The sequence below is a fragment of the Haliotis rufescens genome, unplaced genomic scaffold (genome assembly GCF_023055435.1).
Source record: "Haliotis rufescens isolate VD_foot unplaced genomic scaffold, xgHalRufe1.0.p SCAF_14, whole genome shotgun sequence".
NCBI classification, from domain to species: Eukaryota; Metazoa; Mollusca; class Gastropoda; order Lepetellida; family Haliotidae; genus Haliotis; species Haliotis rufescens.
The window spans coordinates 15561249-15633337 of NW_025963824.1; the positions used below are offsets into that span (position 1 = coordinate 15561249).

General features: G+C 41.2%; 1 protein-coding gene across 1 annotated transcript; it reads right to left on the minus strand.

The window, feature by feature from the left end:
* Window positions 1–23354: 23354 nt before the first annotated feature.
* LOC124122821 lies at window positions 23355–38323 on the minus strand. Its single transcript, XM_046485967.2, has 4 exons — window positions 38196–38323; window positions 27020–27440; window positions 25233–25382; window positions 23355–24336 (listed from the first exon to the last, which is right to left on the minus strand). The coding sequence occupies exons 2-4, from the start codon at window positions 27435–27437 to the stop codon at window positions 24257–24259; spliced, it is 648 nt and encodes a 215-aa protein (XP_046341923.2). The 5' UTR covers window positions 27438–27440; window positions 38196–38323; the 3' UTR covers window positions 23355–24256.
* Window positions 38324–72089: the final 33766 nt, after the last annotated feature.

The following is a 72089-nucleotide window of genomic DNA, read 5'->3' on the forward strand; positions in this document are numbered from 1 at the left end:
GCCTGTGACAGTGGAGGTGTCTGCTCGTCAATCGTCGACGCACGGTGTCCGCACTAATGTGTCGCTGGTGTGTCCCCAAGGTCTGTCTATCAGTTTCCGCAACAGTGACAAAGTGATCTTGAAGACGCTGTCGCACAATCTGACGATCCTGACGTCGTTGGTGACCTTTGGTCTTTCATCTGTAGTGTTGGTGGTCTGGTACCGTTGCTGGAGCCTGTATATGGTCCTTACGTGGACTTGAAATGCATTGTCTACTTGCCGGGCGGTTTGTCCAGCTTGCAATCGTCCACGGGCTTGGTGTCGCTGATTTCTTGTCAATCTTGGCATGTGGTACCAATTCAATAACGAATGAATGTTATCCGATCTGGGTGGATTTTTATAGGACAAGAAATGGGGGTACGCACGTGCAATTTCATGTTGCACGTTCATCACGTGCATCGGGTTACCATGGACGTTGCCGTGATGCGTTTGGGCGATCGATGTTATTGTCATCTGCTTTGTTTTTTATCATCAAATTTCATTGTTCTGGACAAGGTAATACTAAATTTTAGAAACTTTGACCAAAATTACCCAGATATTGAAATAAAAACTTTTCATGCAATTTTACTTGGGGTGACGTTTCTTTTGCGGTTCTGTATAGTAGTCAATCAATGCGGTTTTATAAACGGTGATGTCTCTGTGTGAGTGAGTGAGTATGGTTTTACGCCGCTTTTAGCAATATCCCAACAATATCACGGCGAAATAGGCTTCACACATTGTACCCATGTTGGGAATCGAACCCGGGTCTTCGGCGTGACGAGCAAACGCTTTAACCACTAGGCTTCCAGACCGCCCCGTGATGTCTCTGAAGCTGGATACGCCGTCCAGCGACTCTGGGTATTTAAGGGTTTTACAGACATCACTTTGTACCAGACGATACCGTACTCACATAAGTGACCTGGGCCCACGTGCACAAAGCGATCTTTAGCGCTATCGTAAGCCTATGTTAAAGTATAGGAGTTACGACCATCTTAGCGCTAAGATCGCTTTGTGCAAGTGGGCCCTGATCAACAAACTGCAGGATTAACGAGTCACTGATGAAGTAAAGTTCTTTTTGAATAATCAATAAAGGAGACAATACCCTTTCTATAGCCATAAGACATTTCGGCGATACGTTAGGACCATTTTGCGATTCCGACTATATCATAAGCATGTGCATCTTCCCGAGGCAAGAGAGTTAACTGATTATAAAAGTCCAGTTTCCACCCTTGCCGAACTAGGCTGGTATTATGGAGTTACATTTTGGCTGACCTAACGAGTCTAGCATAGTCCAATCAAAATCGCACACCGTAATCGAAATCCGGTTAATAAACTGTCGTGCAGTTTTCGGTCGATTGCAGGATTTGCAAAGTATGTGCACCGCAAACTCGTTGTCAGCAGATATTTTCGAAATCTTTTCATGTTTGTTATCAAGGTGCTCACGTGATTTGATGCACTTCGCGATGTAAGACACGTTTTATCACAATATAGATCTTGCGCCACCATTTTGAGTGAAGCAAATGCAAGTGATACGAGAGGTGGAATCTGATTGGTCCAATGGAGAGGTTTAGAGGGGACATAACTGGTAATAGCCAGTGGTGGCGCTACGATCGGGCCAAGTAATTCCAGTCTAGTTCGGCTAGGGTGGAAACTGGACTTTTAAAGTCAATTAACTCTCTTGCCTCGGGAAGATTAAGCATGTGCTTCTGAATCAAAATCAAACAGTGATGACACCAGGTGTTCGCTGCTACTCAGTTGGCACCCGTCACAAACACATTAAAAAATCGTCCTGGATGTGGGGTTTCCAGATTAACGGGGTCCGGGCTAACGAGGTCTCAGTGTATAAGATAACTGAAGAGGTGAGTGAGAGTATGTTTTTAGCCGCTTTTAGCAATATTCCAACAATACCACGCCGGGGGACACCAGAAATGGGCTTCACACATTGTACCCATGTCGGGAATCGAACCCGTGTCTTCGGCGTGACAAGCGAACGCTTTAACCGCTAGGCTACCCGACCTCCCCGACTCTGGGTAAGAATACAGGTCTCCAGGTACCCATGCTTGTCTTTAGCGGCGACTTAATCGACCGCATTTTCACATTAAACATCAAACGTAATTCGTTTACTTAATCCTGGAGCTTTATACTTTTCTGAGGTATTGTATAAGGTCAAAAACAGTACCTGTGTTACCATGATGTTTTTATCAGTAAATTTCAATCGCAACTCATCAATATCTTCTTCATTTGTTATCAAATGTTTGTTCTATCCGATGAGATTGGTATCGCCCAGCCTCTGTGGTCAGTCACCCCATGCCATGATTTGTGCCATTTGTCATGGTTCAGAAATAGGGGTGTGCTTAACTTTTTGCTTTGTGTATATGTGGGCCAGTGTTATTAACCCACTGAAGAGTACAGTAGCGTCCAATGTCCAAGGGACTAGGAGGTTGACCTTCTGCTTTATTAACTTAACTTTAACTTAGATGTCTCTTATTTGTAACCGAACACTTGGGTAACAATATCTTGCTTGGTGCTTTTAATTGTTTAGTTAATTCACTATTCCCAAGAGGGGACAGACCAATGATACACTTCCTGCAACGTACTGAAACACGGATTCGGGAAGCACCAAAAGGGTAACGTACCTGGTAGTATTGCATGGTTTTATGAATGCGAAACTTTCTAGCGGGAGGGTAAGAATCACTATTTATGAACTACGTCAATACAAAAATGTAACGAAATCAGGAATACTTTGAATGTTAAAGTAGGCAATACAAGGGTAATGGGTGAGTGAGTGAGTAAGTTTGGTTTACCGCCGCTTTTAACAGTATCCCAGTTATGTCACGGCGTGTCAGCTTAATGTGGGAGGAAAGCCCGAAGTGATGCAGGTCTCAGACGTTTACCACTTCGGTGAAACCCACGAGTACGGGTATGGTGCTGAAAAACCTAGAAACATAATCGGGGCGAACCGAGATCCGAACACACAATCATAGGTTTCTAGCGTGCCCAGGGGATGCAAATCTGCACAGCGGATCGCGGTGCTTTAGACGACTGGGCCACCCGTGCCCCCTCAAAGGGAATGCTGTAAGAACATATACTACACAAAAGAAGTTAAGGGTCAACTCTGTCGATTCCATGCCCCGTTCGAATAGGAAACAAGTTTTTCACAACGAACCGCTTGACCAGTTTACCTTTGAAGTTAGCTTTTTAGTCGTTTTCACTCGTTGCGTGTTATTGTAAACAGACCGCCTCCGTGGTCTAGTGGTAGAGCGTCCGCCCGGAGAGCGGAAGGTCCGGGGTTCGATCCCCGGCCGCGTCATACCAAAAGACGTTAAAAGATGGTACTTGTTGTTACCCTGTCTGGCGCTCGGCATTAAGGGGCTTAAACAAGGACTGGTCGGCTCGGAGTCTGAATACTGTGTCTGAATGGGGTATTCCAGCTATATGACGGCGGTCTGTAAATAATCGAGTCTGGAGCTGACAATCCAGTGATTAATATGATGAGCATCGATCCACGCAATTGGGATCGATTACATGCATCAACCAAGTCAGCGAGCCTGACCACCCGATCCTGTGAGTCGCCTCTTACGACAAGCATATCGCCTTTTACAACAAGCATGGGTTGCTGAAGACCTATTCTGTCCCGGATTTTCACGGGCCTCGAGCACTTAGGATGCAAAACATTTTGTGCAGAGCTTACTGCAGTACAGCATGTACTGCAAACTGCTGTTCTACAATACCTGTAAACTATGATATAATGCCCCCTTAAATAATTTGAAAAAGGTATGTTTTTAATCCTGAATGATCATGATATTTGACTCGTCAAGAGATACTTTCTGGACCCGGTCACTTCAGTTAAGATATTGTAGGGTCAAAGGAGTCAATGTTGTATTTCAATTTATTTAAAATTTATTTCAATTTATTTTCCTTTCTCGAGCAGATTCTACTTCATAGTTACAAATGAGTGAGTTGGGTTCAACGCCGCTTTTAACAGTATTCCAGTCATATCACGGCGTGTCAGCTTAATGTGGGAAGAAAGCCCAAAGTGATGCAGGTCTCAGACGTTTACCACTTCGGTGAAACCTACGAGCACGAGTATGGTGCTGACAAACCTAGAAACATAATCGGGGCGAAGCGGGATTCGAACCCACAAACCCGCAACTCTGCACAGCGAATCGCGGCGTCTTAGACGACTGGGCCACCCGTTACAATTGAGGGCAGTATCACAAAATGATGAAGGAAGCCACATGTACCTTGTCGTCCCTGGGTACAAGGCAACACAGAGGCCACATCAAACTGTTTTCCCTTATGGAAAGCCGTTTTTTTTCTTGCCATCATTTTGCAGTGACTGCGATGCGAAACGTTTGTGTCTTGCCATTCTGGAAGGTGAACGCCATACGATAAATATTTATGTTTTGATTCTTGACGTCAATGTTAAGATACATTACGCCGTTTTGCTGTAAGGAGCATGAAATGTAGAGATTACAGATGTCGGCAAAGTGCGTGGAACCATCATGGCAAAGTATGTTCCTTCCAATTGTATCCCGCAGGACATTTTTCAAACCGTTATTGACCATTAAAGTTCAAGTATTGTACATGTCTAGTAACATAATTGATCTAATCGCTTTATAAAATGATCTGTCACATGATTAGCATTCAGATAGAATTACCCCGGGTAGGAGTGAAAGAGGAATAGACAGGGAAAAAATTATGTTCATACTTTATGGAGAATATTTATAGTTTTGAGACTATTAATCTGAATATATGGTACCTTAGAGGCAATAGCCAATACAATAATGATAATCAGAATATATGTCAGTGTCGTTTGGAAAATGTTAAAGATAATTCATGACCTTGTAAGAGTGAGTGAGTGAGGTTGATTTTACGCCGCTTTTAGCAAAAATCCAGCAATATCACGGCGGCGGACACCAGAAATGGGCTTCACATGGTACCCAAGTCAGGAATCGAACCCGGCGTGATCGTGACGCGCGAACGCTTTAACCACTTGGCTACCCGACCGCCCCGACCTTGAAAGAGGATTGACATGATCAACAAATGTTTTAGAGGGTGTGTCAGACATAAGACCACAATAACCTCCCATTGTTCTCAATCAAAAAGCGTGTTATTCACTAAAATTAATAAAGGCAATGCAATTTTAATGTATAAGAATTATCTCCTATGAGTAATCGTTACTTCCTCAGACAGAAACTCGAAGGCGTATAAAAATATGAGTATTTCTAAGCACTAGATTATATATACTAGTGCATACTCAAGGCACAATTTTATCATTACACAAGCGATTTTATCAGTGTGCATTCTCTTCTCCCTGGGGAGTATACAACTCAAACTGACACTGATGGAAATTTGCATAACCATCTCGTACAACCTGGTAGCCTTTCACTGCTGGGTGCGCATAGGGATATATCGCAGTTTTCTGCCTTAGGCGCTTCTTGTATTAATGTGTAAGACAAGTCTGTCTGTTGTTGTGTAACTCCTCACTCAGCAGTATTCCAGCTATATGACAGCAGTCTGGACCAGACAATCTAGTGATTGATATCATGAGCATCGATCCACGCAATTGGAATCGATGACATGTATCAACCAAGTCAGAAAGCCAGACCACCCGATCCCGTTAGTCGCCTCCGTTAGTCGACAAGCAAAGTCGCTTTTTATTTTTCATTTTATATGTGAATGTGTGTATGTAAGAGTATATGTGTGGTGTGTGAGTGTGTTTGTATGTATATATGTGAGTGTGTGTGAGTATCTGTATATGTGAGTGTGTATGTGTGTATGTATGTAAATATGTGAGTGTGTGTGAGTATCTGTATATGTGAGTGTGCATGTGTGAGTGTGTATGTATGTGTATATGTGAGTGTGTGTGAGTATCTGTATATGTGAGTGTGTATGTGAGTATATATGTGTATATGTGAGTATCTGTATATGTGAGTGTGTATGTGTGTATATATGTGTATATGTGAGTGTGTGTGAGTATCTGTATATATGAGTGTGTATGTGTTGTGTGTGTATGTATGTGTGTATGTGAGTGTGTATGTGCTGTGTGTATGCATGTATGTGCTCTGTGTGTATGTATGTGTTGTGTGTATTGAGTATGTGTGTGTATGTGAGTGTGTATGTGGTGTGTGTGTGAGTATGTATGTGTATATGTGAAGGTGTGTGAGTATCTGTATATATGAGTGTGTATGTGTGTATGTATGTGTGTATGTGAGTGTGTGTGAGTGTACATGTGTGAGTATATGTATATGTGAGTGTGTATGTGTTGTGTGTGTGTATGTAAGTGTGTATGTGAGTGTGTATGTGCTGTGTGTATGTATGTATGCGGTGTGTGTGTATGTATGTGTGTATGTGCTGTGTGTGGGTATGTATGTGTTGTATGTATGTGAGTATGTGTGCTGTGTGTATGTGAGTGTGTGTGTGAGTATGTATGTGTATATGTCAGTGTGTGTGAGTATATGTATATGTGAGTGTGTTTGTGTGTATGTATGTGTGTGTGTGAGCATGTATGTGTTGTGTGTATGTGAGTATGTGTGCTGTGTTTGTGTGTGTATGTGCTGTGTGTATTTGAGTATAAATGTGTTGTGTGTGTATGTATGTGTGGTGTGTATGTATGTGTGGTGTGTATGTGAGTATGTACGTGTTGTGTGTGTATATATGTGTGTATGTGAGTGTGTATGTGCTGCGTTTGGGTTTGTATGTGTTTTGTGTGTGTGTATGTGAGCATGTGTATGTATGTATGTATGTATGTATGTGTGTACGTGAGTGTATGTGTTGTGTGTATGTGAGTGTGTGTATGTATGTATTTGTGGACATGAGTGTGTATGTGTTGTGTGTATGTGAGTGTGTATGTTTTATGTGTGTATGTTAGTATGTGTGTATGTGAGTGAGTATGTGTTGTGTGTGATGTATTTGTGTATGTGAGTATATATGTGTTGTGTGTGTATGTGAGTGAGGATGTGTGTTTATGTGTGCATATGTGTTAAAATGTGTGTATGTGAGTGTGTACGGCTTGTGTGTGTATGGAAGTGTGTGTGTCTGGTGTGCGTATGTGAGTGAGTATGTGTGTGTGAGTGTTTTTGTGGTGTGTGTATGCGTCGTGTGTTTGTGAGTGAGTGTTTGTGGTGTGTGTATGTGAGTTTGTATGTGAGGGTGTATGTGTTGTGTGTATATGTGAGGGTGTCTGTGTTGTGTGTGTATGTGTGAATGTAAAACTATGTTCACAAGCACGCGTCAGCTGACGCGGTTGTCATGCACAATACGTCAGAGAGCTGTAAAACCCGGAAACATCCAATCGATCAATTACCGGCTCTAGTTAGCATCCTAGTGAGTTGTCTGGATGTATTGACGCAAAGACCTGGGTATCCTTCTAGTCCAACTGCACAGTCTGGTTGACGCCGCAGCAGAGGCATGGCAGTCCGAGCCTCAATGTTGACACTTCTTCAAGCTGTACGGTAAGTTAACCACAGATCTGATGTACTCTTCTTCAAGCTGTACGGTAAGTTAACCACAGATCTGATGTACACTTCTTCAAGCTGTACGGTAAGTTAACCATAGATCTGATGTACACTTCTTCAAGCTGTACGGTAAGTTAACCACAGATCTGAATATCTGATGTACACTTCTTCAAGCTGTACGGCAAGTTAACCACAGATCTGATGTACACTTCTTCAAGCTGTACGGTAAGTTAACCATAGATCTGATGTACACTTCTTCAAGATGTACGGCAAGTTAACCATATATATGATGTACACTTCTTCAAGCTGTACGGTAAGTTAACCATATATATGATGTACACTTCTTCAAGCTGTACGGCAAGTTAACCATAGATCTGATGTACACTTCTTCAAGCTGTACGGTAAGTTAACCATAGATCTGATGTACACTTCTTCAAGCTGTACGGTAAGTTAACCATAGATCTGATGTACACTTCTTCAAGGTGTACGGTAAGTTAACCATATATATGATGTACACTTCTTCAAGCTGTACGGTAAGTTAACCATATATATGATGTACACTTCTTCAAGCTGTACGGCAAGTTAACCATAGATCTGATGTACACTTCTTCAAGCTGTACGGTAAGTTAACCATAGATCTGATGTACACTTCTACAAGCCGTACAGCAAGTTAACCATAGATCTGATGTACACTTCTACAACCTGTACGGCAGGTTAGCCACAGATCTGATGTACACTTCTTCAAGCTGTACGGTAAGTTAACCATAGATCTGATGTACACTTCTACAAGCCGTACAGCAAGTTAACCATAGATCTGATGTATACTTCTACAAGCTGTACGGCAAGTTAACCATAGATCTGATGTACACTTCTTCAAGCTGTACGGTAAGTTAACCATAGATCTGATGTACACTTCTACAAGCCGTACAGCAAGTTAACCATAGATCTGATGTACACTTCTTCAAGCTGTACGGTAAGTTAACCACAGATCTGATGTACACTTCTTTAAGCTGTACGGTAAGTTAACCATAGATCTGATGTACACTTCTTCAAGCTGTACGGTAAGTTAACCATAGATCTGATGTACACTTCTTCAAGCTGTACGGTAAGTTAACCACAAATCTGATTAACACTTCTTCAAGCTGTACGATAAGTTAACCATAGATCTGATGTACTCTTCTTCAAGCTGCACGGTAAGTTAACCATAGATCTGATGTACACTTCTTCAAGCTGTACGGCAAGTTAACCATAGATCTGATGTACACTTCTTCAAGGTGTACGGTAAGTTAACCACAGATCTGATGTACACTTATTTGGGCAAAATGAGGTAACGTCTGAACAAATATGTTTTTGAAACAGAGATAGTTGTCGCAGAAAAAGTGCAGGAATGGTTGTATTGTATCACGAGGTAAATATTTGTATTGTATCTTTGTTTTGTCGGATTCTTCTGCTGTTTAATGTGTACCTATACAATTTTAGGCATGTAAGATACTATTTTAGAACACCAGCGGATGCAGGGGAGATATATACATGCTTATTCATTAGTCAGTCAGGTGAAAACATTGACTTTGTTACGTCACACTCATGAAAGCCATGATAGATTCAGAAGCATATATCAACATGAAACACAATAGAGATCACAGTTAAATTTAAGTATACATGTTCAGTAGATGCATTTGTAGATAGTTCACAGATTTAGATTTATAGACAGTTCCACACTTAACGAAACGCAAGTACTGGGAACGCGACACCCATCAAAAGCAGCGGAGGGGGAAACCTGAACAAAAGAACATTCTGGAATGGCAAATATATGGTCTAGATTGTATGGATTCAGTCGTTAAACACGTAACTACCCGTAATACCCCGTGTTTAAGTTTTCGAGGTTGCATGATTAGAAATCAGATTCCGATTGTCACTTTCATGATCTGGTAAGCGACGCTCTGAATGGTCGGATAAAAGGACGTATTGACGTGACCCCTAATGGGATGTCCTCAGATCTTTGTTACGCGGTAGCGAGATCTAAGATCTGATTTTAATGAGATTGTTTTGTTGAAAAAATATAATGCCAGAGCGGCTTTTTTTCGTGCACGCAGGATAAATTAAAGAACCCTCACGAGACACGCCCTTGAAGTAAACTATCGGGCAAAGGAAACTTATACCTTGTTCAGTAGCCCTATAAACATAAACAAAGACAGGTGTTAACTATATGATGATCATAATGAAAGTAATCATTTTGAGAGGTCCGGACAAAATTGATTGCAAAGCCATGTCGATAGTGCACTTGCAGTAAGGAGACATGGGGTCAAAATAAAAAAATCATTAACACGAGTTAAACAGAGTCCACTCAAAAGGTGCTCATAAGGTCAAATCATGTGACAAGACATGTCCTTTAAAGTAATGTCGGAAATGCTAGAAAACTGCTTTTCTGGCTTCATTTAATAAATACGAGGCATAGGACTATAAAAAGAGCATATATCAAAATAACGAAAATTGCCCTAATCAAGCCTGTCCTAACTGCCACCCTTAAAATGTACTTTTACATTTAAAATGATGATCAACTTAGAAAATATTCGTGTGTTGTCATGCATGTATGAAATGGCCGATAACCTGAGGTGATTACCTAACATTCTCACAGATGCAAATGTCACCGAGTTGGGGTGGTAGTCTCAAAATATTGCTGTTATTGTACTTAATTAACATGTGCGTTGATGGATATGAACTGCATTATATTTATTTGGAAACATGATTGAATAGTTAAGAGCTGTGAAACGGGATGAGTATTGGAAGGTTGCGGTTTTGGAATCCAGAAGTATTTGTTGTTCTACAGATGATTTCTTGAGGTAGCATTTATCTCCGCTGATGACGTATATGAATCTGTAATTTTGAATGTTGTGTTATGTCTTGCCACAAACCCTTTAAACTTAGCCAAGATGGGCACAACAGGGTTGAGATCAGAATGTCTGACTGGCGTACGTAAGACAACGTGACCGTGTTGTGCCGCCAGCACATATGTCCTGTACTTTAAAGGGTTCTTATTCAGCCGAATTTTGTCCATGACTTCGTTTCATATGGTCATATATTCCTCTATTGTCGCCTTCATACTACTCATGGTTTGGGCGACAGTATCTGATTCCAAGACGTTATATTTACTGGCGTTATCCATGACAATCACACTGACGTTGTTTAAAATAGGCAAAAGCTTAAGGTGAAGTTCCAACCAGTCTATGAACACATCACCTCCTATAATTTCCTTATGAAAATCACCAGTTTTCTTTTTGGCCTCGAAAACTAGCACACATCCATCAATATGCCCAATATCATGGGTTGCAGCGTCAAAAAACAATGACACGATTACCTTTACCTGATTGCCTGTGGGTGTTTTTTGTCCATCTGCCGATAGCCGCATGTAGTCAGTGGAATGATTAAATTATCTGGACGCCCTTACTGTGATAGTTATGAATGGTTAGGAGATAATGTGACCTCAAAGACAGGATGGAATATTTTCCCCTGAAAAGTGCCCGGTCATCGCCACGCACAGTTTATAGGAATCCATCTCTTCGAGAGCAATAGTTAGTGCAGCTGACATTAATTGTATCTTTAATTCCTCCCTAATTCTACAACAAGTCAGGGTTACCTTCGGCTCATAAAACCTGTACACTACACGCCTAGTCACCCTGTATCAAAGCTGTCTAATATCCTTTTACGTCCCTGTTTTGTTTTTGAGACCACCCCAATACCTGTTTTATTTTATTTATCATACCGTAGAGTTGATGGTATGAATTGAAAACCATATGCTTGGGCAGCTCAGTCACACTATTCACCCTATCTAAATTAATGCATGTTTTCCCTCTATCTCTCTAAAATGTAAAGAACTTGTATACATTTACCAATACAGACTCCATATCGTGTACCAGACGTTAAAAGATGGTACTTGTTGTTACCCTGTCTGGCGCTCGGCATTAAGTGTCTAAAACAAGGACTGGTCGGCTCGGAGTCAGTATACTGTGTCTGAGTGGGGTATTCGTGTTAAACTGCAGCATGGTATCTCAGTGGCCTAGCAATATAAATCGGCATCAGTTCGGACTAGTACAAGCAGCCACACACACACACACGTGCATGCACGTCGTTATATAAGTGCATTAATCTTGGACGCGACGTTAAACCCAATTTCACCCCACCTCACCATGGTTATGGCTTTGCAGGTGTAATGTAACATGCATCATGGGATCATGGGAGCAATGATAACAAAACACACGCAGCGTCATTTTGTCATTTTAGAAGATACACATCTTGATTTTCTCAAAATGATTTTTGTGTGTGGATTAGATGTTTTATGAAGACTACATTATCATCATTATAACGGAGTGACGTGCGCATATTTCTATAGTCCGTTTCAGACTGCCATCATAAGACTTAGAATAAAAGTAAACTTCCTGTTCTCGTTCGAATTTTTCTCCTGTAGACTTGTCGATAGGACTCCTTGTGACTGAAATACTTCAAACCACAGGTAGGTCGATCGGTAGTTACTCAATATTTCAATAACAACAGTCTGTGAAAAATTATATTCTTTCTTAACCTGCAAAAAGCATTTTGTCTTGCATTTCCGACAGTACTTTAGTAGCGTGTGTGACAACCCTCTGCATCAGTGCACGACAAAATACGTCTCCTCATGGGTGTCGCCGGATGACGTCAGCAGGAATTCCGCACCACTCATCCAATAAAACCTGTTCAAGCTGCTATTTGTTTCGAACATCTTCCTGAGGCAAGGGCGTTTACTGAATGTAGAAGTCCAGTTTCCACCCTTGTCGAGCTGGGTTGGAATTCTGGAGTTAGATTTTGGCTAGATTAACGAGTCTATGTATAGTCCAATCAAAATCGAGCAACAAACTAGACATCCGGTTCGTAAAGAACATTGATTGCAATGTGCAGATTTCCGTCATCTGAAGGATTTGCAAAGCGTGTGTACCGTCAACAGATCGTCTTGACTAGGCCCGCCCTCTTGTTTGAAGCAAAGGCAAGTGACATGAGAGGTGGGATCTGATGAGTCATAGGAGAGACATAGAAGGGACGTAACTCGTAATCGCCACTGGTGGTGCTACGATCGAGCCACGAAATTCAAGCCTAGTTCGGGAAGGGTGGAAACTGGACTTTTATAGTCAGTAAACTCCCTTGACATGGGAAGATGATTTGCTGGGAAGGTACCCGTTGTCACAGCTGCCGATCAAGATGATCCCAGGGATGCTCTATGGGATTCATGTCTCGAGAACATGCTGGCCAAGGCAATATGTTGACGTTAACGTTGTGCAGATATTGCTGAAGTCTCGCGGTATGCGGTCGTGCATTATCCTGCTGCAAAAGGTTACCCCTTGGCTGTCCACGTAAGAAAGGCATTGCAACAGATCACAATGTCTGTATCTTTGGCCAGTCAGATTCCCACGGATGATTACAAGCCTTGTTGTCCACTGACCACAAATACCGCCCCCGACCATGACGCCGCCACCCACCACGCCTTGACCATTGTAATCTGCGTTGACGGTGTAGAGGGGTCAAGGCCATTCCACGGAAGGGGCGGTAGCCTCTGATACCACCAATGCGGAGTCGTCGTAAGATTGTTCGTCTGCTAATGGGGTGTCCCAGTGCCGTCGCCGTCCCGTATCGGTTCCGCAGGTGGATTGTCCGGATGCAGAGGTCATCAACTGGCGTTGTGGCCCTTGGTCTTCCCGATCTTGGACGATCTTGTGTCTGACCTGTTTGGTGAGGTGAAATTGGGTTTAACGTCGCGTCCAAGATTATTGCACTTATATAGCGACGTGCATGCACGTGTGTGTGTGTGTGGCTGCTTGTTCTAGTCCGGACTGATGCCGATTTATAGTGCTAGCTCACTGAGATACCATGCCGCAGTTTAGCATGAATACCCATTCAGACACAGTATACTGACTCCGAGCCGACCAGTCTTTGTTTTACCTCCTTTATGTCGATCGCCAGACAGGATAACAACAAGTACCATCTTTTAACGTCTTTTGGTATGACGCGCCTGGGGATCGAATTCCGACCTTCCGCTCTCCGGGCGGACGCTCAACCACTAGACCACGTAGGCGGTCCTGACCTGTTTGGTGATAACGGCTCAAGAAGTTGCTGATACTGGTTTGACTGCAGTATAAGGTTCTTGCAGCATGCCGATGAGAGGCCCCCATATCAGACATACCAATAGCTCTGTCACGTTCCTCTTGTGTGAGTCGGGTCATTTCTCTGATGTTCCTTTTGATGCTGCACCCTTCCTCTGCCCCACGCCAGTATTTATGCAACAATCATGCACGAACATTTTAAGTCAGTTCCCAAAAGTCCTATTTTCCCCATTTTTCATGACTGCACGAACGTCACTGAATCCTGCAAAAAGTGACTTTCATGTGTGCACATGGTGTGTTTTGGTGAATGTTTTCTGAGACTTTCTAACGTACCGCACCGTCTTTAATTCAGATCAAACAAGTTCCGTTTGCCCGGTAGTTTAAATTAACATTGTACATGTAGACAAAAAGACGACACTTTAATAACGCTAGGGATATGCATTTTTTCTTGTGACACCACTGCCGTTAAAAGGATAAACGGCTCTCTAAAACCTATAAATATAATAACAAACACAACAAATTCATAAGAAATCTTGCCAAAACCAGAATTGATTGTACGATTCCGACTACATCATGAACATCATGAGCATGTGTCTTTGAAGCAAATAGTGATGATACCAGGTGCTCGCCCGTCACAAACACATGTCAAGGCAGGTCAATATGTCACCTGACAAAACACGGCAAGAAATGGTAGAAGTCCAAATAGGGAATAAATCGAAAATATTTTTTGTCACTGATACGACAAATTTAGAAAAGTCCTCCAAATGTCTACCATCACACATTTTGAAAACTTTCCTGAGGCCTTGAATGTTATAATCTTGATACAAAACTTCACAGCAAGTGTCGCATAACGCTCTTTGAAAGTAGATCTCATAGGTTGCGACATAGAAACACCAAGGGATGTTGCTCGACATTACGGGGAAGTTGAAGTCACCCCACTTGTCATACAGTCTTGTGCAGAGTGGTTTGTCAATCTTTATCCATAGATCTAAAAAACTGAGAGGCGGTCTCACTGGCCTCTTTTATTTCTAGTTAAGGTGGTAAATCAGTGGCAGAGAATTGGCTATTTGACTGTTATTGAACGATATCAGATCATCTATATATCTAAAGCTAAAGTTAAATGTCTTGGCCAAATTACCTTGTTTTGACTTCGACAATTCGAGCAGAAATTCCGATAGATATGCATGAAGAAACAGATGAGCAAGTAGGAAGCACAATTTATGCCTGTGTGGATGACTACTTCTGGCCCAAATGTCTTGCCCAAAAATAAGAAATGAATAATCTTAATTGCCCCCCATCCCCCTCCCTCCCCCACCTGTCAAAAAAAAAGTTAACTACGGCCTTGTATGGTCATCACGTTTTTAACAAAAAAAACACAAGGGTCAAGAAATTATATTGTTTCACCTGAAGTTTGTCATGTAGGATAATGGTTTACCAAAATAAGAAAAAAAAATGTTTAGACAGAATTGAACCGGGTTCTTTTCTGAGATTGTAAAAAGTAAAGTAAATCCTTCGAGTGTTTGAGAATCCACATGGATTTAATAACACCTGTCTCAAATCCGTTCTGTAAATATAAAGAATTGTGTTTTCCCCCTGAAGTTTGTCATGTAAGATAGTGGTTTACCAAATTGAAAAATCCAACGTTTACACAGAATTGAACCAGGTTCTTTTCTGAGAACGCAAAAGGTCAAGCAAATCCTTTGAGCGTTTGAGAAACCACATGGTATTAACTCCACTGGTCTCAAAAACTTTTTGTGAATATAAGGAAAGTGCTTCCTTGATTGTATTTCGAATTAGGAGATAAACGTACTGTGTTTTCAATGTAGAGCTAGGTTGCCTGTAGATATAATCGCACTAAATGGAATTTGGAACCGAATGCGCGGTTAAATCTACAAGATAACCTAGCTCTACATTAAACACAGTATGTCTATCTCCATTCTACCATGACCCAATAAAACGCAAACTCTTTGGTGTTAGCAAATATATTGAGTGAAGCGGCATGGGTTGAGTCCAGTGTTTTGAGTGGGTTATCGATCGTGATTACGGAATCACCGACAAAAGCCTGTGAACAAAATATGGCGCTGAAAATACTCAAGCAGTTTGTTTATACCGTAATACTTCACTCGAACACATGACAGGCATTGAAAGCATGTAAGCACGGCAACATGGTCAGTTAACAAAGAAAACTAAGCAAACTTTGCAAGGCTTTCGTTCTTTATCACGCGTCACCATTATGACGTCATATAGCTTATTATGACGCAAAGATATGACGTCACAGTCGTACTTGGAGAAGCGCCAAAATTCCATGCTCTCTGTTGTCCCCAAAAAGTAAATACAAAATCTTTGTAGATTTGTGTGTTTCTGCACGAAATGATGCGGTGATGCGGCCGTTAAACCAGCTGTTTCAATCATAGGGGGTTTATTGTGATTTAATTAGCCTCTGATTGACCAATAAGAATCGAGTCAATTCCAAATTCATGGTAGAATGATGGTTAATCGTTGAGACAGGAATTTGGTGATACATTTGCTGGACCTGCAATATCTCTCTCTGTACGGATCTTTGTAGACATTTGGAATCCAGTACGAAAGAGAAATGGACAGGTTTTAGAGTCAAGACAAAAGCTGAAAATACTGAAGCATACAAAGGTCAAGGAATGAAGTATGTCATGTGGGAATGTGGTGAATAACTTTACTGAAAATCAAGCAAATATTTTAGAATCCACATGTTAATATTGCCACAACCACTCAAATACGTTCTGTAAATATGCAGAAATAATGTCCTTGATTGTATTAAGAATTATGGTAAATATTTTTGATGCGACCTACAATTTTAATCCTTTCACTGAGTGTGACAGGGACTTGGTGATGAATATGCCGTAGTTGTTATTTTCAGAATAGCACTCCTTTGTGGACATGTGGGAGTCAGTTGTCTGGACTTGAACCTCTTCTTCAAAGCCACCTATAACCGTGATCACAGACAGCGCAGCAATGTGTCCTTTGTCATGGCGACGTGTGAGGTGCCACATTCACTCCACTGTGAAAGGCTGTGCACAATGACTTCAGGGTGCAAGTCCTTCTTCTACAGCCCCCTCACGGGAGCCTGTCAATTTCACAGTGGAGTTGCCAGTTGTCCAAATGACGAAACTCACCAAAGTGCTGCCAAGCATGCGGGCCTGTACTACTACAGGGTGGAAGGTAAGAGGAAGGTTGTCTAAGCTATTACTTAAAGGCAGAAACGTAAATGTTGATCTTACTAAGCGCTTTAGTCTAATACTGATGTTTGTAACCCTTTTATCGGCGTTAAGGCTGAAGAACATGAAAATATTAATAGTTTCTTTGGCAACTGCTTTCACAATTCAATTCACCCGAAGGAGAGGAAGGATGTTACCCTGAACGAAGTTACAAACATTACGATAGTTGTTATCTGTAAACAGTAACTTATCCATTATCCATACAATGTCTCCTGCTCTTGCAATATTTGTTTCGTTCCTAATACGACAGAAACAAGTCAAAATTGTCACAAAAGCTGTGATGCTCTTTCAACTGTAATCTGGTCACTATTCGATGTACATGTAGAAGCGTCACCAAAGGTACCGTTAGTAATATTTGTGAAGGTGACTTCAAATTTACTGCTGTTGACGTACGTAAGGAGGTAGGACTTGTTTAAGAATGGATGAACGGTGCTACAATTCTTTGGTTTGATTAGGACGTCTCTTCTACAGGAAGTCCAAATGGTCAGCCAAGAAAATGGACACGGCTTCTTTTCGGGCCTGTATCGAATAATGGACGGATGACCTTCCAGCAACTATCTCTACGCAGCAACACCATAAAGACATATGCTTACCTTCGAAAAAGCGAATTAATCATTAACATTGCCTACATGCCAACAGCAAGAAGGCTGCTTGTGTCTACAAAAGACCCGGGTGAAATTTGGGATGCTTCGCTTGACAGTACTGACGACTGGTCCCTTGTGATGAATGTCTCAGCAAGCCACATGGCGGTAGATGAAGACAGGCGCCTTATTTTCTTTAAACATCCCCGGGATGGTTATATTGGAAAGATATATTTGGAATGCAAGCGTCTCGAAAACATCATGGAATACATATGGGTCCGTGGGCTTGCAGTGTTCCCTAAGCACCGACTGATATGCACATTTGACAGAGAAAAACTCATTATTGCAAGCTATGGTGGCACTAATAGGAGAATTATCCCCGTTGGAGACACTGAATGTGTTGCAACGAACCTTGCTGCGGCGGCTGACGTGCTATATTATAGTAGATCAGGGTATCTCATGCGAATGTCTTTGTCACAGAATGCTACTGTGTCGGTAGCAGAATTAGGAGAAACTCCACTAGGACTTCTTTTTGATGGTGACCGTACAGTTTATGCGCATTTTCGTTATAGAACCATCACCTTTGATGTATCGCAAAGAAAGCTGCTTAAGAAGAAAACAATTGCAAACAGAAGGGTTTCACAGGTGTACGTTCTTCTATGAGGCTCTTCATCTTCACACTACTGGTACGTGTTGATGTGTTGAGGTTTCGTTTAAATTAGTTGGTTTATGGATGCTTCATCAAAATATTTTGGTCAGTGGTTAAATAAAATACAATCTAACCGGTTAGGTATTGTAGGAATATAGACAAAGAATAAAATATCAGAATTTCACGTTTCAGCATTTTTGTGTGAAATTTTCAGGAATGTTAAAATATATATAGCGTTAACATGGGAACATCACATATGTACAGGAGTTTCGGTGAAGTTTAGAATGTTATTTAAGCAAACAGTTACGGAGTACAGAGCATGCACCAATTGTCTTGGTCAGACAGTAAAACGATTTTAACTGGAATTTAATTTGTTCCAAATTCCTGATAATTTTGTATCGTCGGATCCCTAAACCAAGGAATGAAAGGTAAAGACACTAACCAAGGTGCCCCACTTTGACTTCCAGAAGGAGTGTCGTGTACCTTCTACAGGTTGGTTGGTTTGTTGTTTAACGCTTCACTCAGCAATATTCCAGCTGTATGACGGCGGTCTGTAAATAATCGAGTCTGGACCGAAATCCAATGATTAATATCACGAGTATCGATCCCCACAATTGGGATCGATGACATGCATCAACCATGTCAGCGAGCCTGACCACCCGATCCCGTTAGTCGCCTCTTACGACAAGCATAGTCGCCTTTTATGGCACGCATGGGTTGCTGAAGACCCGGATCTTCACGGGTCGCCAGGGACTTCCTGTACTGAGGTCCATGCGTATTTACGCTCACGGGTCTGAGTACGGTTCAAAGTTTTATATATTTTCCCGGCTAAAACAACTAAACAGTTTCTTATCTGTTCAGCAGAGGTTGTCCCCTGTTTGGGTAAGAAAGCGTCAGCTTCCGAAATTGAGCCCTGGGGTTAAACTGGGGTATTTCCGTCATTAGGCCCGGGGCTTAAATACGGGAAGTCCAGGTAACCTGGCCATATACTGGCGTCGGCTTTATTTGTCAAACTCAAACTCAACTCCAAGATATCTTGGGCATGGTGTTTCAGTGTGCTGGCACGATGAAACAGATTTAGTCCGGACTAGCAGCCATACGCACACACAAACACACACACACGCACGCACACACACAGACACACGCACGAACGCACACACAAGGACCGCTTCCGTTTTCTAGTGGCAGAGCTTCCATTTGGTGAACGGAAGGTCTGGGGTTCGTTCCCCGGCCGCGTCATGCCAAAAGGGGTATATAATGATATATAATGCACAGGTTGCATATTTCATCAGTAATATATGGATCAAATACACCAAGTGAAAAGCATAATGTGTCAAGCGATAATGTATAATATTTTCCACAAAACATTATACGTGCATGTTCCTGTTTTCCAACATCATGCATTTTAGTCTGTGTGGCCTGTCGGGATGAAATTGAAACTTTTCTCCGTAAATTCGGTTATTTTGTTTATATGCCCGACTTCACAGGCAGGCGCGTTTTTATTGGACTGAGGATCATGTCAGGGCTGAGCTCCCGTACTTTTCACTGAAGATTTTCTTTTGTTGTCTTAACACTTACAGATGCACGCGATTGGTGGTTTTGCATTTTAACGTTGTGATCCTTACCAAACTTTGAGTAATCCTTTATCATTTTATTCCCATATATACCAGTTTACTTTATAAAGTGAAAATTACTTCAGGAACAAAATACAGAAGTGAAATTGTGCACGCCAAAACAGTTCCAGCACTGATAAGAAAGGCATGTTTGTTTTGCTTGGTGCATGCAGGTGGCCAACCTCAAGTAAGTCAGTGCTAAAATTACATGCCAATGTTATTGTCCACAATGGTAAGATCAATGCACCTTTTGTTTCTACCATTGCATGCAGGTTCGTGTTTTTATGCGGGAGTAAGGATTGCTTGCTCTGGACTTGACCAACAATATTACGATTTGGATTGTTACTCAGTGTGTAATCCTTTCCGTGAGCCTGGTCTCTGATCAGGGAGGGCATGCATTCGTATACAAAGGTCAGTTGCAGACACTATATATGAACTAGGTATAACAAAGTGGCTAAGTCTGACCCCGAAGATGATCTCTCCACTTGATGATGTAAATGCTACTGCAAGGGTGTAGCAGGACATGACGACAAACGTACTTATCCTGACCCAGTCGATGATCTCTCCACTTGATGATGTAACTGCTATTTTGAAGGTGTAACGGGACATGACGACAAACGTACTTATCCTGACCCAGTCGATGATCTCTCCACTTGATGATGTAACTGCTATTTTGAAGGTGTAACGGGACATGACGACAAACGTACTTATCCTGACCCAGTCGATGATCTCTCCACTTGATGATGTAACTGCTATTTTGAAGGTGTAACGGGACATGACGACAAACGTACTTATCCTGACCCAGTCGATGATCTCTCCACTTGATGATGTAACTGCTATTTTGAAGGTGTAACGGGACATGACGACAAACGTACTTATCCTGACCCAGTCGATGATCTCTCCACTTGATGATGTAACTGCTATTTTGAAGGTGTAACGGGACATGACGACAAACGTACTTATCCTGACCCAGTCGATGATCTCTCCACTTGATGATGTAACTGCTATTTTGAAGGTGTAACGGGACATGACGACAAACGTACTTATCCTGACCCAGTCGATGATCTCTCCACTTGATGATGTAACTGCTATTTTGAAGGTGTAACGGGACATGACGACAAACGTACTTATCCTGACCCAGTCGATGATCTCTCCACTTGATGATGTAACTGCTATTTTGAAGGTGTAACGGGACATGACGACAAACGTACTTATCCTGACCCAGTCGATGATCTCTCCACTTGATGATGTAACTGCTATTTTGAAGGTGTAACGGGACATGACGACAAACGTACTTATCCTGACCCAGTCGATGATCTCTCCACTTGATGATGTAACTGCTATTTTGAAGGTGTAACGGGACATGACGACAAACGTACTTATCCTGACCCAGTCGATGATCTCTCCACTTGATGATGTAACTGCTATTTTGAAGGTGTAACGGGACATGACGACAAACGTACTTATCCTGACCCAGTCGATGATCTCTCCACTTGATGATGTAACTGCTATTTTAAAGGGGTAAAGGGACATGACGACAAACGTACTTATCCTGACCCAGTCGATGATCTCTCCACTTGATGATGTAACTGCTATTTCAAAGGTGTTGCAGGACATGAGGACAAACGTACTTGTCACCAAGAAAAATAACAAACCTTTACCGTCAAAATGTTTAATCACAATAATTAACTGTGCATTAAGTGATACATTTCTTAGAGTAGCACTGTAACAAATACAAACCACAGATTGGGAATGTCAACAGCAAACAGAGGATGCGTGGGGTCATATTGATGACCTGAGTTCCAGAATGTGTGTATCAGTACGGGGCTTGGCCTATTCCAGATATTGACAAATATAAACCAAGGATTATAGTTAGTTTGGGCTGGGATTAAAACCTACAAGCAATATTCCACCTACATGGCAGAGGTCTGTAAATAATCGAGTCTGGACATGATATAATCAGCATTGATCTACGCAATTGGGATTCGATGACAAAAAACAACCAAGTCATCGAGCCTGACCTCCCGATCCCGTTAGTCACCTCTTACCACAAGCATAGTTACCTCTTACGACACACATGGGTTGCTGAAGGCCTATTCTAACCCAGATCTTCCCGAGTCCACAAGCAAAGAATCCTGGCACAACTCTGCATAGCGAATTGTGCTGCCTTACACAACTGGGCTTCATTGCTCAGGATAGTTATTTTCTGGTGGGTTTTCATTAAGTCAAAAACAATAAACATGCATTTAAATATACAAATAAATAAATTCAACAAATACAGAATTAATCTTTTGACTAAAGTGTCCTATTTTAGATGATTTTGACTGGAATTACAAGGTACATTTTATTTGAAAGTAAGCCCACACAAATTTATCTAATTTAAAAAAGATGGCAAGATTTATATAATCTGTTTATAATATAGATCTGGACTGGAAAATCAAATTACTGACATGATGAGCCTTGATCCAAACAGATTAAAGTTGGCCCGTGAAGATCCGGGGAATAAAAGGTCTTGTCGTAAGTGGCGACTAACGGGATCGGGTGGTCAGGCTCGCTGACTCGGTTGATGCTTGTCATCGATCCCACTTGCGTGGATCGATGCTCACAGTGTCAATCACTGGATTGTCTGGTCCAACAATTCAGATTCAGAGGCAGGTAATGAAGCAAGTATTTATATCAATCCAGTGTGTGTCTTCCCACTGACATTGGTACAGGTTAATAACAACTTGTGAAGCTTCAGTCCATAAACTATTTCCCAGACTAACGACATGTAACAAATCATGCCATGTTTACATCATAGAAACAAACTGAAATAAAGTGCCTTTCATTTCGGATGATGTCATGCTGTTTATGTACACAGTCTTCGCTGTATACAAATGAGTCATGAACTACCTCTTTGTCATTCATTCATATACACATTAGTTCCTGTAACAAAAACAGAAAATGACAACCAAAACACTGACTTGGTTTACGCTTGAGGTTAAACATGAAAGCTGAACATTGCAGTATTTCCAAGAGCTGCAGAACAAAATGGCTCTCTGACAATATGTGTCCACGTGATTTCTTGATAGTTTTGATTATACATACAGACATCAGACAGAAGATTATACAATTATAAAGCATTATAAGATGTCAGATAGAAATCATTTGAAACTGTCTTCCTTTTCCCAATACAATAATGTGAAATCGGTCACAGAGCCAGTGAAGATGAGACACAAGGAGCTGATGCTATTGATACAGATATACCAGCACACAATGTAGATGTACTGCGAGATCAAACCTTGAAAAGCTGTCGTGAAGTGAGACACCATCACAGACATCCTCAGAAATTAAGCATAGAAAAAAGTTAAGATGCAATTTTCGAACAGCATAGAGTGAGGGGCAGAATATAAATATAAAAGAAAGTGTAGTGGGTTGATGTACTGTATATTATGCCAAACGTGTTTTTAATTTTAATATTATGAGGTGATTGTGATCATGTATTACAGTTATACTGAAGTTTAATGTATAGTGAGTGCGTGAGTTGGGTTTAACGCCGCGTTTAACAGTATTCCAGTTATATCATGGCGTGTCAGCTTAATGTGGGAGGACAGCCCGAAGTGATGCAGATCTCATATGTTTACCCCTTCAGTGAAACCCACGAGCAAGAACCTAGAAACATAAGTGAGGTGAACCGGGATACGAACCCACGATCATAGGTTTCTGGCGTTCCCAAGGGACGCAACTATGCACAGCGAGTAGCGGCGCCTTAGACGACTTGGCCACCCGTGCCCCCAACTTATCATAAAACACAGACACTTAAAGTGAAATATAACAAACATGTCCTATGATGAGTAACTAACATTTTCAAAGATCATGTCTTTTTGTTATAATTTTCCTGTAAAGTATGTTGTGCAGACAATTTATCGGTTGTGCAGTGAGTACGTTAACGGCAGCTTGCACTATGTGCAGTGGAGAAAAAAGCACGCATCGCACCCTTCAAGCTATACACGTATAATGTCAATTTATGTGAAGAAATACAAAATGTCTCATATTTACAAAAAAACCTGCCTATTTATATATATATTTGATATAACAAAATCAACAAAGCATCAAAGCAGGCTCAGGTCCTTTAGTATTTACCACAGGGCTGACTATTGAAATTTATTGCTACTGCAAGAGTTTTTTAATAGCCATTAACACTAGTGTCAAACTATTGCAATAGTAAGGCCACCGTTTCCTAGGTTGCCCAGAAGGACTTACCGACATGTGGTTCATCGGTATGCCTGTCTGATCAATTTAGAAGGATGGTATGACATTAAAGTTACTATTCTTATTTCAACTTGTTATCAATATATTGTCCTCCAGCCGTGGAAAAGTGTGATGCATTGACAGTTCCATTGATCAAGAGACCACTAATCATAGACAAGACCTTTCCACTCCCCCGCGTAATACCTTGAACAGGTAAGAGTGATTCCAGGGAGTGTGGGAGTGCCTGGCGGTTTCCATGAACAGGTGGTGTGATGGACTTTGGTTAGTTTGATGACCTACGGTCATTCCTCTATCGGTGCTTCCTCTGCTCACTGGTTCTGGTTCTGGTCAGCTAAAGTGGGACACTTGTATTTTCTGGACACTGCATCCACCCAGTCCACGATCTTGCCTGGAAAATTGGAGAAGAAACATTTGAAAGAAATTTTGCACATCAGGCTAAACGAACATGATCATACTAACAAAACATGAAAGTAGGAGGCACTGTCTTAGCTGGAGTCCATTTCAAGTCATCGTGTACGTGATTTGTGTGTTTGTTTGTTTGTTGTTTAACGCCGCTCTCAGCAATATTCCAGCTATATGATGGCGGTCTGTCAATAATCGAGTCTGGACCAGACAAGCCAGTGATTGACATCATGAGCATTGATATATGCAATTGAGATCGATGACATGCATCAACCAAGTCAGCGAGTCTGACCACCCGATTCCGTTAGTCGCCTCTAATGACAAACATAGTCGCTTTTTACGGCAAGCATTAGATTTCGGTGCCAAAGTAATGAAAACATAACCAAGATGAGAGAATTCAAGAGTGGTATTATCAGTCAATGACAATGCAGGATTAGGAGGAAATCCATTTGCTGCTGACACAAAAGGACCTATAGCTATTTCCTGTTGAAGTCGAAGGTAATGCCAAATACGGTAAACATGAGTGTAGCGATGTTTTGAAGAACGTTTTGGAGAACAATTGTTACCCTACTTTGTCTATTTAGACACTACAGCGTATAGTATTGTTGGTCCACATATTTGATACAGTTGCTATTTTCAATCGGTCTGTATTTGACTAGTTGTCATCTCTACAATACGTCGATACGGCATCTAACTGGAGCACTGCTGAGTCTCTAGGACATTGCCTCTATGTAATTAGTGTATTCACTTACTTCTAGATGGATATACATTCCAAAATGGAGCAAGTCGACAAATGTGAATGACTTGAATCAGACTGGCTGGGACCGCTGATTGGTTCCAGCCAACCCCCCTTTAAATGCTCCTGTTATAACCCAAACTCACTCAAGGCATCCAGCTCTTTCAGCAGATGAGACCGATCTGCCTTGGCTGGACGTCTGGGTGGTGGTGTTGGACGGTGGTCAATGCTGGACCTTGTATTCCTAATGATGTCCACCCTCCTCTGTCCTTGGGAATTTCCAAAAGGGAAGCTTTCTGAAAAACATTTAACAAGAGGCTAGAGGTGACTGCAGTTTTTTAAAATAGTGTGTGAGCGAGTGAGTTGGGTTTAACGCCGCTTTTAACAATATTCAAGTTATATCACGGCGTGTCAGCTTAATGTGGGAGGACAGCCCGAAATGATGCAGGTCTAAGACATTTACTATTTCGGTGAAATCCACGAGCGCGGGTATGGTGCTGACAAACCTAGAAACATAATCGGGGAGAACCGGGATTCGAACCCACAATCATAGGTTTCTGGCGTGCCCAAGGGACGCAACTCTGCACAGCGAATCGCGGCGCCTTAGACAACTGGGCAACCCGTGTCCCCTTTTTTAAAATATATCTGACCAATGTTTCAATATGATTCTACATATCACTTTATCTGCATTGTGAAGTTATGTTTATGAAATAAACAACTTGTGGTTGTTGTCTATTTTAGGATTTTAAAACGACCATGAGTCGTTTATCTCTTGTATGAGATATCACAATTGTGTACAGCCAGATATTCTCCATCTTACGGAGACAAGAGAGTTAACAGACTATAAAAGTCCAGTTTCCACCCTTGCCCAACTAGGCTGGTATAATGGATTCTTGGCATAGTCCAATCAAAATCCCGCAACGGAATCGAAATCCGGTTCGTAAACTATCATGCAGGTTTCAGTCGATTGCAGGATTTGCAAAGCATGTGCACCGCCAACTCGTTGTCAACAGATATTAAATTATTTTTTTCAAATCTTTTCATGTTGTTAAACAAGGTGCTCACATGATTTGATGCACTTCGCGATGTAAGACCCGTCTTATTACAATATGCATCTTGATTATCGATCAGATCGTCTTGACTGGGCGCCGCCATTTGGTTTGAAACAAATGCATGTGATGTGAGAGGTGAAATATGATTGGTCCATAGGAGAGACTTAGAAGGAACGTAACTTGTAATAACCACTGGTGGCGCTACGTTCGAGCCCAGGAATTCCTGCCCTGTTGAATCGGCAAGGGTGGAAACTGGACTTTTAAAGTCTGTTAACTCTCTTGCCTCGGGAAGATGGATATTCTCACAATTGTCACTGTGTCTTTTCTACCATTACCAATGGTCATATCTCTGTTCGGCTACGGAGTTGACCTGTGGCGCCCAGCTACATCTATGGGGACCAACTTACTAGACACTTCGCTATAAAAAATAACATCGCCCAATTACGATGTCATCAAGATGCGAGCGTATGTTCGAATCTCCAGAAATGACGTCACACGTTATATTTAACATTATAGAACGTAAAATGGACTTTCCGACATTTCTGAGGACGTATTCTATTCAGGGAGTCATCATTTTTAAAATGTGGGTAAATATTCTTTAAGCTTGTACATTTTATCAACATCCTTAAAGAGGCTGTACAAAATCTCGATATCTCATATAAGACATAAACGACTTGTGGTCGTACAATTAAACACTGCAAGGAGAATAAAATCCCCGCGCCATCATGGTTTATTCGACCTGCACCGGTTTATTGTATGATAAACAACGACCACGATCGTTTACTTCTTAAATATTGCAATACAATTAATTTGCCAATACACAGTACTTCTGAGTAACCACATATATATATCTGGATTTGAAGACATTATACCACACATACCTTCGATCACATCCTTCTGTCCAATACGAGGGGACTCCGTCAACAGTCCATCCTCAAGAACTACAAGTGCATCCGGGTATCTCATGTTGTTGGGGATCTTCTTCTTCACATACAGATGCACATCGACTGTGGTTGCATTGAGTGGAACCTCTTCGATCCAGATATTGTGTCGGACAACAACCTTCTCACTACTGGACGATATCTCGGTGGACTCCACTCTGACCTTCAACCCTGGAGGAGGTTCCGGTTGAACGGGGCGGGGCTCGTGCTCCTCGTACATGTGTAGGATGGTGTTGATGCGGAGGGCATGATTCGGGGGCACTTGTAGAATATAGATGTCATGCTGGTAGTTTATTGTGACGGAGAACACATGTTCCTGGTTACAGTTTGGGCAGCAATGTTTGTCTTCATTCCCCATAATCTGATAAAAACAGGAATATATATATCATAATATATACAGGGTTCCACGTGTCCATCAAATCTGCACAATTGACGCCGCTTTGAACAGTATTCTAGTACATCATGGTGTGTCAGCCTACTGTGGGAGGAACCCGAAGTGATGATGTTTCTGCATTTACCCCTTTTTGGAAACCCATGAACACGGGTATGGTGCTGACAAACCTAGAAACCTAATTGGGGCGAAGTGGAATTCAAAGCCTCGATCATAGGTTTCTGGCGTACCAAATGGAAGCAACTATGCACAGCAAATTGCAGCGCCTTAGACGACTGGGGCGCCTGTTCCCCTAGTAAGAACTAGAAAGCCATTCTAACTCCCTACCTTCTAAAAACCGTCGTATCCTGGGGCAGAAACACTTCACATAACAAGTAAGACGTAGCACTAGCTCATTTCATACCCGAACTCAATGAACAGGTGTAGACATCACAGTGTTAGAAACTAAAGAGGTCCTGGGGTCCTTGTGTTGTTTTGCTAAGGTATTTGATCTATGGACCCCCGCCCCCCCCCCCCCCCCATAATCTTCAAGTTTTAACATTAGGCCAAAACAAGAACAAGTATTATGTTTCTGGTCCCCTCCCACGTCGTTTTCATCCATCTGCATCATACTTTTTTTATTTTCTGAATTGTAAACCTAGGGCAAGTAAATCAAACCTGCTTTCCCAATAATGAACATTTTAACTGCACATGGCATACAATGCCTCTTGTGTCTGTGGGATGATTATAAGACCTTTTTGGTTGTCTGGGGCAGTTTAAACCAGTGTAGGAATTTGTTTCCAAAGACCCATGGCCAGGAGGACTTGTTCATGAACAATGTTGCAAAACCTCACCATTTCTTAGTAGCCCCAAATAATTCCAATAAACTACAAAATGAAAACAAAATGACAACAGGCTTTGACATGCCTTAACTGACACAATGATTCATAGAATAAACAAGTATTGACTAGACAAATGAGCCAGCTTTGCGGAAATGTTACTATCCCAACTTAAAAGTCACCGTCATTTGGCTAGTAGTCTGTGAGGCAGCTTTTTCAAACACAGCACTCTACTGAACTTTTATAAATTGCTGGCATTTAACCTGCAGACAAGGACATTTTTCCCCCAGAATAAGTTTGTTAATGTCATGCAACAAAAAAGATCCCAACGTAACAGTTTTTTCTTTGGCCTCGTGGCCATGAAAAGTACTTTCTGCCTTTCATGCTTAATTTCGCACACTGCACCATGACAAAAACCTGGCTCGTCCATCATTCCTGTGAGAATAGTTGCTGTTGCCTGCTGACCTACAATGTGTAACTACACGGGGACTGGCCACCCCCCAGACAGGCAACTGCTCCGCCAGTGAGGAAGTGACTAGGAATCAATTTGAACAACTAATCAGGTGTTATCAAGGAACTACGGTGTCTACAATGTTTGGATGGAAGGATATCTCAGACATTCTGCAGTCTTCATAATTAGAATCATGCACTTTGGTCTATGGATAACTCAAGCTTGACTCGGCTAAGGCCAGGTTCACATAGAGCCGATTATGGTTCCCATTTGAGATCAGACAGCGCTACGACACGAAAAGTGAAAAAGTCGGATTACTATCCTCATTGGTCTGGAATGTCCTATCAGTGTCTGAATGCAGTCGTGTACGTTCGTAACAGAGTCCTACGGATCAGGAAAGGTCCAGAGAGGTCGGCCAAGTACTCCCGATAGTATGGTGCGTCCCGTAACAATCGAGAAACTCGACAAACGTGACTATGTCGTGACAGATTCTGCTTTATCAGATCGAAGTCGTAACAATGCCTTGTGTTGTCTGGACGGTGTCCTGCGGATCTGGACGCTGTCGTGATGAACGGGCATGAATTGTTCGTTGCTGTTTCTTGTCGATTGAGTCCAGATTGCGTCCAGATCTTACCGCTATGCGAACCATCTTTGTCGGTTCACTGTCTGATATCTGTCGGATCGCATTCGGGAGAATCGGAACGCTGTCGGGACAGATTCGGTCGTGTTTGCTGAATCGGGACCCTTCCTGAACAATATCTGATTGTTTGTGAATTTCCCACCACGAATCACAGGATCTTGATCAGACTTTTGACAAATTTTAATCGGTAATGGTCCTATCAAGGACTGCAGTAAAAACCCTTAATGTGTGACTGAGTTTGTTTGTTTGTTGTTTAACGCCTCGCTCTGCACTATTCCAGCTATATGACGGCGGTGTGTAAATAATCAAATTTGGGCCAGACAATCCAGTGATTGATAACATGATAACTGATGTATCAATCAAGTCAGAAAGCATGAACACCCGATCCCGTTACTTGCCTCTTTACACAAACTTAGACCAAATATAACATTCGTGACCAACTTGTGTTATTCCGGGACAAGCCGAATAGCGACTCGTGCCCCTCTCATGGCCATTTTTGCGACCGGGTTTCGTCTTAGCGCAAACGGGCATACTTAAAACAATTGTCAACTCGTTGTGTAATGGTTCACACATATTTCCCAATATATTATATGTATTTCAGATGCAATTTAAAGCACATCTGGACATGCGGATTTATACAGTTTGATTGAAGACATTTAACTGTGTCTTGGGTGTATTTTTAGATGCAAGACATATGTAAAATCAAAAATTATTTCTGAGGGATTCTTTGACGAAGAACTTGAAATCATACGCGCATTCTGATTGGTTAGTAGTATTATCGCACATAACATTCATCGATAGGGGGACGAGTCTTCTCGCATGTTACGGAAAGGGGCGAGTGGTGACGAATGTAAATATAAAGTACCAGAAACAACATGGCAGACAGCATTTGCTGACATTTGCTCAGCCAGTTTCACGCAGGACAATACCATCAGAAGCGCCTTTCAAAACTGCTAGGAACAAAGAGACAGGCAAGATGTCGGTGTCCGTGGAGTGATTAAAAAAAACCCATGGGGGTTCAGGTTAGAATAGGTCCCTAGCAACCTATATACTGGTCAAAAGATGCGACCAATGGATCTGCTGGGGAGGCTCGTTGACTTGTTTGATGACATGGACCAAGGTCAGAAGTCATCAGTTACATGCCATATAGCTGGATATGCAGGATGGAGAGAGAGAGAGAGAGAGAGAGAGAGAGAGAGAGAGAGAGAGAGAGAGAGAGAGCAGGACCAAGGTCAGAAGACATCAGTTAAATGCCCGGGTTACTCAACCCATTGTCAAATTTACATGCTTTTGTTGGTTTATTGTTTAACAATATTCCAGCCAAATGATCGAGGTACACAACCAGACAATCCAGTGATTCATATCATGAGCATCAATCCACACAGTTTGGGTAAAATGATTGTTTGTTGTTAAACGCCAAACTCAGCAATATTCCAGCCATATGGTGGCGGTCTGTAAATAATCGAGTCTGGACCAGACAATCCAGTGTTTGACATCATGAGCATTGATCCATGCAATTGGGATGCTTGACATGCATCAACCAAGTCAGCGAGCCTGACCACCCGGTCCTGTTAGTCGCCTCTTACAACAAGCACAGTCACATTTTACGGCAAGCATGGGTTGCTGAAGACCTATTCTACCCTGGGTCTTCCCGGGTCTAGGGTAAAATGACACCCAGCCACATTCCAGCATAGGTTATAGGACCATATAATAATAGTCACAGCGATAATATTGATAATTCATTACCTCAAGATTTAATTCAGGGTAAAGAAAAGGCTGAAAAGACTAATTACATATAATATTAATGATTAGTTGTTTGTTGTTTGTTGTTAAACGCCGCTCTCGCCAGTATTCAAGCTCTAAGACGGCGGTCTGTAAATAATCGAGTCCGGAAAACACAATCCAGTGCTTGATATCATAAGCATCAATCCACGCAACTGGGATATGATAACATGCATCAAACAAGTCAGCAAGCCTGACCACCCAATTCTGTTTGTCGCCTCTTTTCACAAGCATCGTTGCCTCTTAAGACAAGCATGGGTTGCTGAAAACCAATTCTAACCGGATCTTCAGAGGTTTATTCTTATGATACTTGACTGGATTGCAAAACAGTTTGTAAGACTGGAGAGAAAAAATCACTCATGTCTCGATAAATAGGTTAGCTTATTGCAGACATTGTGCACATGGACTAACGGATGTAACTCTGTAAAAAAAGAATTGACGGGGCCAATTTTCGAACTTAGTCTTTTAAATAAGCATGCAAACTTTCATTCATGTTTCTTCAGTAGTTTCTGAGAAAAGATCTCCACATTTCACACTGTATGCACTTAGTTGAAAAGCATGGAGCAAAGGGCCATAACTCTGTTAAAAAGTGAATTTATGACACTAATTTATGAACTCATTTGAGATAATGACCAGTAACACCAGTGTGTTAAGTTTTATTTCTCTGATTTAAATAGTTTTTGAAAAACATTTCCCCTTTAAGAAGTGAACGGATGGACCGACGGAAGGACGGAGTCTGTTCCTATATCCCCCACAAGTATGGGACACGGACATACATTAAAGCACACTTAGTTATCTCCCCTGGATCATAATGGCAGTCACAAATGCCTCCTCTGTGTTTTACATTCTGTGACATGGATAATCGCTTACAACTGGATTAGAATTTCTCACTGGGTCACAAATGTTCAAAATTATTTTTGATCTGAGGTCAATATTATCACTAATCATTTGAAGTTACATTTATGAAAACATGAAATTTAAAATTGTCCCAATCTGACACATTTCCTTCAATCAAGATGAGAGCATTGTTTACGTTAACACACATCCTTCCTTCACATCAATTTGAACCAAAATAAGTCCATATAAACAGGAAATACAATGAATACCAGTCAGGAAGTTTTGTGGAGTGGATTGTTCAGTGTCGGCAGTTAACGTTGTGCCTGGTAATGTAGATGTTTTGATATTTTGATATAGGTAAAAAAAGTCAACTTGATATGAAATGGTTTCAGTACGTAAAGTGATTGGTTCCTTTTTTTTTATATATGCAACTTCTGGTCCAATGCCATCGGATTCCTTCAGTTCAATGAAGACAAAATAATGCCGTTCAGTATTCTTCAATATCCCAAAATCATCAAAAGGCACCTGTTCACCATTTGACTGATCTGTATACCAAGTTTCATCAAGAAATATTCAACAGTAATGGAGTTCTATTCTGGAAACGAGCACTACCCTCATTTTCAGTATGAGTCCAACTTACTTGTCGCATTAAAACCAAAAAAACCTTTAAAAATCCCAAATCATCAAAAGGCACCAGTTCACTACTAGACTGATATGTATGGCAAGATTAATCCAGAAATATTTCATGGTTTTCGAGTTCTGCTCCGCACACAAGCACAACCCTCATTTTCAGTACAAGTCAAACATTTTTCTATTTTTTTCAATCCAATTCAGTAGTAATTGTTACATATTTCACATAATGACACATGACATGTAATCTTATCCTTATAGGTGTATGTTACATACCTATACAACAAGAGAGCAAATTAAAGCAGGCCAGGGTACTGGTGTACATATCTATATCAGGTCAGCAGGTAGCGATAGTAGCAGGCTACATTGCCATGTTTATTATTTCTGCCAAGCTAAGTGAGTGAGTATGGTTTTACACCGCTTTTAGCAATATTCCAGCAATATCACGGCGGGGGACACCAGAAATGGGCTTCACACATTGTACCCATGTCGGGAATCGAACCCGGGTCTTCGGCGTGACGAGCGAACGCTTTAACCACTTGGCTACCCGACCGCCCCTCTGCCAAGCTATATCCCCACAACACAGTAGTGGGAACTAATCATGATAAAAAGAGAGAGAAATTATTACCTAGACAGTTCATTTGCAATTTGTTTCCATTTTCTGTCAAACTGTCTTATTGTCATGTTCTTGTGTGCTATTGATTTCTCTATCTGAAATATTTCAATACAAGTCTTCAAAAAGAAAATTTGTTTTTCAAATTGCATATTTAAAAAAAATAATTTGTTATTAAACGCCGCACTAAGCAATATTTCGGCTGTATGATTGTGGTCTGTAAATAATCGAGTCTGGACCAGATAATCCAGTGATTGACATCATGAGCATCGATCCACGCAATTGATTTTCGATGACATGCGTCAGCCAGTCTGACCACCTCATCCCGTTAATCGCCTCTAATGACAAGAATAGAATGGAGATGATAACAGTATTTCTTGTATTTCAATGATAACAGTAGTAATAAAGAGCTGGAGGCTTTATCGCACTGGCCTAATTTTACCCTTGTATGCAGTGATGAAATAGAATGTTACATTACTGAATTTAGGAAATAAGATTTCTATTAAAATCTCGAGTTTGAACAGAGTATTTTTTTCCCAATTTGCCTGCCAAGGGCACTTGTTTGGAAGCCTTGATAAATCCTTGTATAAACTAAGCAGAGTGGCTAAAGCAGATTTTCGTTTGATATTACCATCTGACGTGAAATGTTAATGTTATTATAAGTCAGGATTAGTTTGAGTAATGGACTTGATTTTCGTTCTCAGCTCCCTTGGGAGTATACACCCGGAGCTGCCTGTGAGGCGGAAGAAGGTTAACATTACCATTTCATCCTACCAGGTACCCACTCACTGCTGGGTGAACAGAGGCACATTTCGAACAAAGTCACTTGCCTAAGGATACACAACATGTGGCACTGAGTGTGGGGCAGGACCGAAGCCCTAGAAACTCTCTGGAGCCAAGCTGCCAAAACGCGGTCACCCATCAAACTAGTCTCTTGGACCGACGTTGCTTAACTTCACCTGATTTGTTTACCTTTGTGCTGTGCACAGGACCACGTGCCACCACATAATATAGCTAGATTGTTGCTCAATGCATTTCGACGAACTATCTGATGTGCCCATACCTGTTTGTGCACCCAAATGTGAGGTGAAATGGGTTTAATGTCGCATTCAAGATTATTGCTCTTACATAGCGGCGTGCATGCATGTGTGTGTGCATGTGGCTGCTTGTACTAGTCCAGGATTGTACCGGTTTATGGTGCTAGCCCACTGAGATACCATGCTGCAGTTTAACATGAATACCCCACCCAGACACAGTGTGCTGACTCCGAGCCGACCAGTCCTTGTTTTATCACCCTAATGCTGAATATGCCTGGCAACAGGTACCCTTTTTAAGATCTTTTGATGCTGACGCATCTGGGGATCAGACCACCGACCTTCCACTCTCCGGGCAGAGTCTCAATCCACTAGACTACGGAGCAGGGGATGAGACCACCGACCTTCCACTCTCCGGGCAGAGTCTCAATCCACTAGACTACGGAGCAGGGGATCAGACCACCGACCTTCCACTCTCCGGGCAGAGTCTCAATCCACTAGACTACGGAGCTGGGGATCAGACCACCGACCTTCCACTCTCCGGGCAGAGTCTCAATCCACTAGACTACGGAGCTGGGGATCAGACCACCGACCTTCCACTCTCCGGGCAGAGGCTCAATCCACTAAACTACAGAGCTGGGCCATGCTTTGTTTGTTTGTTTAATGCCACACTCAGCAATATTCCACCTACATGTATATGACAGCAGTCTGGCAATAATCGAGCTTGGACCAGACAATCCAGTGATTGACATCAGGAGCATTGACCTTCGTAATTGGGATACGATGACATGTATCAAAATTAATATTTTTTTAGAGGATCACTTTATCCAGCGCCTAATGAATTTTAATGAAATGTTGATTTTTCCTCAATTTGACTCTAAAGGAATAATTCATTTGAATGCACACATGCTTAGATTATTATTCAGTGTTGTGTCATTGGGCAAGTGACTTTGTTCTAAATGTGCCTCTGTTCACCCTCCAGCAAATGGGTACTCAGTAGGATGAGATGGTAATGCTACTGTTTACCTTCTACCACCTCAAAGGCAGTTTGTGTTCGATACTCCCCAGGGAGCTGAGAATAAGAAATCAAGTGTGAATTGCCATTTAGAAAGTGGTCAAATGTAACAGGTGTTATATTTGTGATAACACTTTCTTAGTAAAGTACAGATTCTCGTAATTTTTTGGGTTGAGTCCCATCCGGGATTTGAACCCACACCACCAGAGTGAGGCACCTAATCGCCAGCACACAAAGTCAGCGATCTAACCCACTCAGCCACCGAGGCTTCCACTAAAATGAAAGTCCGACAACTGGTAGTCTAGATCACATACTTTGTGTACCCCTCTGACGAGTGTCAATTGGCACGGCTCCCACGGGTTCGAATCCCGGATGGGACTCAACCCCCAAACGTACGAGAATCTGTACTTTACTAAAAGGTGTTATCCCAAATATAACATCTGTTACATTTGCCCACTTTCTGAAAGGCATTGTGAATTCATAGCTTTTCGTCATGGGAGCCGTGCCAATTTACACTTGTCAGAGGGGTACACTCGCACAATGCACAACTCAACCTCAGCTCAATCGACATCTGTTTTCTGTGTTTTCACCCATGATCATAGGTTTCTGGCATGCCTAAGGAATGCAACTCTGCATAGCGAACTGCAGCGCCTTAGACAACTGGGCCGCCCGTGCCCCCTCACTCTATGTAAACCTCAATGTGATATGGAAAAAGCATAAGGGACAGGGGTTGTTGACAGACTATAGAAATCTAAACATTTTGGTGAAAACCATGAACACTGGTAACAGAGCTACAGATTAGATGCTTATTTACGTAAAATACTCCCCAAACATTTTCAAAACCCAATTACTTTCAATTATTTTTGGTACAGAAACGTATGCATTAAATGAAAAACTCAAATGTATAAAATCAGCACGCGTAAATACCCAATGGAGCTTTTTCAGCTTGCGTACAACGGAGCTATATTCCAAATCACAATTATGAGTCAATTTACTTTCTGAGTCAAGCCTGTATATTTAGAACCGTTATATTCATCTAAAAAATATTTCATTTTTTAAAATCTTAAACTGTTCACTTATTTTGGAAACAACCCCAATAGAGTGATGAATGGATGAGTGAAAAATATTATTTATCCAATGTTAAATTTGATAACTCAATTAAAATAGAAACCCAAGAGTAAAAACTCAATTGCTCAAAATGTTATCTGGAGCTCTGCTGGTAAGCTGCTGATAGAACCAGTATCTTAATCAGGGGAAAAGAGAGATTTGACCCCATAATCAGCGGAACCTTGTACAACTAAGAAAGACAACTCTGTCCGTAGAATGTGTAAGTCCCTGGGCCAGAGGTGAGTGAGTGAGTGAGTTTGATTTTTACGCCACTTTTAGCAATATTCCAGCAATATCACGGCGGGGGACACCAGAAATGGGCTTCACACAGTGTACCCATGTCGGGAATCGAACCCGGGTGTTTCGGCGTGACGAGGGAACGCTTTTACCACTAGGCTACCCGACCGCCCCCTGGGCCAGAGGTGTTCCATAAATAATACATGATGTGAATAATGAACATGACACTGTGGACTGTCCTCGGTTACTGACACCTACATGGACCTACTCACAGACTTCAGTGTAGCTTGAAATATAGATATCTGCACTACCTACTAGGGCTGGGACGGGTAACTCGGGTACTCGGGTCAGGTGGGTCCTGAGTAGGACCCGGGTACCCACAGGACTACCCAGACCTGTGGTTAGTCACGTGATATATTGTTTTATGGCAAAAACTCACTATAGCTCAGTGGTTACACTACAAGTCGCTAATGTTTGCATTTCTTTCTGACGATGCACACATTCCTTTTGACATGTAAATGTTTGAATAAAGATAAAGCTTTAGTCAACTTCAGTGTACGCATGATCTGATCATCAGATACGTGTATCTGAATAGTTTTGGCCAGGTCTGCGGTAAAACAATTCCCAATGACATTTTGTTCCCAATTCTTGAGACCTGCAGAGGGTACCTGGGTAGGGTCAGGTAATAGGGGTCGGGTACCTGGGATGTAAATTTGGACTCGTCCCAGCCCTTCTCCCAACATGCATCACTAAGCTCTTACAAATAAGGGGAGATAATCATGTATATATGCCTTAGCGTGTTCACAGCAGGCATGCTGTATATATAACTTCATCAAGTCAATAATTAGTAACAAGTAATATTTGTCTGTATAAAGTGAAAATATATTTCAAACGTAATAAAGGAAAGGTGTCCTGTTGTGTTTTGTTGCGATGTAACTATTGAAGGATGCATTAAAAAACTTGTCACTCCGCATTCAGTTCACTGGGGAAAAGAAAGATTGACACATATACCGTATTCAACGTAATAAGCGCCCAGGGAGCTCTCAAAAATAGAAATAAGGGGCTCTTATTAGAAAATTATTTTGATGAAAAAAAACTGATTTGAAAGAACGTAAATTTCGTGGTTTATGCTGACACCCTGAAATGTTTATATACGACAGATATAAGGGTGCTTATAACACACGGGTGCGTATTATACACGAATGAATAAGTCTTGTGTAGTCATTGATCAATCGGAAGGGGTGTTATTTGGGATTGTTCACTAGCCAATGATTAGCAAATATTGCCGTGGGCGCTTATTACGTCGAATACGGTAAGTAATGATTTGGCGCTATATTCGTATGAAAAGTATCTAAAGTACATTTAACAGCCAAACCCAATTACATTTTCTAACCATTTAGAAGTTGAAGTCGTACACATTCCTACTGCGTCACATACAGCTAGAAGATGCCGCACAGCTCGAGGAGTTTACAAAATGGCGAATGCGACTTCAAGTTCGATGCGACTGTATTTAAAAGTGTTGTCAACACTAATATTATGCTATGAGTTGAAATTAACTTACATTTGGCGGAGGAGTGGCAGAGATGTTGACAACGTAGCGCTGTCTTCGTGTGAGGCGAGCGACTTGACTCTGAATGCTTCCCGAATACTCCAGTCGGGGAATTCCCTTCCGTATCACGTGACATTGCCGATTACGCGTTACTATAAATACTATATCAGCAGTGGGTTTATACGCGGGTGCTTTTTCCCGTGGTAATTCCGGTTTGGAAACTTACTGATGGGAATCAAGTTTACCTGAAACGAAAACCGCTTGTTTGTGATCTACAGAATCGCCATTATTTGCATAATTGGTTACGATAAAGCAGGAAATATATGAAATATTTCATTATCTAACAAAAAGACTATATTTTCTGATGGTGTTTATACAGGGAAATAGAATTCCTGTAAGAGCGGAAGGTCGGGGGATCGATCCCGATTTCTCGATATTTCTGTACGCCTATCATAACTCTATGCACATTGCTGATGCATCTTTTGTTTTGCATGTTCTAACCATACATGTGTAATCTAGGTCAGGCCCCGATTTCTCGAAACAAACTTAAGTTTTTACTCAAATCTGAAACTGAGTTTGCAAAAAAAAACCTCAGCTGAGTTTATAACTCAACTGCATTTCTCAAATCAAACTCGGCAAAAACTCAGCTGAGTTTTCAACACAGGACTCAAGTCCGATCTCAGTTTTTTTATGCGATGTAAGCGGCCTTGGCGCGAGATTTGACTTCCGCTTTCAATGTAAACACTGGACCGTAAACACTTTGCCATCTGCACATGAGTGTCAACGTACGAGACGCGACGGTTTAATGTCGATGGTGACAAGAGGAGGCCGAATTGGACCGAGGGGGAGAGGGAGCTACTTGTTGAAGAAGTACATATGCGTCACGATCGCTGTTTTGGAAAATTCAAGGGGTGTGGCATGGGCGCAAAAAACAAGGAGCAGTCATCGGGAGCAGATTACCGAGGTCCTAAATGCGTAAGTTGATGCACATTATTATTCAGATGTAACATTGAATGTAGTATCTAAGTTAGTCTGTCTTACAGACCCTGATACAAATATATATCAAATACAGCCCATGCAAGTCTATAATGTTTGGCAAGTCTAGATCACTGCAGTTTCAGGCACAGACCCTGATATAAATATATATCAAATACAGCCCATGCAAGTCTATAATGTTTGGCAAGTCTAGATCACTGCAGTATCTGAAAATGAAGAGAGTCACTGGGCTCCTTTTTATTATATTTTTATTAAGATAACTGAACAACTGTTTTTTTATGTACGATATTTTCATTTCAGAGACTAGATGTTAGTCTATATCTAAGTATATGTTGGAAATCGAATTACCCTGCTGGGTACACTGAGCCTTTGACAACGCGAACCAATGCATGTCTACACGCATCCCAGCCAAGACTGTCAGACCCATGTGCACCGCTACACGTATTCATAGCCCTCATTAAAATAAATTAACACTGCCCCAAACTCACCCATTTTCTAAATTCTGGACCTGCCTTTGTTGATGATGTTGTTGAAAATGAATGACATAATGTAGCCTATTTTAGTAAACGTATATCTACATATCAGTGAGAATTTTAAAAAAAATTCCAAAATATTGGATAAATTTGTGAATGACATATCATAATATTTTAGCATAACTGTGAAAATTGTTTACTGAAAAGAAGCAAATTGTATTCCAGAAAAAAACAGTTTTGTGCGAAGATCTGCAGATGAGGGCAGGAAGCAATATGCTACTTGAAACAGAGATGTATGTTTACATATCAAATGACGCTGTATATTGTATTTTGTATGCAACTTGCTACTAATTATTATTGTTTGTACAATTTCATAAATGTTTTCATTATTTGCATAAATAAATATTCCCATCTTCCCTTGAATTATTCACTCATAACTCACTATAAGGGTTTATTGAAAATGTCTGTGTTAAAAGTGCCTACACAATGCATACAGTAGTTTTCCTTCGTTCAGCGAAAGAAAAGTCAGATGAAATAAGGAGGCCTAACCCTCCAAAGGTCAGCTTGTGGAACTGACACTCAAGGGAGATAAGTTGCGTACTGTTGGCTGAACAAGCTAAAGACATAACTTTCTAAAGTGTTACGCTTTCTGTAATGTTTTTACGTCCTCATCTTGTTCAAATAACATTTTGATACCATGTCCTAACATTTTTTGATACAATTATGATTTATACAAAGATGCGTGACCATTGATACAATGTCAAAGGATACTGATAATGAACATATTGTATTTTAAGTGATGGAACCGTTTATTGAAAATGTAGACATTATGTTCTGATTTATTTTAAGTCAGGTTTACATAACACATTTATCAACAACACAATATTTCACTGGGTGGCGTCTCCTGCAGTCTACAGGCAACAGGTTTATTCAAGGCTAATATGTAAAGTAGTGCCAGTGCAGTCAAACAGGTAGAAACCATCAGAGGTAGGATCTGCACACGATAGCATGTGTGTTTTGCATATGTGGTGATGTTGCGTTACTTATTGTGCTGTAGATGGGGATTCAGCTGCAGCTTCACTCCTGGAGGCAGTGACATCAACAGAAAGTGCCTTTTGTGACAATGGTAAGACATTATAATCAGATGTCAATAGAATAAAAGACCCGTGAAGATTCCGGGGTGGAATAGGTCTTCAGCAACCCATGCTTGCCGTAAAAGGCGACTATGCTTGTCGTAAAAGGCAACTAACGGGATCGGGTGGTCAGGCTCGCTGACTTGGTTGATAGATGTCATCGATCCCAATTGCATGGATCGATGCTCATGATGTTAATCACTGGATTGTCTGGTCCAGACTCGATTAATTTACAGACCGCATCATATAGGTGGAATATTGCTGAGTGCGTCGTTAAACAACAAACAAACAAACAAACAATAGTATAAAACAAGATGTTTTTGTATGTATTTGCAGAAATACAAGCTGCCCTTTCACCACAAATATTTTTCCCTCCACATTTTTGCTTGCAACCAGTTCAATACACACCAACAAAAAAAAATCACATCAGAACTTGCAATACAATATTTCCAAAATCAACTTCTACAGTATACACATGTATATCAAACACTGATGTACTGTTTCATCATGTGAGGCCCATTTCTGGTGTCCCCCCCCCCCCTCGCCGTGACATTGCTGGAATATTGCTAAAAGCGGCGTAAAACCATACTCACTCACTCACTCACTGTTTCATCATGTGAGGCCCATTTCTGGTGTCCCCCGCCGTGATATTGCTGGAATATTGCTAAAAGCGGCGTAAAACCATACTCACTCACTCACTGTTTCATCAACTGGGACGTCGCCATTTTAACACCATTTTATAGTATGTGAAACAAATTGGCAAATACCCCTGAACAAACATTAGGAACTAATCTGAGACTGAGACTTGAAAATCTCAAATTACTGGCTGCCTTCTTGAAAAAAAACCAATATTTTTTTGTAAACGTGTAATAAAGTAATAAATATTTATCTGGCCTCAATTTACACAATAGTTAATGACATGCAGTCATTCACTGTCTAGTATTATCTTACTTGGAATAAGTCATGTAAATATTGGCAAGCTTCTTTTTCAGGTTTTGCCCTAAATTTGTGTAACTGAATGTAAGCCTTTTTTCAACTCTACTTTTGCCAATTTTCTTCAATGTACTCTTACTTTAAGAGAAACGAAAACCTGTGTTATGATGAGCAGGTATCTTCCTGATCCTTGAGTTCAATAACATTACCTGTAAGCTAATCTTTGCAAATCAACTGATATGTTTGGTCTGGCCCCAAAAACAATTTGAATACTTTATTGGAATGGATGTAATCTTGATAACATTGATAAGGGAGATAATCTGATTTTTATCAATGTTTTACTCTGAATAAATGTTGAACTTGAAATACTATTGTGGATTTATTTATTATCCCCTGCTATGATATGAAGTGGAAGGGTGCCATAAGAATGTGTGCAGTCTGTCTGTCCATTCACATGAAAAATGCCAAACTTTTGGAGGTATTTTTCAATAAATGTTGGCCATTTTAGTCATACAAAAATATTCTTATCTTTCATTACTGTAGAGGGGGCACGGGTGGCCCAGTCGTCTAAGGCGCCGCGACTCGCTGTGCAGAGTTGGGTCCCTTGGGCACGCCAGAAACCTATGATTGTGGGTTTGAATCCCGGTTCGCCCTTATTATGTTTCTAGGTTTGTCAGCACCATACCCGTGCTCGTGGGTTTCATCGAAGTGGTAAATGTCTGAGACCTGCATCACTTTGGGCTTTCCTCCCACATTAAGCTGACACGTCATGATATAACTGGAATACTGTTAAAAGCGGTGTTAAACCCAACTCACTCACTCACTCATTACTGTAGATGCATCTATACTGATACATTTCAGTGGAGGCAGTGGGTTTATACCACATCAACTGGACACATGAAAATGCACAAATCCTCTCACACAAATCAAACATTTTGGTACACAATTACATATGTATATATAATCACATATGATACACATAGTTATTCATGCATCAAATTCACACCTTGGTTCATAAGATGAATCTGCTTACTGAATGAATATTTTAGTCAATTGTTAAAACAAGCATCTGGTATGGGGACTAAATCTTCCCTTCCATACATCAAATAGATTTCTGAGAAGAATGACTGGCACATGTAATTTCTGACATTAACACCACTCCAGTCATTAGCAATGTTGACATTGACATTGGCAGTTTTTCCATTCCATATATGCAAATTAATTATATCTTTTCTATCAATTCCTATGTTGTGAAGTACTACACATGCTGTGATAATTTGACAGGCCCTCTCTGGTGATGTTCTAAGGCCACTATGTAAACAAGAAAATCGCCGCTTTAAGATGCCAAAGCTTTGTTCTATTAAAACTCTGGTTCGGACTTGGCAGCGGTTATACTTTTCTTGACTTCTAGATGCTGGAGAGAGGAATGGTGTCATCAGGTAGGTTTTGCAGGGGTAGGCTGAATCCCCTAACAAAAAACCTTTGTATGTGCCTGTAACATACAAAAATAAGAACATATGACATATCTAATTCTGTCACCCAAATAATAATTCCAACGGCAGGGGAGATAACTTGATAGACATGATCACACAATACAAATGAGAACTTTAGTATTTCACATCATAATGCAGTCTCTCTGCAAAGGATGCTAGAATATAGTGAATGGGGTTTTTACATTTCTTCATGAAAACATTGCAACATGACAGCTGAAGTAATATTTAACAACTTCAGTGGTTACATGATCATACTTTATTTCTGACAGCTCTGAGTTATATTTTGGCTGGACAAACGAGTCTGCATTGTCCAATCCTACGACACATACGCTATTATATACTTTATAAACCTCCGGTGACGTCATCCTATTGTTCTCCAGTCGGGTTAAATCTCATAAACAGGGACCTTGTCATGTCCCTGGGATTTTATAGGATATTCAAGTCATATTTGCTATATAATGTGTTATAATATCCCAGGGATTTTATATAATGTCCTGGGTATTTTATAAATATAACTTCCGTTCAGATTGTAACATGTAATGAAATGTAAAATCAAATGACAAATGTATTCTTTATACTCCAGAGGATCGAACTCGCAACCTTCATATCTTTAGCCCAGTGAGTGTACCACGAGGCTACAGAGGTGTTGATAAGCCGCACTGTTTTTTTGAATGTCCTTTTCAAGATCCGTACGCCAGCAACAGATATTTTACGCCCGTTTCCTAAGGTTCATAGAAAGTATGTTCGAAACATAAAAATGTTGATAAATGTTGTTTTACGGTAAGTTTCTTTTTTCTGTTCATAAGTTAGATAAACACTTCCCCTCAGGTTTTTTATGATATCTAAAACCATTATAATGGGGTGCGTGTTTTAAATGTGATAAGAACCCTTGGACGTGCTTTATTGTACATGTATAATGGGTTGAAATTTAGTTGGAGGATAATTTTAAGGTTCAAAATCGGTTTATAAGTAAGATAAAAACACTTCCCCTCGGGTTGTTATGATATTTAAAACCCTTTCCCTTGCAAAATCCCTCGGGATGCGGGTTTTAAATATCATAACAACCCTCGGACGTGTTTTATCCTATACTTAAAGCACAGGGTAAACATTTTGCTCGAAAGTCAGCAGGCTGGGTTTCTTTGTTCTCGACAGAAGGGCAGAGAATATTTTACAACTGCAAACACTCATTTCACAAAGTATTTGGTTTATGTGTGATGATATTAATTCAACGTGTATTTTTAGGAATTTTGTGTCAATATTTTCAGATGTACAACAGGCATGTGTATTACCTAATAAATCTGTGAATGAGCTTAAATACTTTACACATTTAAGGTAATTTTACAATATTAGCCTTGTTAATATAACTTCTTGTTTCACATGACCCGAACCATACAATTGATTCTACCTGCCATATTTTGTTTATTATATTATATTATTCATTATAAAATTAATTTATTAATTTATTTATTTATTTATTTATTTATTTATTTATTTATTTATTTATTTATTTATTTATTTTATTATTATTATTAAGCAAGGTAAAGAAACGACCTCATAGAGTGTCACATTTGCAGGAGACTGTTGCTGTGATCACCGTTGCCTCGGATCAGCTATTGGCTGGCTCTTCATACTTCAAGACGCACGAGGTATGGCCAAATGAGGCAACGTGTGCGTTTGTATGCAGTATACTGAACCACAAAAGAAACGTCACCCCAAGTACCATTGCATGAAAAGTTGTCATTTTTATAATTGGGTAATTTTTGTCAATGTTTCTAAAATTTAACATTACCTTGTCCGGAAAAATGAAATTTGATGATAAAAAACAAAGCGGATAACAATAAAACCGATCGCCCAAATGCATCACGGCAACGGCCATGGTAACCCGATGCACGTGAGTTCCATGCAAATTGAAATGCCCATGCGTTGCCCCATCTCTTGCCCTATAAAAATCCACCCAGATCGAATTCATTCGTTATTAAATTGCTACCACATGCCAAGATTGACAAGAAATCAGCAACACCAAGCCTTTGGACGATTGCAAGCTGGACAAACCGCCCGGCAAGTAGCCAATGCATTTCAAGTCCACGTAAGGACCATATACAGGCTCCAGCAACGGTACCAGACCACCAATACTACAGATGAGCGACCAGGTAGTGGAAGACCAAGGGTCACCACCTGACGTCAGGATCGTCAGATTGTGCGACAGCATCTTCAAGATTGCTTTGTTACTGCTGCGGAAACTGCTCGACAGACCATGGTGCGGGCACCGTCCGTCGACGATTGACGAGCAGACACCTCCACTGTCACATGCCACCGAGGACCCATTCTGACACCACATCATCGCCGGGACCGTCTTCAGTGGGCACCATAGCACCAGCATTGGCGACACCAGCAGTGGAGAAGAGTCCTCTTCTCAGACGAGAGCTGTTACTGTATCCCAACAGCAGATGAAAAAGAGAGAGAGTCTGGCGACGCCGTGGGGAACGTTACTCGGATGCTTGTGTTGTTGAGAGAGACTCGTGGGGTGGTCCGAGCATCATGGTGTGGGGTGGAATCGGTCTTGCATAGAGGGTCGGCCCTGTGGTCTCCCAGAACATCGGTCCAGGGAGAGGCATGGTGTCACAGCAGCTCGGTACATTGATCAAGTCTTGAGACCACACGCTACCTCATTTGGCACGTCACCGCAACCACGAGTTTCAGCATGATAACGCCCGTGCCCACACTGCGAGAGCAACAAGAGACTTCCTCCAACAGAATGGCATCAGAACCATGCAGTGGCCTGCCCTCAGTCCCGATTTAAATCCCATTGAGCACCCGTGGGACGAGATTCAAAGACGGCTGAATGACGTCCGACCAAGGCCGACAACTGCAGCTGAACTGCGTTAGGCGTTCCTCGGAGTGTGGGCTCAAGTGCCTATGGCCTTCATCAACCGCCTCATCCATTCCATGTATCGATGTTGCACGGCAGTCATCAATGCACATGGCGGACACACGAGATACTGACTTGAGATGCCATTTACTCAGAGACTAGTGTCGTGTTTCACTTTAAGAACATTTGACACTTTAACTTCAACCCTGATGATCAGTTTACCAAGTTTCATCTTTTTAATGTCTCAAAGTATGTTAACAGTGTTTGGACCAAAAAGGTTTCTCATGTATCTATCCATGGTGACGTTTCTTTTGCGGTTAAGTATATTTGCCTCGTGTTTGTAGTATCACGGAGTTATCGTTCTTGGATGGTTGTTTCAGTCAAAATTGTGTAAATGACAATTTCATTATGTCTCTACAGGATCATTTATTGTGTACGTTTTCATCCCGTCACCCACACCTCATCACTCCGTCACCCCCACCTCATCACCCCGTCACCCCGTCAGCTCCCAACCTCATCATCCCTACCTCATCTCCCCGTCAAACCCACCTCCTCACCCCATCACCCCAAGATCCTAACCCCTTCCCCCTCACCTCATCACCCCACCTCCTATCCCCTTCAACCCAACCTCCTCACCCCATCACCCCCATCTCCTAACCCCTTCACCCCCACCTCATCACCCCACCTCATCACCCCCACCTCATCACCCCTTCACCCCCACCTCATCACCCCACCTCATCACCCCACCTCATCACCCCAACCTCATCACCCCATCACCCCAACCTCATCACCCAACGTCATCACCTCATCACCCCCACCTCATCACCCCACCTAATCACCCCATCACCCCAACCTCATCACCCCCACCTCATCACCCCACCTCATCCCTCCATCACCCCCACCTCATCACCCCACCTCATAACCCCATCACCCCAACCTCATCACCCCATCACCCCAACCTCACCACCCTACCTCATCACCCCACCTCATCACCCCATCACCCCCACCTCCTAACCCCTTCACCCCCACCTCATCACCCCATCACCCCCACCTCATCACCCCCACCTGATCACCCCATCACCCCCACCTCCTCACCCCTTCACCCCATCACCCCCACCTCCTCACACCATCACCCCAAAATCCTCACCCCTTCACTCCCACCTCATTATCCCCGGCTCATCATCCCATCAGCCTACCTCATCACCACAACCTCATCACCCATACCCCATCACCCCCACCTCATCAATCACACCATCACCACCACCTCATCATCCCCGCCTCATCGCCCACACCTCATCACTCCGTCATCCCTACGTCATCAACCCCAACTCCTCACCCCATCACCCCCACCTCCTCACCCTCACCCCCTAACCCCTTCACCCCCACCTCATCACCCCACTTCATAATCCCCGACTCATCATCCCATCAGCCTACCTCATCACCACCACCTCATCACCCATACCCCATGACCCCAAATCATCAATCACACCGTCACCACCACCTAATCACCCTACCTCATCGCCCCAACCTCATCGCCCAAACCTCAACCCCCATTTGAGCACCTTGATGAAAAAACATGAAAATATTTTCCAAATATTTGTCAACGCCCAGTTGACGGAAAACACGCTTTGCAAATCCTGCAGTCGACGGAAATCTGGACGTTGAAATCCATGTTGTTTACGAACCTGATGTCTAGTTTGTTGCGCAATTTTGATTGGACTATGCATGACTCTTTAGTCCAGCCAAAATATAACCCCAGAATTCAAGCCTAGTTCGGCAAGGGTATCTTCCCGAGACAAGGGAGTTAAGTGACTGTTAAAGGTCAGTTTCCACCCTTGTCGAACAAGGCTGGAATTTCTGGGCTCGATCGTAGCGCCACCAGTGACTATTAAGAGGTATGTCATTTCTATGCCCCTCCTATTGACCAATCAGATTCCACCTCTGATATCGCTTGCATTTCCTTCAAACAAACATGGCGGTGCCCAGTCAAGGCGATCTGATCGATGATTAAGATATAAATAGTAGGATAACGGGTCTTACCTCGCGAAGTGCATCACATCACATGTGCACCTTGAATACAAACGTGAAAAGATTTGGAAAATATCTGTCGACGCCCAGTTGACAGTACACATCTTAACAAATCCTGCGATAGCACGAAATCTGCACGTTGAAAGCACGTTGTTTACGAACAGGTTGTCGATTTCGTTACGCGAATGTGATAGGACTATGCATAGACTATGCAAAATATAACTCCATAACTACAGCCTGGTTCGGCAAGGGTGAAACTGGATTTTTACAGTCAGTTATCTCCCTTGTCTCGGGAAGATGCGGCAAGGGTGGAAACTGAACTTCTGTAGTCAGTTCACTCCCTTGCCTCGGGAAGATGCACATTTAAGGTTCAAAACATAACTATCATAAAATACCCGTTTGACATACACCACCATCGAAAAATAATTTTTGTTTCATTTCAAACCACCACCAAACATGGATCGGGTGGTCTGGCTCGATGACTTGGTTGAAACATGTCATCGATCCCAATTGCGAGGATCGATGCTCATGATATCAACCACTGGATTGTCTGGTCCAGACTCGATTATTTACAGATCGCCGTCATATTGCTGGAATATTGCTAAGTGCGGCGTTAAACAGCAAACCAAACAAAACCAAAAATCATTGAAACACATCTGCATAAAAGAATACAATATTATGGTATTTGTGCGAACACTGAACCACTGACAGGGGTGGCACAATGTAGCACAATATAATTTTCGAAATACACCTGTTCTCCCAGCAGTTAAATGGGTACCTGTCAGGATGATATGATATTGTGACTGTTAACCCACTAAGATGGCTATATATACTCCCCAGGGAGACGAATGAAAGTCGAGTGCACACTGATCCATAGCAATGTAGTGCTATCACTTTGAGCATGCACAGTGCGTATGGAGTCTAGCGTAATATAAGGCGCGAACCATGTTATAGTCGGTGTAGGGGAGGAGGAGATTTCATCGAAAATGCTTGAAACACACCCCATGCTTGTCGTGAGAGGCGACTAACGGGCTCGCTGACTTGGTTGATGCATGTCATCTTATCCCAATTGCGTGGATCGATGCCGATGATGTCAATCACTGGATTGTCTGGTCCAGATTCGATTATTTACAGACCGCCGTCATACAGCCTGAATATTGCTGAGAGCGGCGTTAAACAACAAACAAACAAACAAATCAAATTTAAGGTGTTCAGAAAAATAGGAACAATTACAATGTTTTCAACACATGTAAAGACATGTAGTCGAGTACAAACTATGTGTTTGATTTAACATGCATAACTTTGGTATAACCGGTATTTAAAACTGATTAAATTGTGTAACATAATAGTCTCTTACAGGCTTAATAAACCAAAATATACCGAACCGCAAAAGAAACGTCACCATGGATAGATATATGAGAAACCTGATTTTTCCAAACACTGTAAACATACTTTGAGACATATTAAAAAGATGAGACTTGGCAAAACTGATCAAGGTTGAAATTAAAGTGTCAAATGTTCTTAAAGTGAAACACAACACTAGTCTCTGAGAAAATGGCATCACAAGTCAGTATCTCGTGTGTCCGCTATGTGCATTGGAATGGATGAGGCGGTTGATGAAGGCCATAGGCACTTGAGTCCACACTCAAACGCCTGACGCAGTTCAGCTGCAGTTGTCGGCCTTGGTCGGACGTCATTTAGTCGTCTTTGAACTTGGACCCACAGGTGCTCAATGGGATTTAAATCGGGACTGAAGGCAGGCCACTGCATGGTTCTGATGCCATTCTGCTGGAGGAAGTCTCTTGTTGCTCTCGCAGTGAGGGCACAGGCGTTATCATGCTGAAACTCGTGGTTGCGGTGACGTGCCAAATGAAGTTTGGCGTGTGGCCTCAAGACTTGATCAATGTACCGTGCTGCTGTGACATCATTGTCTCTCCCTGGACCGATGTTCAGGCCCGACCCTCTGTGCAAGACCAATTCCACCCCACATCATGATGCTCGGACCACCCCACGAGTCTCTCTCAACAACACAAGCATCCGAATAACGTTTCCCAAGGCGTCGTTAGACTCTCTCTCTCTCTGCCATCTGCTGTTGAGATATAGTAACGGTTGTCGTCTGAGAAGAGGACTCTTCTCCACTGCTGGTGGCGCCAATGCTGCTTCTGTTGCCCACTGAAGACGGTCCCGGCGATGACGTGGTGTCAGAATGGGTCCTCGTTGTGGCCTGTGACAGTGGAGGTGTCTGCTCGTCAATCGTCGACGCACGGTGTCCGCACTAATGTGTCGCTGGTGTGTCCCCATGGTCTGTCGAGCAGTTTCCGTAGCAGTAACAAAGCGATGTTGAAGACACTGTCGCACAGTCTGACGATCCTGACGTCGGGTGGTGACCCTTGGTCTTCCACTATGTGGTCGGTCATCTGTAGTGTTGGTGGTCTGGTACCGTTGCTGGAGCCTGTATATGGTCCTTACGTGGACTTGAAATGCATTGGCTACTTGCCGGACGGTTTGTCCAGCTTGCAATCGTCCACGGACTTGGTGTCGCTGATTTCTTGTCAATCTTGGCATTTGGTACCAATTTAATAACGAATGAATGTTATCCGATCTGGGTGGATTTTTATAGGGCAAGAAATGGGGGAACGCATGTGCAATTTCAGTTTGCACGGAACTCATCGGGTTACCATGGCCGTTGCCGTGATGCGTTTGGGCGATCGGTTTTATTGTCATCTGCTTTGTTTTTTTATCACGAAATTTCATTTTTCCGGACAAAGTAATGTTAAATTTTAGAAACCTTGACAAAAAAATACCCATATATTTAAATGACAACTTTTCATGCAATGTTACTTGGGGTGACGTTTCTTGTGCGGTCCGGTATATATGTGCGTTACCCATTATGGTAATTTAAAACCCATAAGGTTTATTACAATTTGTGATGTTTTTACGATAGCTAGAACTTTCTTTTACAAATTTAGAAAAAATTCTTTCGAATCTTCTATATCTGTGCGTTTATGACTTGTGGTATATCAACAATTTGTGAATGTTTATTGAAGAATCGAATTATTTCTCGCAATCTGTAATTTTTTTTTTCAGTCGAAGATTGTTAATGTAATAAAGGTATGGGGCACGGATCTGACATATAATAATATTATTAATGATAATTATAATGCGCTAGACTCTATGTAGTGTTCATGCTAAAAGCGCCACATTCAAGTGTCACTCTGGAAAGCCTTTTTGAAAAAATGTGTCTTTAGATTTGCTTTGAATGTCTGAAATGTTGAGGAAAGTCTAATCTCACGTGGAAGATCATTCCATAACTTTGGGGCAGCCACACTGAAAGTCTTTAGTCCATAGCTGGAAAGTCTATACTGAGGAACAGGTGTTGATTAGCTGATGGAAGAGTTCTTGGTGGATTATGAAGCTGGAGCAGAGTGGAGAGATAAGCTGGAGCAGAGTGGAGAGATAAGCTGGAGCAGAGTGGAGCGATAAGCTGGAGCAGAGTGGAGAGATAAGCTGGAGCAGAGTGGAGAGATAAGCTGGAGCAGAGAGGAGCGATAAGCTGGAGCAGAGTGGAGAGATAAGCTGGAGCAGAGTGGAGAGATAAGCTGGAGCAGAGTGGAGAGATAAGCTGGAGCAGAGAGGAGCGATAAGCTGGAGCAGAGTGGAGAGATAAGCTGGAGCAGAGTGGAGAGATAAGCTGGAGCAGAGTGGAGCGATAAGCTGGAGCAGAGTGGAGAGATAAGCTGGAGCAGAGTGGAGAGAAAAGCTGGAGCAGAGTGGAGAGATAAGCTGGAGCAGAGTGGAGAGATAAGCTGGAGCAGAGTGGAGAGATAAGCTGGAGCAGAGTGGAGAGATAAGCTGGAGCAGAGTGGAGAGATAAGCTGGAGCAGAGTGGAGCGATAAGCTGGAGCAGAGTGGAGAGATAAGCTGGAGCAGAGTGGAGAGATAAGCTGGAGCAGAGTGGAGAGATAAGCTGGAGCAGAGTGGAGCGATAAGCTGGAGCAGAGTGGAGAGATAAGCTGGAGCCTGGTTGTTGACACACCTGTAAGTCAAAGACAGCATTTTGTACATGATCCATATAACACACGTGTGTGTGTAGGGGTATCTATGAGAACCAGGTTATCACCCAAATAGCAATTAAATCCGTGTAACATATATTACCCTTGTACTAAGGTTAATATGTATAATCCATCCGCGCACAGGCACCTGTTAATATGTCACAAAACACAAACTTAAAGTCATTTCTAAAGCACTAGTTATGGAAGTGGATTATCACTTCATGTGTCAGTGCTTGCTGGAATATACATTATTCATATACAAATATATATTTGTCGGCAGTTGATAAAATCTATCATTTGGTACACATGTCTTAACTCGGCTACGCTGCCAAAGCCTTTAATTGTGTACTTTTGACATAGTCAACCTGAGCCAATTCAGCCATCTCTATAGTTATATGTCCAATTTATGACAAACTCAATATTTAAGTACAACATATATTCATGTAATCGAATGAAAGTTACTGCTGGTGTTCAACTGGAGTTGTTAAAATCAAATTTGTAAATACGAGTATCGCCTTTTTTAAGAACGTTTATTGCAATAATTAATTTATATACTCGGTATTATTTTGATGGAAGTACCCATATCCTGATGCGCATTTTGATTGACATGCGCCGTTTAGTAGTATGGCGACCTTCTTAGAAGGGGACGAACCTTGTTGTAGGTGACGGAAACATGCGAGCGGTGACGGTGCCATTCGTGACCAACTCGTGTTATTCCGGGACAAGCCGCATAGCGACTCGTGCCCCTCTCATGGCCATTTTTGCGACCGGGTTCCGTCGTATCGCAAACGGGCATACCCAAAACAATTGTCAACTCGTTGCGTAATGGTTCACATATTATTTCCCCATGTATTATATATATTTCAGATGCAATTAAAGCACATTGGGACGTGCGGAGTTATACAGTATGATTGAACACATTTAACTGTGTCTTGGGTATATTTTAGATGCAAGACATATTTAAAATCAAAAATTATTTCTGAGGGATTCTTTGACGAAGAACTTAAAAATCATACGCGCATTCTGATTGGTTTGTCGTATTTTCGCACATAACATTCATCGATAGGGGGACGAGTCTTCTTGCAGGTTACGGAAAGGAGCGAGTGGTGACGGAAACATGCATGTATGACGGAAACATGCGAGTGGTGACGAATGATGCTCATGATGTCACTAACAGGATTTTCTAGTCCAGGCACGATTATTTACATACCGACGTCTTATTAATGATATATTGCTGACACAAACCAACCAAAAAGTACCATTATTTAGCATTGTTTCGTAATAATTCAATGTACCAAAACAATTGTCTCGATTAATAATTATACTGAACAACAAAAGTTCTTGTGACATTGAATAAGATTTAATGCAAAGTTATGTTTTTTACCAAATCTGAAACAATTTCGGTTTGCAACAGATAAAAGACTCCTGTAAGTGTTCAAATGGTTTAATTTGCCATACTGACTTCAGAAAATGCGTGATTTCATAAAAACACCATGAACATGCCAAAATGTCAATTTACAAATCAATAGTGTGTGTGTCCACCTCTGGTTGCGATGCAAGCTACACATCTTCGTCTCATGGAATGGACCAGGCGTCGCACAATGTCCTGTGGGATATCTGTCCATATCTGCTGGAGCATGTTTCGAAGTTCCTAGAGTGTCTGTGGAACACGTGGTTGACGTCGAAGACGCCGATCCATCTCATCCCACATGTGCTCGATTGGTGAGAGATCAGGGGAGCGAGCCAGCCAGGGGATGACATTCACGTTGTTTTGTTGAACAAGTCGAGCAATATGAGGCTGGGCGTTGTCATGTTGAAAGGTAATGCCTGGGCCATGACGACGCAAAAACGGTAGAACAACAGGGCCGATGATCTCGTCGCGGTAGCGCTTTCCATTGAGATTTTCCTCTACCACTATCAAACGGGTCCTCTGCCTTGCTGTAATCCCACCCCATACCATAACGCTGCCGCCCCCGAACCGATCTTCTTCCATGACACAATGATTGAACGTTCACCTCGACGTCGGTACACTCGAATCCGTCCATCGATGTGGCTGAGGTGAAAACGAGACTCGTCAGTGAATAGAACTTGTCCCCACTGCATAGCCGTCCAGCGTAGACGCTGTCTCCACCACTGTAGACGTGCTTGACGGTGGTTTCCTGTCAAAATGGGACGTCTGGCGGGTCTTCTGGTGACAATCCCTGCACATCTGAGGCGACGACGTACGGTTTGTGAAGATATTCGTCGAAGGCCAGGGATGCTTCTTGCAGTCACTGTTGCTGGCTGGAATCGATTTTGTAGGTGTGTTGTTCGAATCCAGTTATCTTGTCGATGATTGGTTACGTGTGGCCTGCCACTCCGAGGATGGTCTCTGACTGCATTCGTCTGTTGCCAACGTTGCCATAAACACCAAATGGTGTTTCTGTGGACGTTAAATTGTCTTGCAACATCACGTTGACTCGAGCCTGCGTCAAGCATGCCAAAGGCTTGAAAAATATTGCATGTTTTTTTGCGATGTGTCAAAAGCATTTGATCGTGTCTGGCATAGAGGGCTTATGTACAAATTAGAAATGTATGGTATAAAAGGGAATTTACTTGAATGGCTGTCCAGTTACATAAGCAATCGTACTCAATCAGTGTTTGTAAGCGGGGCTCTATCCAAGCCAAGGATTTGGAAGGCTGGCGTTCCACAGGGGTCGGTGTTATGTGGTGTGGCTCCTATTCGAGTGGAAACCGGTCGATACGAAGGTGTACCTGTCAATAATAGAAGATGTTTTCACTGTAATGACAGCGTAGAAGACGAGGTCCATGTTTTGTTTCACTGCGCATTATATGATGATATCAGGGCAACTCTTTTTAATGAATGTATTGCTAAATCTTATAATGTTTTAGATATGCCTGATGTCGACAAACTTTTTTTATTTTCAGTGACTCCAGTGTGTGTTTTATACTTGCCAAAGTCTGCTTTTTAATTCTTAATCGTAGAAAACATCTTTTATATGGATAACTTTTTACTATATATCTTTATATCATTTATGTATAAATTCTGTGATAATTCGTCTCTCATAATTCTACTGAATGGTTCTGTACATTTTATCTATGTCAAGTTGTATAAAGCTGTTTTATGTATGTACAGGAGTGAGACGTTAATAAACTATTGTCTGTCTGTTAGGTCCCTTTTTATTCATTGTGTTTGTTAACGACATTGCTGATAAATTAGATTGCATAACAAGACTCTTTGCTGACGATAGAGCACTCGGCTTTTCTTCACCAGACAATCAACTTGTTGAATCAACTCTAAATTTTAATCTGAGCAAGCTGTGTAACTGGGCAAAACGCTGGTTAATTAAATACACCCCAGATAAAACAGAAGCGGTTATATTTTCCTTCAAAGATGAATCAGACCTCATTACCTTGTACTTTGATGAATGTAAAGTTAAGAATGTTCAAAATCATAAACATTTGGGTATAACGTTTGCATCAAACGGAAAATGGTCCTGTCACGTAGATAACGTAATTAAGTCAACATCAAAAATGACAAATTCAATGAGAAAATTAAAATTCATATTGAACAGAAATACACTAAATAAAGTATATACAATCTTCATAAGACCCCATTTCGAATATGCGTGTGAAGTGTGGGATGGGTGTAATATAGAATTATCAACTCAGAAAATCTCCAACTAGAAGCTGCCAGAGTAGTTACTGGGCTCCCAAAGTATACTTCGCACACACATCTGTATTATGAAACAGGATGGGAAACGTTAATAGAACGAAGAAGGAAACGCAAGCTATGTTTATTCTACAAAATACAAAGTAATATTGCCCTAACTTACCTTAAAGACATTGTACCAACCACTGTGGGTTCAAATATATCATATAATTTAAGAAATTCAGACAATATTGGGATTCCATATACTAGATTAAAACACTCAACGTGTTCTTTTATTCCATCAACTGTAAGGTTATGGAACACTATTCCTGCAGCAGGTAGAAATTGTACATCTACATCCCAATTCAAGACATGCATACAAAAAGAGCAAGTCATTGCACCTCCATATTTTTCCTATGGTGTTAGAAAGTTGAATATTTATCATACTCGATTAAGATATATGAAAAGCCAGTTAAATTATGATTTATAAAGAATAGAGGTAAAATGTGATCCAATATGTCAATGTGGTGATCCATGTGAAAACGCATATCATTATTTATTAAAGTGTCCATTGTACGTCCACCAAAGAAAAACTATGTTAATAATAATTCGGGACATTTTACAGAACGCCGTGAACAAAAATGCTAAATTAGATTTAAATTTGATGTTAAACGGAAATGAATGTTTGTCCATTATCGAAAATCAACACATCTTTAAAGCAGTGCAAATGTTTATAAGTCACACAAAGAGATTTGGGTAACACTTTAATGTACATATACTAGTCTCTCTCTCTTGTACATTTCTTGTTATCTTTACACTCATCATCTTTTCTGTTTTCCTTGTATATGATTTACTGTACAAGCTTTGTAAATACCATGGAGAGGGAGTCCTAAGTTGGATAACTTGTTCCCAATCCATTTCAATCTGAATAAAATATTTTTAAAACAAGGCTCGCAGACGCTAATTTCCGGACAGGCGTGGCATTTCGTAATGTAGAATATTTGTGTAATGTTGTTGTTTTTCTTAGTGGTTGTTGTCAGCTGAGTGGTTGTTGTCAGCTGAGTGGTTTTGTCATATGGAATCCCGTTAACGCACATGTTTTTACACCCATTCTTGGGTAGTGAAATGCTTGGGGCTTGCATAAAAGTCAACTTTTGCATGGGATGCATGCTTTTCTATAGCAGTTGCGTTTTTGTGACTTGATTCCATACATGTACTACAATATTGAAAACCAAACTTGACTGGTTTGAAAAATACACTAAAATACTGGTGTCACAGGAACTATTGTTGTTGAGTATACTTCGCTCTATAAGTGAAACGGGGAGGTCGGGTAGCCTAGTGGTTAAAGCGTTTGCTCGTCACGCCGAAGACCCGGGTTCGATTCCCGACATGGGTACAATGTGTGAAGCCCATTTCTGGTGTCCCCCGCCGTGATATTGCTGGAATATTGCTAAAAGTGGCATAAAACCAAACTCACTCACTATAAGTGAAACAACCGTGAGCGCGACGTTATCTCCCAGTTTCTCCTTTAACCGTTTCTGTAAAATATGTGAGTGAGTGTGTGGATGAGTGAGTTTTGCGTTTACACAACAAATGTACGCTTGTATACACACAACATAGATCAAACGCATCCTAGCTAGGGATTAATTTCATATTAGGTCAGAAAGTTCGCCATAGATTTATCGGGAACATCTTAAATTGGCTTATTGTACAGTTGATATTTCAGTTTCAATTGTTTAATCACGTGATATACACGATATCCAAAAACTTTATCAGAGAAAAGATGTTTTATCAATATTGTGGGATCGTGTAAGATTGATAATTTTCATCTTGTTTTTATGCATATTGTTAAACTTCGGAATATACTTTTCTCTTAGTTGTTGATACTTATCACACAACTAATAACATATGAAATTCATCCCCAATCTCTCCTAACTGGCAGTTTTTACACATGTCCATTTCAAATTATCTTTTTTCACATCTACAAATGACATTTAAATTGTGTAATGACACTCTATAGTTACAAGAAGACCTGATAAGCGATTTATCATCTAACATGCTTATTAACTTCTCTGGTTCTATAGCAGACTAAATGTCATTGTAATGGCTGCGGAAACGTGCAGAAGATATACTTGTATGCCAGTTTTGACTATACATGTCCTGTAACCTTTGTTTGAAAGCATTATCACAAATAACAAATTTGTATCGACTACATCTTGGGAAATCCACACAAAAGGATTATCCACATAAAAATAATACATCTCTCACATTGGACATCCTAATCGTCTTGCCATTCTCAGCAAGAGCTTTCAGTAGTTTGGAACATTGGACATCCTAATCGTCTTGCCATTCTCATCAAGAGCTTTCAGTAGTTTGGAAGATTGTTAAGGATAACTTTGCGATCCCACTCTCAAACCAATATTATTATCAACCACTAAGTTGATATATCATCCTTTTTCACCTTTAATAGCTTTATTGAAAGCATGTTTTTCAACCATTTTAAAGCGTTTAATGTAAGAAGAATGTACTTTATAATAGCGTCATTATATTTAGCGCCCCATAATTCTGCTTCGTGTTACAAGATGAGGTAATTTTGCCGTCAAATATAGCATAAGCTGTAGAAAAGGATACATGTACATTTTGCTTGAAAATATATAGATATGTATAATTGATTTTGATGCTTATGATGCTGATTGTTTGCACGCAAGTAATCATGCTAGTTTAGATGATAGCTTCAAGCCTAGTAAAGTAGCATTTTTTAAGGGGATATTGCTATATGTCGATTTTCCAATTTTGGCAATGATGCCTGAATTTCTAAAAACAATTTCTTTCGTTTTTGACAAATTAACTTGCAATCCCTATGAGTAGAACTTTCCAGCGTTTCTGTTAACAGAATATGAAAACATTATAATATCATCAGCAAAGAGAAGAAACATTAAATCTATGATATCTTGTGTGACAAACACACTATAATGACATTCATTATATATTTCTAAGACGGGCGCATTAATGAAGAAAATAAACAAAACTGGGCTTAATATACATCCCTTGCGTACACCACTAGATGTTATGAAGCACTGTGTTCTACAAGATTGTGTTTTAATACGAAACCTTTACCGATGAAGACATATTCTTTGAAACTAGAAATAATTTCCCATGACATCATTTGGTAAGAAGTAAATATAACATTTTTTTTAAATCTACAAATGCACAATTAAAGCGACCCCTAGGTTTACATTAATATTTGGAACACAAAGCTCGCAATATAAAAAAATTGAATAGTTCGGACGGATCAAGCCTGACATTCTCATAGAAGATTATACACATCCAACCAAATTAAAAGCTATGCATTTGTTACCATGTAAATAAATACTTTTCCAATGACAGTCATGTAATTGCAAGTTTGCATTTTTTTAAATGATATTATATTCTAAAATATTGAATTAAAGAGAGCCATCAACCCGATGCAACGAACAAGTAAACAAATATTACTATTGACAGAACATGTATCTATTCAATATTAGAAAGAAGGAAGAACAAGATTTTCAAATTTCAAAATGTTCTACTTGTTATTATTTTGCCTTCTGGTTTAAAATATATTGTTGATTGACTTATTGGTTTGCTCTTCTTCTTGTTCGTGTTGTTGGTGTTTTTGTTGTTGTTCTTCTTCTTTAAAACGCCTACCAGATGATTCGACAGATTACAGTTCGTTGTTTTGGAGAGTTTCGAATGTGGCGTTCTACGACTTATTAATAGCCATCGCAACACATAATCAACATTATTTTTATTTATTATTTTAACATTCTTATCATATTTCTGATATGACAGAATCCATCTGCAGACTACCAAGCCACGTTAATGGAACTTAGGTGTGTGGCGATGGTAAGACAATCAAGCCATTGGTGTGATTTTGGTAAGTGTGATACAAACAAACATGAACGCTTTCAGTAAATACTGAAGCGCTCATTATATCAACCACTGGTTTGTCTGGTCCAGACTCGCTTGTTTACAGGGCACCTTCATGTTAGTTTGAATATTACTGACTGTGGCAGTGACGTCCAAACACTTTCCCACTATTTGATGTTTCTCAAGACAAGTAAACCCGTGAAGATCCGGGTAAGAATTGGTCTTCAGCAAGCCATGCTTGTCGAAAGAGGCGGCTAACGGAATCGGATGGTCAGACTCGCCTACTTAGTCGATGGATGTCATCATATCCAAATTGCGTGGATCGATGCTCATGATAGTAATCACTGGATTGTCTGGTCCAGACTGGATTATTTACAGACCGCCGTCATAAAGCTGGAATATTGCTAAGTATGGCGTTGGACAACACACAAACAAACATCAAGACATGAAAAACCTGACAAACGGTTCAGTCTCGGCACAGTTTTGTGGAATCTCTGCGTAGCTCTTTGCGTCTTTAGTTCGAGTGTGTGAGTGTGTTTAATGACGCTTTGAGCAGTATTTGAGTAATACGACGACGTGTCAGCTTCCAGATCGCTAGGAAGGCATGCCTAAAGTAAAGCAGGTCTTTGATGTTTACCATTTTGGTGAAACCCTCGAGGACGGGTATAGTGCTGACAAGCCTGGAAATATTATCAGAATTCGAACATACTATGATAGGTTTCTGACACAGTTAAGGGACACAACTCTGCACAGCGAATAACGGCGCCTTGAACGGCTGACCAGCCGTGTCCCTACTAATATTCGAATGCACATTTATTAGGGTAATAACAAGTACACAGAATTAGACGTACTGCACCAGCCTCAGATTAGTATTAAGTATAACAGGGCTGTGGATAACATCCTGCCTCATGACTGATTGATGATCCTCCAATGGCCCTATCACCAGGAGGAGAAAAAGAATGGTATGCAATGAATTAATTTAGGATAAAATATCTGTCTGCTTTAGACATGTTTCTTGTAGACAGAATGCTTATCGTGTGAAGTCCTGTACTAAAAGCAGTACTTCATTAAAATAAGTGTTCAGTCCCCTATATTTCGACTGTACGATATGGGAAGAAATTACCTTTTTGGAGGATTAACCGTGGATCTACCCCTCACCTTACTGAAGGGCGACAAGCTATGTGCCCTGTGATGGATGTTGTCGGACACATCCATGTTCTCTAGTGATCCAAACTTGTTGAATAGTTGGCTCTGATTTGACTGATCCTTTTGGGGCTCTGCAACTTTGATAATAATTTGACAATTCTGTTCTTGTTTTATTTTTAACTTTCACAACTTGTTTCACACTTGTGTCAGATTGGTGTTTTGGAGCCGACTGATAAGACGACTGTTCCTGAGAAGATTTAGCTGATTTTGAGTGATCTTGAGATATGATTGGTGTGTCAGGGAGTGATCCTGTAGTTTGAGTTGACTGTTGAGTCGAGAAAACTTGTGGAGTATCTCTGTTGACCCATGTCAAGTCTGTTTGGCAAGGTTTTGAGAAGTGGATACAGGCGAGGTAGCTTTTCGGACTGTTTCAAAATGTGGTCTGGTAATGGATGCATAGGCTTCATTTGGATTTGTAGTTTGAATTGTGTCTTCGCATCAGCAAAACTGATATTTATTTATCTCCATCTGTTGTTTTTTTTAGAGAAGGATGGATGACTCCCTGAGCAGTTGGCACTTATTTCATCATTGCTGTCACATTCCTCAGTTACACGTGTATTTTCATTACAGTGAGCACACGCAATGGCCTTTGTGCAGGTATTCACACTATGAATGTCTGGCATTTGAAATATCTGAGAGGGTTGGAATGAAGGTTTGAACATTGATATTACAGTATCCTGCTTCAAATGATTTTGGTGCGGTCGGAGAAGAAAATGAAAAGAGCTTAGTGTTTGTTTGGTGAATTTCATTGTTTCTTCGAGCTATGAATCTTTTAACAAAAACGACCCCTTGTTCTTTCAGTTCAGATCCGATGTCAGTTTCTTTCATATCAGCAAACAGTCGATCCAAGTCTCTAACAATACCCTTACTGGTGTTACTGTGTGGAGTGACTGTAATCGGCATGCCCACAAACATCTTTGTTGACATGAGATTAAGTGCTTGTTGTCTTTTGTTGCATTCTATCAAAATAGAGCCTGATCGCGTTTAATGTGTTTTTCACATCTCCTGCGATTCCATATACACCCTTTGATACTGCAAATGGGTTCAACTTTAGAGGTGTTTGATCAAGAGTCTCAAGAAAAAGACAACGTGACCAATAATTGACGGAATTCGATGCACACACTTCATCAGCATATCGTCATTGTCAAGTGGACGTTAGGAATTTTTTGGTGGGGGATGGGGGGTTCGTAATCCATGGTTGTTGGTAGAGTTGCGTCGTCCCTAGTCCCCACCCGCCACCGAGTGCCAACAAGGACAGTGCCTTAACGTCTGTGGATATCCGACAGATAGACACTAGGGATACATACACAATCAGAAGGTTCCACCACTTTGGCGCATGAGCCACCGCCTTCTGGCACTAGCATCTAGGCAAATTTTGAATTTTAATGTAAAGAGAAAATCCATGTATAATGATAAAAGTACAACACAATTAAGTAAAAAAAGTGATGCAGCAACAGAAGTATAAGTGCTCAGGGCTTGGCATGACCAGCTGATTGATAGGACCGGGGTCATCCCACCACCCGTCTAGGCGACGTAAGGGTCAAAGTGGTGCATTGGGCAAATGAACGGGTAACGGGTTGCCAAGTTAATTCGCCTTTTTACGACCAGCAGTGGGGTGCTGAGGACACATTTTTATCTGCCCCGGGTCCAAACAGGGGACTAGTCATATGATACTAGTACACTGGTTACATTATACTAACATGATACTCCCTACACTGGTTATGTGATACTCCCCACACTGGACATTTGATACTCCCGACACTGGTCATTTGATACTCCCGACACTGGTCATGTGATACTCCCTACACTGGTCATGTGATACTCCCAACACTGGTCATGTGATACTCCCCACACTGGTCATGTGATATTCCCAAAACTGGTCATGTGATACTCCCGACACTGGTCATTTGATACTCCCGACACTGGTCATGTGATACTCCCCACAGTGATCACATGGAAGTAGTCGCCTGAACGACGAAGAGTTGTTCAAAAACTTAAACACATTACATTTCTCTTTCGCAAACACTCAAATTGTCCAGCTATTCTTGGCACAGATCTTTCTCACAGATCACTTTGATGCTATTAGCGTTGACAGGAAAATGTTTCAAGTGTATATGGTTTCACAGAAATTACTCTTTTGATTTTAAGTGATTTTGAAATTCCAGCTGTTGTTACACAAAAGAACTTTTCTTGTCCTTTTCGCGAACACTTGGTGCCAACACTGATTTTCAGTGATCCATTCATACAGTTTCCCCGCTATTTTGCGCCAGTGCAATCTGTTTCGGCGGATAATCAGACATCCTCTGGCTGTGATGTTACAAATCTAGAAGTCCATCCAGATCTGAATCACTCATTCTAGTGATAGTTTGAAAGCCTAAATCTGCACTAGGTTTATGTGAACCAACTGATTCATTGCCAACCGTTTAAGTGCTAAGTGTATAGTACAAACCTTGCATAATCATGCTGGAATCGAATTGATAAATCCCACCAATGTGCCATAAAGTCATAATACGAGCCAGGCAGCTAGTGGCCGGGTTTGACCCCATCAAGTCCCACCATGTCTCATGGCCCTTACAGGACAATCAAGGTGACAACACTGGACAGACACAAGACAATCCAACAGGATTTCTTCTCGTGAAAGCATTGACATTGCTTCACGATATTGACATCAGGTCAAAATATGCAACCCCTTGAATTCCTACATTGGAATAGAGATATTTTGCAACACATTTGATTGAGTTAGGCAAAGGCTCAAACTTTAAACTTAACATTTAAAGCCAGTGACTCCAAATCATTTGGGGCGGTCGGGTAGCCTAGTGGTTAAAGCGTTCGCTCGTCATGCCGAAGACTTGGGTTCAATCCCCGACATGGGTACAATGTGTGAAGCACATTTCCGGTGTCCTCCGCCGTGATACTGCTGGAAAATTGCTAAAACCACATTCACTCACTCACCAAATCATTTCAAGGTAAGGTGAAATTTAACGTCGCGTCCAAGAGTATTGCACTTTTATAGCGACGTGCATGCACGTGTGTGTGGCTGATTGTACTAGTCTGGACTGTTGCCGATTTATGGTGCTAGCTCACTGAGATACCTGCCACAGTTTAACATGAATACCCACTCAGACACAGTATGCTGACTCCGATCCGACCAGTCCTTGTATTAGCCCATTTATGCCGAGCGCCAGACAGGGTAACAACAAGTACCATCTTTTAACATCTTTTGATAAGACGAGGCCGGGGATCGAACCCTGGACCTTCCGCTCTTCATGCGGACGCTCTACCACAAGACCACTGAGGCGGTCACTTCGTCAAGGCATCTATGGTAATTTTCAGAAGAAATAATAGACAGGTAGATGAAATGAAGATTAGACTGAAATCAATAAAGCAAAACACTTCTCTGTTTTGGATCTTTTCTCAGGATCCTGGCAGATAAATTTGGATGAAGAATCTACAAAATGTCTGACTGAGAATTTTACCAGAATTTCACCAGACGTCACTCGTGTAACATTGGGAAACAAGTTTTACATGTTCTAACGTGACAATGTTGTGAGGGCGATATAGACGAGATACTCATATTCAGTCATCTTTTGATGCAAGTATTCCCAAACCTAAGAGAGGCTAATCAAACCCAAACGTTCACAACAAATGTTCGCATCACACATTTAGGTCAGTTTATTCCCAAAGAAGGTATTTCAGTTGACAGGGTGGAAGAAACATTTTACTTTACTCCAAAATAAAAATCAATAGCTGTGATTACATTCATATTAGAGGAAATCTATTAAATATTTCGCCCATGTCCAGGCACCTATAACTGTATCTTTCATTTAGGGACTGCTATAACACATTTGCTAAACGCACCTGATTTCTGGTCCCATTCTAAGGTATCCTCAAAAAACCTCCATTTTGTCTTCTGATGCCAGTGGCCTGGAAACAGATTCCATTGGGCGTAAAAGGTAAACTAGCAGAGATGGTTTTATACGAATGGACCACTGAAAACCAGTGATGAAAACCAGGTGTTCTTGAAAAATGTTACCCTAACCTGTCCTACCAGAACAAGTCACACAGTATTTGCATAAAAAGTAACAGTTAGAGCCTGACGTTGCACAGCAGTGTACCATGCTTGAAGATGTAAACCATATCACATCTATTCAGCGACAATTCATTTAATCTCATTGTAATCAACAGTGGTCTCAATTATCCAAAAGATACTACTTGTTTTTACAAACCACCAGTGATGCATAGACACACTTGGCATACTATAAAAATACTATACAAATATTATAGTATTTTATACAGTGCTCATTATTTTCATAAGTAATTATTTTATATTTTAAAGCAAACGAATGCTGGATGGAAGGATGTTTTGCATAAACAAACACAGTGGGGAATATCCTAGGCCAGCTGTTGGACAATTAGGAAGTCACTGATTATGGAACCCAAACAGGATGTTAGTTATAAAACGTTCGTTACAGACATCCATTGTTATATTTATATTATTCACAATGTCAAGATCAAAGACCGTTTCAAACATTCAGCAATGTATCCACTGTTATTAATGTAAGATTAATAAAAATAGCAACACTTTTAGATGGACCGCTTCCTGGTGTAAGCGTATTGTTACCAATCATCACAAGTCAGCCAACTTATCAGCCATTGACAACATTTGCCACGCATTGATGCACCATTGTGCTGGCACCTTTAGGCCACGCCCCCAAATAGTTTTGTTTTGGAATCCAATTACGGAGCATTTAAACTCTTTCTACGAATATCATGCCTTTTTTCTCTCGGAAATTGACATATATATATAGATATCTTGGCAATTCTGATTCGCAACAAAATCACAATAATTCTTTTTCTTTACTTGCCCTTTAAATATATCTGGACAACGTATATTATACAGTTTCCTTTGGAAATTAATAACAGAAAATATTGCCTTGCTTGCTTGGGATATAAGACAAGTCTGAGCTTTTCACCAGATAAAGATTCCCAGAAGGGAATACAAGTTTTTGCTTGTTTGTTTATTTGTCCAGACTCGATTATTTACAGACCGCATTCATATAGCTGTAATATTGCTGAGTATTTGCGTTAAACAACAAACAAACCTTAAGGTACTACCAACTTCTGAACACAATAATGGAGTTTTTTAGATATACTTGTTTTACAAAAAAAACATATTAGTACCCTTGCCTAGTTTGGCAAGGGTGGCAACTGGACTTTCATAGTCAGTTAACTCTCTTGCCTCGGGAAGATGAATAGCATGTGACTTTCATAAAGTTTGACAAGTTTTGTTGACGGATGTTCATGATAGAAGTAAAAACAGGTTGAGTCCATGTGAGAAATCCCTCTCGTTGTAACCATAGAGCACACAGCCAATTTGCACCCGTGGTGCACACACGTCACATTCGTGTGTCATGCGTCCTCAAAGAATGTAAGGGGTGTGGGCTTCTCGGCAGCAGTGTACATGACCATGGGCATTAATTAAAACGTCATTGACAATACAATTCTATTATTTTTCTTGTAAGGAAGTCAGGAAATGTTAAGCTCTAACAAGTATTTGTCACAGAGTGACGAAATATCCCCCGCCATATACACCATAGTACCAAATATGAAGACAATCCAGCGATTAGTTCTTGAGATATTGTGGCAACACCGTTTTCCAACTCCAAAAACAGATTTGCCTGCTGTGACCTTGAAAATGGGGTCAAGGTCACCAAATCTGACAGGTGTATGCGGTGTCTGTATATACACTATAGTTCCAAATATGAAGACAATCCAGCGATTAGTTCTTGAGATATCGCGGCAACAACGTTTTCCAACTCTAAAAGCAGATTTGCCTGCTGTGACCTTGAAAATGGGGTCAAGGTCACCAAAACCGACTGGTGTCTGCGGTGTCTGTATATACACCATAGTTCCAAATATGAAGACAATCGAGAGGTTTAGTTCTTGAGATATCGCGGCAACACCGTTTTCCAACTCTAAAAGCAGTTTTGCCTGCTGTGACCTTGAAAATGGGATCAAGGTCACCAAAACCGACTGGTGTCTGCGGAGTCTGTATATACACTATAGTTCCAAATATGAAGACAATCCAGTGTTTAGTTCTTGAGATATCGCGGCAACACCGTTTTCCAACTCCAAAAGCAGATTTGCCTGCTGTGACCTTGAAAATGGGATCAAGGTGACCAAAACCGACTGGTGTCTGCGGTGTCTGTATATACACCATAGTTCCAAATATGAAGACAATCCAGTGTTTAGTTCTTGAGATATCGCGGCAACACCGTTTTCCAACTCTAAAAGCAGATTTGTCTGCTGTGACCTTGAAAATGGGATCAAGGTCACCAAAACCGACTGGTGTCTGCGGAGTCTGTATATACACCATAGTTCCAAATATGAAGACAATCCAGTGTTTAGTTCTTGAGATATCGCGGCAACACCGTTTTCCAACTCTAAAAGCAGATTTGTCTGCTGTGACCTTGAAAATGGGATCAAGGTCACCAAAACCGACTGGTGTCTGCAGAGTCTGTATATACACCATAGTTCCAAATATGAAGACAATCCAGTGTTTAGTTCTTGAGATATCGCGGCAACAAACAGGTGGGACGTACGGACGGACGGACGGACGGACGGACGGACGTACGGACGGTCGTGAATACTATATCCCCCGCTTCGCGCTTTCGCGCGGCGGGGGATAATAATAACAAAATGCTTAGAAGACCTTATGAGTCAGCGCCATCTTCGGAGCTGTTCATTCTTTTGTATAGATATCTGTTCATTTCATGATTCTGCTACGTATCTTTATCATGTCCACATCATTCCTGGTATCCATCACAGATCTGCTTGAAAAAGTAAGTGTTGCCGAAAGACGCCTAATTTGAAACAAACACACTGCTGAAAGAATTTTCTGATCAAACTAAAACATCCGAACTGTTAATTGCAATCCGGTGATATGATCGCTCTATGGGAGGAAAACACACGTGGGAACATAGAAGTTTTTTCAGGAATTTATGTTGCTTGTCTCATCGCAAAGATTGCGGTATGTGTAAGTTAAACAAAGACATTCCCTGGATTATCGGCGAGATCGGCATTAAACAACGAACAAACAACCAGAAAGTGTGGATATGATAGTGATTAAAGAATTTAAAGAACATGATTGCATCATGCCCCAACGGCTTGGGACATTGCTCATAAATGGATTGAACATTCAGAGTGCAATGATACAGCTGACATAGTTCTGACTGAAGGAGTCTCCGAAATCCAAAATGTTACAAATTAATGCGAATCGAGTTCCATTTTCTTCTTCACTGCAACTGTTGCCTAATGGCTTGGAGCTACTGGCTTGAAAGGAATATGGCTCTTGGAGGACCAACAAGCCACCATTAACTACATCATCGGGAGCAACTCAATAATGAAGCTGGGATGGAACACTGTCTACAAAAGAAATATAGATGCAAAAACTATCTGAGGAATGATGCACCCTGTCCAAACTATCTTTCTTTGTGAGAAGGAAGTCTGAATGCAGGTTTCATCTTCCCAGCCAACGAAGTACAATGTTGAAAATGAAATAATGTTTACTCTTTACAGATTTTAATTTTCATTTGTCTTTACATTCTTTTGATTATCCACGTTTCATAATCATCCTCATCTTCTTTGGGTAAAATCACCAAATCACAACAGTCTCCCTATATTTCCAAGGCGATAGAAACAACCATGTTGGCAAATGTATGCTTTGGAATCCGAGATATCAGGCACTGTAGGCTCTCACTAATTGATAAATGTCAACAGACCCAACCATTACCAGCTTTGAAGTAGATCGTTCTACATTACACAGCTCAATACTATACTACAGAGGAGCAACGTCAAACAATTCGCACCAAACAGCAAAGCATCATCGATTCAAACTATGAACATGGCAGGACGTGTATGTTTTGCAATTAGTCTGAATATTATTTCCTTAATGTCCGTAGTATCAGAGTCCAGGATAAAATTATGTGAGAGTGTTTGTTTAAATACCTCAATGTGCGCGCCGTCCAAACATGAAGTGTATGCCTTTACATGCCACATGAAAAGTAATTCTACAATGGGACGTCGCAGGGACATCGACAATCTGGTAAGTACAATGTCAAAGCCATTGTTTTGAAATACAATGTATGCCCTGAAAGAGATAAGTATACAAATTCTAAAGTTCGATTTTTGAGGCGGAGGGGTGTGGGTGGAGTTGGGTGTTTGCTTTTGGGTAGAGTCATATTTGTTTCTATTTTAGAGACTGAGATTTTTGTATGTCACATTTCAAATTTTACATATGGAGTAAAATGTAAAAAATCTATCACTGTTCACTAAAACAGAAACGTGATTTTAAAACAGAACAAAGATAATAGCAGTATAATAGAGAACTTTTATATCAAACAAGGCCATGTGTAGCAAAGCAAAAAGCCCATCCGGCCAGTTTGCTGTTTTGTGGACATAGTGGACATAAATAGCAGAACATTTGATGTAAACTGACGAAAAAGCGTCATTCTCGGCATGGTACTGATAAATCATTTTGACAAAAGACATGTCTACCTGGACCTTGGCACTGTTTCAGGAACAAATAATGCTGGTTCGTAACATCGTTTCTTTTGTTTGTCAGTTTAGGTTATTGCAATAAACTGTTTATGTGTATGGTGATATGATCATATCTGCTGGTGAGTAGGCGATTAGATCTAATGGTTTCTAATGGTTGGTGTGATGTGATGGTGGGGGTAAGGGGTTAAAGAGGTCGGATGTCAAATTCGAAATCTGCCTTTTGCTGCGTCTGATAAGTCGACAAATGTCAGCTTGACTCAAGTCGTTCCACTAATCAGCGAGAACAACACCGAGTTTATTGAGAGTGATGGGAGGATTTTCCCAATGGCATCCCAGACTTGTTCAATGGGGGAAAGGTCAGGATTGAGAGCTGGTCATGGCATGACATGGATTGGAGGAATTAGGTCACAATATGACACGATGAGCACGTGCATTATCATCTTGAAAGATGAAATGTTGGCTAACTCGTGCAAATGGCACCACGAGCACTGCAATGATCATGCACCGATAGGATCGACTCTGTCATGGAAAATATGGAGTGCATTAAGATGTCTACAAACTCGTTTCCTTTGGACATGGAAGTCAAGAGTGAACCTCGATTCGTCAGAAAACATGACATTAGCCCAACGTCGATTTCCCCAGTGCTGAAGTTGCCAATACCACTGATGCTTCTGATTCAAATGACGTGCATTAAGTTGTGCGATGACACGAGGGCCATCTGAGTAGTATATTTTGTGGAGCTTCAGCGCCTTCCACTGAAGACGCTCTAGGAATATTCATGAGCCTAGTGTTATGCTAAAAGACTTGCATGACGTCACAATGAGAATGGAGTCACTATGCATGGATGTTTAGAATATGAAGAATGCGACCTTTGTTAAAATGTCTGAGCCTAGGAATTCTTTAGGAATGCCATCGAAGCTATTTGGAATGCAGATATATACTAGAATGATGATCATCAAATGGAATGTTGCCTCAAATGTGGAATTTCTAAGAATGCAATTGAAGCTATTGGAGTGAATGAGTGAGTAAGTTGGGGTTAACGCCGCTTTTAACAGTATTCAAGTTATATTTCGGTGTGTCAGCTTAATGTGGGAGAAAAGAGTGAAGTGATGCAGGTCTCAAACGTTTACCACTTCGGTGAAACCCACAGGCCTGGTATGGTGCTGAAAAACCTTGAAACATAATCGGGGCGAACCAGGATTCGAACCCACAATCATAGGTGTCTGGCGAGCCCAAGGTACGCAACTCTGGACAGTGAATCGTGGCCCCTTGGACGACTGGGCCACCTGTACCCTCGAAGCTATTGGAGGGCGGTCTGGGTAGATACCTTTGTTCAAAGATACATACTTGGATGATCATCTTCAAATGGAACGTCACCCTTTCGTAAAAGAATGCAACAGTCCTCGATCTCTTGATACCGCTACTCTGTGAATACGTAGAATGTCATCATCGAGAAAAAGAGGAGAATGTACTCATTCACCATTGATCATCACAGCCGACCACAAGGAAATATATATTTTGTTTCTGCTTACAAAATACAGGCGAAACAATCGTATTCAGCCAATACCATAAACCATTCACGCGAATAAATAAATAAATCAATAATTAAACAAAAGTAGTGCAGACTCTACTTTATTCACACCGTGATATATTTCGTGACTTGATTTCCAACTCTGAAAAACCTGCTTTGCTCATTTCGTACCCCAAGTTTCCTATCTAAACCCTGAATCCGACTATACATGTTGTTTTTAAATTATATTTAATATTCACACGATATATAATTCATCCCAAATATACTGAACAACAAAAGTTCCTGTGTCATTGAATAAGATTTAGTGCAAAGTTATGTTTTTTACCAAATCTGAAACAATTTCGGTTTGCAACAGATAAAAGACTCCTGTAAGTGTTCAAACGGTTTAATTTGCCATACTGACTTCAGAAAATGCGTGATTTTATAAAAACCATGAACATGCCAAAATGTCAATTTACAAATCAATAACGTGTGTGTCCATCTCTGGTTGCGATGCAAGCAACACATCTTCGTCTCATGGAATGGACCAGGCGTCGCACAATGTCCTGTGGGATATCTGTCCATATCTGCTGGAGCATGTTTCGAAGTTCCTAGAGTGTCTGTGGAACAAGTGGTTGACGTCAAAGACGCCGATCCATCTCATCCCACATCTGCTCGATTGATGAAAAATCAGGCCAGTGAGCCGCCCAGGGGATGACATTCACCTTGTTTTGTTGAAGAGAATCCTGAACAATTGAAGCAATATGTGGCCGGACGTTGTCATGTTGAAAGGTTATGCCTGGGCCATGACGACGCAAAAACGGTAGAACAACAGGGCCGATGATCTCGTCGCGGTAGTGCTGTCCATTGAGATTTCCCTCTACCACTAACAAACGGGACCTCTGTCTTGCTGTAATCCCACCCCATACCATAATACCATACATACCCCCGAACCGATCTTCTTCCATGACACAATGATTGACGTAACGTTAACCTCGACGTTGGTGCATAGGAATCTGTCCATCGCTGTGGCTGAGGTGAAAACGAGACTCGTAAGTGAATAGAACTTGTCCCCACTGCATAGCCGTCCAGCGTA

Excerpts from the sequence above, each read along its gene's own strand:
- LOC124122821 (XM_046485967.2), bottom strand. The coding sequence starts at position 27,437 with ATGGGGAATGAAGACAAACATTGCTGCCCAAACTGTAACCAGGAACAT. Across the intron at positions 25,383-27,019 it reads ACAGAAGGATGTGATCGAAG|AAAGCTTCCCTTTTGGAAAT; the intron begins GTATGTGTGGTA and ends AATGTTTTTCAG. Across the intron at positions 24,337-25,232 it reads GAAAGAGCTGGATGCCTTGA|GCAAGATCGTGGACTGGGTG; the intron begins GTGAGTTTGGGT and ends CCAATTTTCCAG.